Source organism: Artibeus jamaicensis, unplaced genomic scaffold (assembly GCF_021234435.1).
Source record: "Artibeus jamaicensis isolate MK-2021 breed Jamaican fruit bat unplaced genomic scaffold, CSHL_Jam_final contig_685, whole genome shotgun sequence".
NCBI lineage: Eukaryota > Metazoa > Chordata > Mammalia > Chiroptera > Phyllostomidae > Artibeus > Artibeus jamaicensis.
Window position 1 is genome coordinate 11,878,570 of NW_026521924.1, and position 71,318 is coordinate 11,949,887.

At 49.6% G+C, this 71,318-nt stretch overlaps 1 protein-coding gene and 1 non-coding gene across 6 annotated transcripts; one reads left to right on the forward strand and one right to left on the reverse strand.

Moving 5' to 3' along the window:
- Positions 1 to 11,267: 11,267 nt before the first annotated feature.
- Positions 11,268 to 47,193, reverse strand: SMOX (spermine oxidase). 5 transcript variants are annotated; one of them, XM_037147792.2, is made up of 8 exons: positions 47,019 to 47,193; positions 22,688 to 22,921; positions 20,242 to 20,468; positions 15,843 to 16,016; positions 14,920 to 15,679; positions 14,116 to 14,276; positions 12,220 to 12,309; positions 11,268 to 11,768 (listed from the first exon to the last, which is right to left on the reverse strand). In XM_037147792.2, exons 2-8 carry the CDS (start codon positions 22,893 to 22,895, stop codon positions 11,631 to 11,633), a joined length of 1,758 nt encoding a protein of 585 aa, XP_037003687.2. In that variant the 5' UTR covers positions 22,896 to 22,921; positions 47,019 to 47,193; the 3' UTR covers positions 11,268 to 11,630. The 5 variants fall into 5 exon arrangements, with proteins under 5 accessions (XP_037003687.2, XP_037003688.2, XP_053527272.1 ...); XM_037147793.2 differs by lacking the exon at positions 47,019 to 47,193 and adding an exon at positions 40,631 to 40,847; XM_053671297.1 differs by lacking the exon at positions 47,019 to 47,193 and adding an exon at positions 23,863 to 24,240.
- A 19,192-nt stretch (positions 47,194 to 66,385) lies between these two features.
- Positions 66,386 to 66,549, forward strand: LOC119051214 (U1 spliceosomal RNA). The gene has a single exon (XR_005082884.1). It is a non-coding gene; the product is annotated as a U1 spliceosomal RNA (small nuclear RNA).
- The last annotated feature ends 4,769 nt before the right edge of the window (positions 66,550 to 71,318 follow it).

Consider the following 71,318-nt stretch of genomic DNA (forward strand, 5'->3'; position numbering starts at 1 on the left):
CATATCAAGAAAGACTGTATCCCCACCCCTCTTTCATCTCCCCCTAAATGTAAGCATTTTCTAAAGTTCTACTTGGTTTCTTATCTTTACTTCTTTTTTTCATTCCTTTCCCTCAATGCCACCCATAGGGCATCCATGTCCTAAATCCACCTTTCCAGCCCCAACACTGTCTTCACTACCTCTAATTTTCTTTAGTAAGACATACAAGGTTGACTCTGATGGTCCACACACAACTTCTCCAGACTCCAGGACTGAAGCTTGTGCACACCGTCAGTGTAGGAAAGATAGAGACTTCCTAACTTAAGATGGCATCCTACCAAGCCCTTTATAAGATCCCTCCCCTTAAAACACCAACAAAAATCTAAACAGAAGATAGAAATTCAAAACAGGTCAGAAAAGGAAGGATATCGGGCAACCATTTGCAAACAGTGGGGACTCCAGAGCTGATAAAGCTGCATTGAAAGGCTCAGGGGCCCTGCCAGGATTTTGCCTCCCCATTTAAGGCTCCACCCATCCGGCTGCATATCCCCCACTCCCCAGCCCTAACTCCGAGAAGAGCCTTCCCAGTCATCTGATCTCTAGCCCCTGTCCCACTGCCCAACAGCTGCTTTCTGAGTAACTGAGGACACGGTAATCATCCCCCATCCTCCCAGTCCCCTGCTGGAACTTTCTACCTGCTCACTGAACCGTCCAAGCTTGTGGGTCTGAGGTTAGAAGGGACCTTGAGAACAGAGCAGAACAGTATAGTTCTCAGGTGACCCATTTATGGAAAAGGAATAGCCAGCAGCTCTGAATTTTTAGAACAAAGTTTTTCCTCATTCACAGAGGACTGGGCAGTGAGGAGTAGAAGATTTTCCTCGGTCTGATAGAACAGAACTAGAAGAATGCTCACTGGCTTCTGTCTCCTCCAGCTCCTTGAGCCAGAGTCAAGCCAGGAAATGTATCCCCCAGGGACCTGAATCCCTTGGCCCATTCCTGCAGGGCCCTTTGCTGGGACAGAGCCCCCCATGAATTCTAGTAGGTGGCTTCCTTGTCTATGGGTCTGGTGCTTACTCTATCGCTAATGCCTAGAAATGTCCCTTTGGGGCTGGATGACTGCCCCAGGCAGAGGTGTATCAGTCCGCAAGTGCCGTGATAGTGCCTCAAAAGAGGCCACCTGGAAATTCACAGGTTACAGGAGCAAGCATCTGTTCTCTGTGTCTGCATCTGTCTGCAGGTCCTAGATTTAGTTTCAGGCTTTTATGGGCTCAGTCACCCCTACTCCCATTCTCTCTATATTCTCCCTGAAATGTCAGCTATCAAGGCACGTTATTCTCAGATAGCAAGTACACAAGGTACCAAGCATGTTCAAAGCTCCTGCTCATACAGCATCATGACTGTTCATATTCCATTAGCCAAACGAGTGAGATGGCCAAGCTCAAAGTCGGTGGGCCAGGAAAATAGATTCTGCTCCCAGAAGGGGAGGAAAGCTATAGCATATTTGCTGAACAATCTTTCAGTCTAGCTCAGAAAGCTAGTTAGGACCTCAACACGTGAATGGGAGTTTTGCTTAATTCAGCTCATAACGACCTTTTAAGTGGGAGGAGATGCAAGGTCACAAGGCAAAAGGCCCCCCTGACAAAGCCCAGTCAATGCAAATACAATACAAAACAACAAATCTGAAACAAAAAATGGGATATAACTAAAGTCACAAGAGAGACTTGTGTACTTGAGACAGAATATATACTTGAACAATTTTTTAAAGATTTTATTTTATTTTCAGAGAGGGGGAGAGAGGGAGAAAGAGAAGGAGGGAAACATCACTGTGTGGTTGCCTCTCACATGGCCCCTACAGGGTACCTGGCCTGCAACCCAGGCATGTGCCCTGACTGGGAATTAAACCAATGACCCTTTGGTTCACAGGCCAGTGTTCAATCCACCAGCCAGAGCTACTTGAAAAATTTTAGACCAGTAAATGTTTAAACCAACACAAAAAGGCCAATTTTCTAATAAAATATAAATTGCCAAAATTACATCTCACCTCCAAAAGTAGAAAATCTTAACAGAACATTAACCATAGAAAAAATTAAAACAATAGTCAAAGATCTACTTCCAAAAAATGCACTAAGTCCAGCAAGTTTTGCAAATAAGTTGTTTAAATCTCCAAGAAACAGATAATTAACGTTTTGTACATATTTTCCCAATGTATAATAAAAATATATAAAATACCCAAATTGTTTTAAAAGCCCAAGAGGGAGGGGAAAAGGCCCTGGAAAGCCCTGGGGGGAAAATCTTAGGTCACTTATAAACGTAGATACAAAAGCCTAAATAAACACGTGCACACAAAATCCAGCAAGACCAGTGTAGTGGGTTGTGTCAACAAAACATTTGCTGCCCCAACCTGCTGGATACTTTTCGAAAGAAGATTATATGCTGTTCAACGACATCAAGCTCTCAGCCACTGGCTTGATCTGGCCAATGAAATGTGGCTAGAAGTAACACACACTATTTCTGATCAGAAACCTTAAGATGTTCCATTACCTGTCTTTTCCATCTACCATAAGATGCTCCACGAACATGGGTCCTAGGATGAAGAGGATGTAAAATCAGTCCTCTGGGCTCATGAGAGATGAATGAGAAATAAACTTCTGTTGTAATTTACTAAGATTCAGGGGTTGTCTGTTACCAGAGCAGAACTTAGCCTAAGCTGACTAATAGAACAAGGCAAAGACTGTCCCCAAAATACAAGAAAAACATTAGAAATTTCATCAATGTAATCAACACATTAACAGATAATAGGAGAAAAATTCTATGATCATCACAATAGATGCAGAAAACATACTCGATAACATTTGATATTCATTCAAAGCAAAACATTCACAAACTAATACAGAAGGAAATTTCTTTAACCTGATAAAAGGTTTCCAGAACCAGTGCAAACAGGATACTTATTAGAAATGTTATAAACATTCCCATTAAATCAGGAATAAGGCTACAATCCCCATATCATTCTTTCACTCAGCATGGTACCAGTAATTACAGTTAACTCGATAAGGAAAAGGGAACACAAACAGGCATATTGACGATAAAGAAACTTGACTTACGAACTTTGCAAGTAATGTGAATCTACCTAGAAAATCCAAGAAAAGTGACTGCTAAATAATCCAAACTAATAAAAGAGTATGCAAGTTAGCCACGTCTAAATCAAAAACCAAATTCTTCCTATTTCCCACCAGTTATCTGTAGATGTCATGTTCAATCAGTGGGAAAAGGGTGGATCATCCAACAAGTAACTTTGGGATGAACCGCCCTGGCTGGTGTGGCTCAGTGGATTGAGTGCCAGCCTGCAAAACCAAAGGGTCACTGGTTGGATTCCCAGTCAGGGCACATGCCTGGGTTGTGGGCGAGGTCCCCAGCTGGGGGTGCTCGAGAGACAACCATACATTGATATTTCTCTCTCTCTTTCTCCCTCCTTCCTCTCTCTCTAAAAATAAATAAATAAAATCTTTACAAATTTTTGTTTAATTCTTAAAAAAAAAAACATTGTGATGGCCAGCCAACAATGAGGAATAAGCATACACCTGGATTCCTGCGTCCTACCACAAGTCCACTGTAGATCTAAATATATAAAATAAAACTTTAAGAATTACTTTAAGACATAGAATACCATCTATATTACTTGGGTAAACAAAACAAGGAGAGTCTGCCCTAGCTGGTGTGGCTCAGTGGATTGAGTGCCGGCCTGTGAAACCAAAGGGTCGCCAGTTCGATTCCCAGTCAGGGCACATGCCTGGGTTGCAGGCCAGGCCCCCAGTGGGACATGAGTGAGAGGCGACCACCCATTGATGTTTCTCTCCCTCCCTTCCCCCTCTCTAAAAATGAATGAATAAATAATCTTTAAAAAATAAAACAAAACAAGGAGATTCTGAGAAAATGTCACAACCAAGAGGGAACAAACCTAAGGAAATGATAACTAAATGTAACATGGTTCCCTAGTTGGAATTCTGGAACAGAAAAGGGACATTAAGTAAAAACTAAGGAAATATGAATAAACCATGGACTCTAGCTCATCATAATGTTCCAATATTGGTATGTTTTCTTAAAATATTTATTTAAGTATTTTTTTTAGACAGAGGGGAAGGGAGGGAGAAAGCGAGGGAGAGAAATATCAACGTGTGGTTCCTTCTCACGTGCCCCCTACTGGGGACCTGTCCCTCAACCCAGGCATGTGCCCTGACTAGGAATCGAACCAGCAACCCTTTGGTTCACAGGCCGGCACTCAGTCCACTGCGCCACACCAGCCAGGGCCCAGTGTTGGTTTATTAGTTCTAACAAGTTTACCATATTAATGTAAGATGTTAACAATAGGGAAAGTGGTAGAGACTCTATATACTTACTTTTTCTCTAAGTCTAAATAAAGCTATTCTAAAAAAAGTGTATTGGTGCAAAAAAACGGACAGAACTGAAAGGATAAATAAACAAGTACACAATTATAGTTGGGCACTTCAACACTATTCTCTGAACAGTTGATAAAACTAGACAGAAAATCGGCATGGATATAGAAGAAGTCAGTAACACCACCAACCAACAGGATCTACTCACTATCCATACAACACTCCACCCACAACAGCAGGATGCACACTCTTTGCAAGCACCCTCGATCATCTACCAAGACAGACCCTATCCGGGCCATAAAACAAACATCAACAAATTTAAAAGAAATCATACGGTAAAGCTTCACTTGGGAAACGAAATAAGTAAGTTAGCAACCCCTATTTATTTATTTACTTACTTATGAAATTATTTATTAGAGCATAATTAAACTTTTACAGCACCGAAGCTGCCGTACAAAAGGAAACCACTAAAATCTGGTGAACGAATGAATTAATGATCAAACATTCTTATCTTGGGGGCCAAAGCCTGTTTTTACTGTTAAAAATGAAAAAAAAATCTAGAATGAGTTACCATCTTATTTGGTTCATTTACTAAATACTAATTAAAGGTACTTTTTGAGATTTGTTGTTTTATTATCTTTTTTTTTAATTCAGAAAAGCTCACAGAATCCTGAAAACGTTCTCCAAGCAGCAAGAGAACTATGATTCAGTATGGCCAGCAGATGGCGGCAGAGGACGCCGTTCAGCTCACGAGGTTATTCTTGCTCCGAAATCAGGGCAGCTTCTCCCAACCTGTCCCAGCCATGGAGAGAAGGGGGAGCCAGCCCAGCCCTTCCTGTCTTCCTCAGCAGCCTGAGACTGCCCCCCAACAATATCGAGGATGAGGACAGTGAGGATGCAAAGAGAGCACGTGTAGAAAATATTAATGTGAAGCTTGACCACGAAGGGGAGGCCAGGGAAGGTGGTAGCACGAGGGGGGTGAGTGATGGGAAAGACATGAATGGGGTTGACGTGCGGATGAGAAGCACGTCCTAGAGAGAAGGAGGAGAGGAACAGATGAGACGAGTCCCCGAGTTTGTGACTGGGGACGCACAAGTGGAGGGCCACACGCTTCCTTTGTATGGCGGTGAGGGGGTGAGGGGAGACTGAAAGGACCCGTGCGAAGGCGGGCTGTTTGTAGAGTTGGTGAGGAAGTTGCCTCCAGTTGGTTTCTGTTTTGCCTGTGACACAGGGGACCAGGTTGCCTGCTGACAGGGAAGAGGTGGGAGAGTCAGAGGTGGACAAGGGAAACCCAGGCGGGTTGCCAGCCAGCACCAAGTGTGGGTGCAGAAGCTGGCACCTTTTTGTTTGACTTCTTTCTTCATTTGTTCATTCATTCTGCAAATATTTGATAACCTACTATCACACCGGGTACTATTTTGGACACTGCGTCTTACATTTAGTGGGGTGTGGAGTGCAGACAAACAGATGTATAAACAAACAAACAATGACGAAAGGGAAAGAGAAGGGCTATGAAAAAACAGGCAAGGGGAGGGGACAGGGCACTGGACATGCCGTGAAAATGGGGTGCTCAGGCTTCCAAAAGAAGTGACAGCTGAATAAAGACCTGAACCCAGTGAGGGAAAGAGACACAAATACCCAGCAAGCATTCCAGATCAAGGGGACAACCAGAGCCAAGGAGCCAGGAGCCAGGAGATCACATCAAATTACCTTTGATGCTGAGAGTGGTGGGAGTCCTTGGAAACCAGGGGAGCACGTGACCGGATTCATATTTTTAAAGGATCGCACTGGCTGCCGGGTGGAGAACAGGCTAAGCCGTGAGTGTGGAAGGAGGAAGACCGTGCGGGAGGCTACTGCCAGCATCGATGTCCGAGATGAAGGGAGCAGGGGAGAAGGTTTCAGGTGAGCAGATGCAGGATGTCTTGTAGGTAGAGCCAACGCTTGCTGAGGGCAAATCTGGTGATCAGATGTGGAGTATGGAAGGAAAAGGGGCGTCGATGTCTCTGGTGTTTGTCCTGAGCCAGTGCCAGGACCACTCCCTCAAATCAAGCGGAGCAGATAGGGAAGGAGCAGATCAAGGGTTGTGCTCCGGACACGGCGAGTCTATGGAAAGCTCCTGAGAGTGGTGGTGTGTTTGCTTTGCTTTGCTGTGTTTCTGGCCAGCAGCTGTGGCTTCATGTTTTTCTCCAGCTGTTTCTACTGGCGACTCAGACACAACCATAGAGAAAGCAGACAAGAGAGCCATGCCTGGGCTTCAACAGAGCAAATGGCACAAGAGTTGGGATATTGGGAAGAGATCTAGTGAAATGATACAGAATTGAAAGACCCCCCCCCTCCTGGAACCACTTTTAATTAGTCAGGACTAATTACGTTAATTAACACTAGTTGTAAAAGCCTAACCCAAGCCAATTAAGCAAAAAGGGAACTAGTGACTTGTGTACCTGGAAAAGGCAGTGAGTAGCCTGTAAATGGGAAGGAAGAGCTATAAGACATCCGGTCTCAATCATGGCCTTGAACTAGGCCTGGACAGATAACTGTGTGACCCCATAGCCCCCGTATATGAGAGGGGGGAGGGACAGATCCAAGACAAAAAGTAGCAATGGGCTTCACAGTGAAATGGAGGGCAACGCCCAGTCCGACAGATCAGATACTGGGCTCACTGAAATAAAATATGCCTGACAGGATCGCCTAACAGAGGTCCAGGTTTTCAACACTCATGCAAAACTGGTGTCTAGCAACCACCCTCAGAACCATGGGGGCGGGAACAGCCTTTGTGTCCATCACTTCTAGTGAAGTGGGGCTGCGACCGGCCCTTTCTTTCTTACATGTAATAGCTAACATGAGCTCACTGTCCCCGATGCCACCTCGGTAGGGCCACAGATCCTTCTGTTTGTTGACATTTGATTATCCTGCACAAATCATGAGGAGCCTGCACAAACAGCCCAGCCAGTCATTATGAGAAAGCACGGCTTCATGTGAACGCTACCATTATGCTTCGCAGACCATTCATTAGACAGGCCCTGCTCTAGAACTGAACCAGCCGCCTACCTCACTCTGCGCCTCGGGGTTACCCTGGGGCCCATCCCAACGGGCCCAAGTGAACTCAGGGTGACTCACCCCAGAGACGCTTACTGCCGCACTTGTGGGCAGGCAAGGGCAGGCATTCTAAGCGGCTCTCGAGAAGTGGGAGCTCACACGCTGCTCACCTGTCCAGTAGCAGCAAAGGTGAAAGGAGACAGTACCTGCCGAGTACTTCCAGGCCCCTTGAGGGAGCATTTCTGAAGCCTCCACAAAACCACAACTGAACGCCTGACCCGAGGATTCATTCACTGACGCCGACAGCACAGGAAACAATGCAAACAATTCTACCTAGAATTCAGTGCCAGGAAAAAACTTTCCTCTCAAGTGACCTTCCGCAGGTGATAGGAACTGGATAGCGGTGGTTGGCCTGGCCGTCGGCCTGAGCGTGCCACATTTTCCACCCCTGATCGAGTCCTTCGTGTTTCAATCAATGTCAAGGCTGTTTCAGAAATAGCCACAGCAAGGACCTCATGCTGGCTTCCTGGTACACCTAGTCTCTCCTCGCTCCTAAATGACTCTTGCTTTTCTTTATCTGGTTTGAATCTGCTTTTGAAGCTGAAACTCGTAAGTGCTACCCACATTCCACAGTTATTCGGTACAGAGGCAGCACACGAGAGGGCTGACTGTTTCGGCAAACTCTCCAGGGCCACCCCTCCTGCACCAGTCCCCACCTGGGTCCGGGAGGCTCCCCCCACCCCCATCCCACGGTTGCTCTCTTCCCCTTGAGATGACACAGCCCCACACATGTCCTTCTGGAAACCCAGATTTCCTTGGCTGGGAAACTATCCCCACTTCCTTCATGTGCTGCAGATGCCCAGGTGAGGGGACGCAGGTGAGGGGTCCGGTCAACGGTGGCGTCCTACGCAAATGCAGGCTAACCCTTATCTCCGGAGAGGCAGCAGGGCATAAGTAGGTCATTCCTCCCTTCACCTCCTCACCTCTGTGGCAAGGAAGAAATCCGCCGAGCCAACACAGCCCTGTTTGGGGATGGGAGGGGCAGAGGAGGGGCAACCTCAGACTCTTTTTTAGATTTTTTAAATTGAGTATATCACACCCAGAGAAAAGTGCATGCATCTTCAGTGTACAACCCACCGCATTTAGACCGACATATATGCTTGTGCTATCCATGCGCCCACACCTGGGTCAAGGTGTGCAACATCCCCTAACCCGAATTACCTCCACACCCTCGCTCACGCCCAGGCACAGCCCCACACCCTCATCTCTAACACCATGGATTAGGGTTGCACGTTCTTGAACTTCATATGAAAGAAAATAATATAGTATATACGAGCGTACCTCCTAGGAGATGTTACAGTTCGGTTCCAGACCACCACGATAAAGCAAATATTGCAATAACACAAGATATCTTTTTGCTCACGGGGGGCATGCCTTGATTTGTGGAAACTCAAAGTGCAATCCAGTGGGGCGCAGTACAACAACAAGGCATGACTACAGCCTTGTGTCTGGCTTCTTTCACTCCATGTAATATTTTGGGGATTAATAGATGTTGCGGGTATTCACGCATTCTATTCTATTGGTATGTTAGCGTTCCACTGTCGGAGTGTACTGGTTTGTCCACCCTGCTGATGGACGTCTGAGCCACTTCCGGTTTTCAGCTATTGCAAACTGTTGCTATGAACGTTCTAGTATGTATTTTTGGTGGACACACGCACGCGTTTCTCTGGTCTGTGCACTCACAGGAGCGGAAGGGCTGGTGGGCACGTGACCAGCTGTGGTCGAACCTGCCACACAGTCTCAGTGTCACTGTGCCCATTTCCACTCTTTCCAGTAACGACCGTGGGTTTTTTGTTTGTTTGGTTGATTTTTGTGGGTGGTGTTTTTTGTGGTGGGTTTTTGTTTTGGTTTTTTGGTGGGGGGGTAGAACAAGCCTCTTTTTTGTGTGTGCCGAGGAATAAGCCTGCACTGTGGGGTCAGACAGACTGCAGTTCAAGTCCAAGCATCACCGCCCGCCTGAGTGACACTGGGTGGGTTGCCTAACTCTGGGAGGTCCCGTTCGCCCAGGGGATGAACCGCCCTCCCCAGCCTGAGTCTCATCCACATCCAACCCAAAGCGCCCCAGCATTTACAACCAACATCTTGCCCGGCAGGGTGGTCCGCACTAAGCAAACATTCTCTCCCTCCCTCTGGCCCACACCTGAAGTGCCCAACCTGCAGATAGCAAATACATTTTGGGCCTTTTCATCCTCATGGAGTCCTTTAAAATTCCTACATCGGTCATCCTGAGAACCTACTTAATGGCCTTCTTCCCCATTACTTGCGTGCTGAGCCACTCTGTCCATCCCATCACAGTCAGTGGGGGAAATCCAGGATGTGGGGAGGGTTCACATCAGACCAGAGCCTCCCAAGGTGAAATTAATAAAAGGTGCTTCCTGCAAAGTACCTTGGGGCCAGGAAATAGGTCCAAATTCACGTCTGTTTAAGTAATTATGGAAAGAGCTCCAAGATGCCTTGACTAAAACAAGCAAAATGAGGAAAAGAAGAGTCTGTCACTTTTGTATAAAAAGGACAGCGAAGGGTATGTATTTCTGTTGACTTACATCTAGAGATGGACACACAGATTCCCACCATGGGGCTGTGAGGAATGGCAACGATACGGCGGACCAGTCTCGGGGGAGATGCTTTGGAGCAGCCTTTGTGACGTTTGAGCTTGAAGAACCACATCGATAGATCCTCTATTCAAAACAGTTTTAATGTGTATGCTTATATATCTTCAAGATATGCACCAGGGGAATATAAATTCCTGACATAAACCCCATGGAGATGTCGGATGGATCGGCCCCAGCAAAGCAAGGTGCCTGGCAGATGGGTGTGTGGGGGTGAGTGTGCAGGCCGGGGGGTGCAGCAAGCACGCGTGCAGCTGAGCCTGCACATTGGGCAGCTCCAGGTGTAGGGTCACCTCGAAGGCAGTGCCCTGAATGTCCAAGCAGGAGACCCAGCTCAGCCATACAGGGTTGGATGGAGCAGGGGGCCCACATGGCTTCTCACAACCTCCTCTGCCACCTCACCCCTCAACTCTATGGGATTCAAACTCTGTCAGTAGAAATCTTGAATTTAAAAGAAAATTGACTAAATATCCTTTCAGGTCCAATGCACATGTGTGTAAAGGTGGCTGTGTGTGGGCGGAAGGGTTTGAGATGATGTGTCTGTGGGAGTGCACTACGCGTGTTTGTGGGTAAATGTACATACGGGGTGTGCTTACGTGTGTGTGTGCACTCAGCATAAAGAGCAGAAAAGACCCCCCTCCAATAAGGGGCAGGCCCTTGAAACACAACAGTGGGAAACACTTAGGGATATACATTAAAGTGGTCAAAAAATATATATACACAGAAAATGGTCAGTGTATCCACTTCCCCAAAGTCAACAGCAGCCACCCAAGGGCCTGACCAGGGCCCCAAGGCCAGGCGATATGATTAATAATTAACACAGCTGAGTCTGGCATGGAGTCCCAACAGGTGTCCCCTACCTCGGAACTCCCCTTTCGCTCCAGGTGGCCACGTCACTCAGTTAGGCTCTTAAAAGTCCAGCAAAGGGCCAGCACGCACTTCCAGGCCTGTCCAGAGGGAGCTGGGGTTGGACAGCAAGGAGCCCTTATCCCTGAGGGGTCTCTCTAGCAGGAGGGCAAACCGCCACAAACAGAATGGGGTGAGGAAATGTCTCTTCGAGTAAAGGCAAGCACCTTCCTTTCTGGGGGCACAGCCAGGCCACAGCTCCCCGCTGCTCCCCCGCAACCCCCTAAAAGAAACCATACACACACACACACACACACACAACTGAGAAAAACAAGACAGAAGCTGAGGAGCACAGGAAGGACAAGCCTCTTTTATTATCCCAAAATGCAAAGTGTTGAAGGCACTTACAATAACAAGGCAGGAGGGGAGGGAAGAAGAGGGGAGGGGAGAGGTGGGAAGCATGGGAGGTCAGAGGTCAGAGCACGGAGGTAAATCAGCAGGCCCCACCCTGGTCACCACAGGGCATGGAGGAAGGGAGAAGCTACAGGGCCAGGTCTGAAGGCAGTCAGGGTGTCTAGCTCTACCAAAGATACGAATCCATTCTACAGAGGATTAGGAAATTAGGAGCACAGGGCATCGAGGGGCAGGGCTGGGAGTCACGAGTTAGTGGTTCTTTACGGAACAGGCTCGGCAGTAACACGGGCCCTCAGGTCCCCTGCTGGAAGAGGTCTCTGTACATCTCGATGAGACGAGCGGCTTCACGCTGTCCAGAGAGCAGAGCACCATGGGTGGTAGAGTAGTACTTGCGGTGGGTGGCCTCACCTGAGAACAGCACCTGCATGGGCTGGGCAGGGGATGGGGAGGTTGAGCATGGAGGAGCAAGAGAGACCAAGAGGCTACCTGTCTGCCCTGGAAACCCCCATCCGTACTACAAGTCAGAGGACTGAGCGGGCATCTCAGATGCAGGGATTGCTGCTTGCACAGGATGAAGAGTTGCCCACCCCACCTGGCCACCTTCCCCTGCTTCTGCCCCAACACCAGGCCTCAGTTCTGTCTGCTCCAAGGCTTTTAGGGGTCCTGGCTCCGCAGTCTCAGAGGCTCACTGTGCCTCTATAGCAGTGAACTCAGGGAAAGCAGTTTAACCTCCCTAAGCCTTGGTGTTCTCATCTGCAAAATGGGTTTACACCACCTGTTTCCAAGGGTGGTGGGAGGATTAAGTGAAATAATGACTCTAAAGCACTTAGAACCTGGAAGAACATAAGCACTCAATAAAGTTAGGCGGCAATTTAACAAACCTTTATGGAGCCCCTGTTAGGATCCAGGGACTGTTCTGGGCACTTGGAAGATAAAAGGTGACCAGGCTGCTGCTTTGAGGAGCTTCCTTGCTGGTGGGGAAGCCAGACACGAAACCCAATTATTAATGGTGTCATATGTGACATGATGGGTGTCGGGTGAGGTGCTGAGAGCCCAGAAAAGAAGTTCATGGTTGAGGGGGGGGGACACACAAAGCTTCCCAGAGGACAGGACCTTGGGCTGCTTCTTGGAAGACAGTAGGTAAACAGGCAAAGGACGTTTCAAAAAGAAATGGGGGCAAAAATGCACCAAGGCAGGCCTTGTTCAGGGGTCAGTGACAATCTTGGCACAGCCAGGTCTCAACCTCGAGAACACAGGCTGTCTAGCTGGGGTCCAGGCAAAGCACGAGCGCCCCCATTTTCAGCTTGAGTTCGGACTTGACCCCAAGGCATCCCAAACTGAATGTGCAAAGGTGCCACACGGGGACCCTGGCAGGTCTGGAGTGGGCTAGGGGTCTGCACTTCTAGCACGGGGCTCCCACGTGACGCTGGAGCTGCTGGTCCACAGACCACCCACTCTGAGTAGGGAGGCGTTAACCCACCAAAAAGGAGCACACAGAAGTGGTGAAACTGAAAGGGAGAACTCCTATCACGGCAGAGGGCAAGGCTGCCTACTCCCACTTCCATTCTCCTTTCTCCTCGGTAACAAAGCCCTGCTTTTTAACTGGGCCCACAGCCATCCGGAATGAAAACGATGCATCCTAGCCTCTCCCACAGCTGGAACAGTCATGTGCCTGAGTTCCTGCCAGTCAGCTTCAAGGGCACTGCTGCTCAGAGACACGGATGCAGCCCTGAGGGTCCCCTTCCTTCCAGCCTAAAATACGGACACGAGAGCAGCAGCCTCTGCAGCCCTCTGGGGGGACCACACGGAAGCCTTGAAGATGGCGCGGGGTGCGTGTGATGCCGGGTCCTGACACCTGCCCTGGATTTCCCTCGGTGTGATACAAGTAACCTTCTGTCTGGTTCAAACCACAGTTGTTTCGGTTTTGTTTTGCTTAAGAGGATGGCTGCAGCAGCACTGAGGGCCTTCTCTCTCCACCAGGGCACAGCGCACCTTGCTGGCTGTTGACTCCACATGGGCAGATGGAGGGAGGCTGGTGGAAGCACCAATTCCACACACACAAAAATCTGTTTTAGATGTAATTTTGTTAGGGTTTTAACATTTATGGTATGTGCATGCTTATAGGGAAGGATTCAAAATCCACTTTATGGGAGCGGAAATATACCTAATTATGTCTCTCATATTTATTATTTACCTTACATATTATTTATTATATAGTTGACATAATTGGGGGGAGGGCAGGTATTCTCAATTTTACATTCTAAAACACTGAGGGCAAAAAGGAAAAGCACATCGGGAAAACCTGGTTCCACCTGATCGATGCTGGCCAGCAGAACTTTTCATGATGACGCAAACGCTCCGGAGCTACAAAACCTATCGTGGCAGCCACTGGCCACCTGTGGCTATTGACCCTGAAGTGCTGCTAGTGCAGCTGAGAAACTATAATTTTAATTTATTGATTTGCAGTTTAACTGACTTAAATGAAATGCGACTAATGGCTACCCACTGGACTGCACAGCACTAAATGGTGGAGTTGCTATAACCTCAAGAAAGTGTTTAAGGTCTCAGGCTGATCCCACTTTTTCTTCCAGATGTTAAGTGCGCAATTTGTCTTCTCTTCCATTCTAGGAGGCCCTCCACCCTGTCTCACCTTGGCACCCCTGGGGTGAAGGCCACCCTTCTCCCTCCTCCCCCTGGGCCAACACACATGCAGGTAGGCACGCACACCCCTCCCAGACCCTCCCTGCCCACCTCAGCCTGCTCACACCCGCACTCACCGCTGTCTTGGAGCTCTCTGTGTAGGGCAGGGGCTTGGCCAGCTTCTCCACGTCTGCCCCACTCGAGCCCACCTGCGTGTACGAATAGGAGCCTCGGAAGTAGGGATTGCTGCCCCAGGCCGAGCGCAGGATTCGCCGCGGTTTGGGAATGTTGGGGTTCCCTGTTGGGGAGTCAGGAGAGCCAAGAGGAAGGAGGATAAGAAATGGCTACACGCAGAAGACGCCCTGAGCAGAGCACCTCCCATCCACCTCCAGGCTCCCGAGAGGACCAGGCTGCTGTGGGCAGGCTGGGAAGACGGAGGAGGGGGAGACTGAGGTTCAAGCTGTGTACCCCTCACGCCCCCGTGTGACCCCAGAAAACCACCGCATCTCCCTGGGCCTTAATTTTCCTATCTGAAAAACATTCTAGACAAGCACGTTTCCTTCCAGTTTCAGGGGTTCTTGTGGGACTTCCCAGGGACAGTGGATGAACGATGTTCAACCAAAAGAATCCAACAATAAAACACAAATGCATCTCCCAGCAGGGCAATGAGGGAGACACGGGCAATCTGAGGTTTTGCGGTGACCGCTCGGTCAGTACCATCAGCCCTTAGGGAAGAGAAACACAGAGCCTATGGTTTGGAGCGTCTCGAGCTCCAGACAGGCAAGAGCCCACAATTTGGGAGCCCGAGGCTGAGACGTGGCACCGGGCCTCGGCTCTCCCGGCGGCGGCGCCACCCCCGGTTCACATCCGTGCAGGGAGAGCTCCCCACGGCTCCCCGGGATGCGCAGGGGCTGGCGGGCGGGAACCAGGCAGGCCCGCACCTGTGAACTGCCGCAGCATCTCCGTGCAGATCTCGGCCACCGCCTCGTCGTCGCACTTCTCCATGACCAGGGCCTCCTCCCCGCAGATCCAGCCGCTCAGCACGTGGCCGTAGCGCTCGGGCGGGTAGAGCACGTCGAAGCCGCAGATCTTGCGGTACCACAGCTCGGGAGGGTAGGTCAGGGGGCGGCTCTCCGCCTCGTCCTCCCACACGAACTGTAGGCTGTTGCACTCGGGGCCCCAGAAGGGCTCCTCGAACTCCAGAAAGATCTTGTCGGTGGTGCCGATGCCCAGGCGGTGGATGGCGGCCACCTTCTCGGCGGGCAGGCCCGGCCGGAAGAAGCTGGCGTGCTGCTTCTTGAGCACGCCCAGGGACACGGTCACGATCACATGGTCCGCCGGGACCACCTCGCAGTCCTCGCACTCCACCAGCACCGGCCACCGCTCCTCTTCGTCCCGCCCGTCTCCCAGAGGCTCCCCTCGGCCCTGGCCGCCTTCCCCGGCGTCGTGATTGTGGTCGCCCCTGCCCCGGGGCTCAATCTCCGGACCCCGGGGGCGGCCCGAGGCCTGGTCCCAGTGCACGCAGCGCACGGGTTTCCCGAGCTGGATGACGTGGGCCGGGATGCCCTCGGCCAGCAGCTCCACAACCCGCATGAAGCCTGAGGGGATGATGTGGTGGGCGCCGGGGATCTCCGTCCACTCCCCGAAGGCGCTCAGGGACACCTCGTCCATGCTGTGTGAGCTACTCTCACAGCTCTCCACCTGCGGAAAGCGCCAGAGAGAGAAGCCAGGTGACTCCTGGGCCTGGCCAGGAGTCCGAGCTGGACCTCAGAACAGCGTGCCCTCCTCGGACCCACATTCCCTAGAATGGCCTTCCTCACTCTGGCACCTATACTCAAATAAGCTCCCACACACAGAAAGATACCTTCAGGTACTGCTGGATCATGGCGAGCTTCAGGCGCTTGGTGTCCGCCGGTTCATCAGGGTCACTCCTGATTCGGTTGCGCACCTCATCGCGGGTGAACACCCCCACGCTGTTCTGACTCTCAGCATTGACTGGTTTACCATGCCGGAAGAACTCCTGGGTCAAGTTATAGACCTGCCAGAGAGACCCCAGGAGACTGAAAACACACTCCCTCCTCTCACCTCCGCCTCAGACCGGAGAGCCCCAATACTCTCCAGGTGTCCCCAGATACACCAAGCCTCTGACCCCTCTCCCCTTGATACATCATCACTGTGGTGCTCAACGCAGCAGTGGGACTCAACAGGGTCATGGTTCAAGGGTGGCAAGCTCCCCGGGCCGCCAGCCCCCCATCCAGGCGCCGGCGCCAAGGCCACCTGGGCTGTGAGGGAGGGAGGTGGGATGGGCCCTGGAGGCCCTGTTGCTGAGCCGTCATTTAGAAAAGTGAAATATTTGGTGTCTGCACGGTTTGTGGGAAAGGAACCGCCCCTCGTGGGGTCTCCATGGCCAAGCGGACTGCGGCTTTAGCACCCAGGTCTGCACACGGTTCCCTTTTCCAAGAAACAAATGGACAAACCCCTTCCCTGACACCTCTGCCCGGGCATATCTGCTTCACTCTCCCAAGAGGGCAGTCTGGAATGGTGACCTGGCCAGTGTGTTTGTTTTCGGTTTTTTTTAACCCTTACCCGAGGACATTTTTTCATTGCTTTAAGTGAGACAGAAGGGGAGGGGGGAACTAGAGAGAGAGAAACACTGATGTGAAAGAACACTGATCAGATGCCTCTCATATGCACCCCAACCAGTGACTGAACCTGCAACCTGAGTATGTGCTCAGACCAGAAACTGAACCTATAACCTTTCAGTCTACAGGACAACACTCCAACCAACAGAGCCACAGTGACTAGGGCCTGGCCAGTGTCTTGAGAGAAGGGGAGAAGCAGGGGCTCTGAAGTCTGACTCCCAGCAGATGCTGCCTGGCCCTGCTCACATCCACACAGGCTACTCCCTTTACTGGGGACTCAGACTCAGGTGAAAAAGAGGGCTGTGGAAGGGCAGGCACGTGGAGGGCAAGGAGGCCCCAGTGTGCCAAAGAATGGAAGTGCATTCCACAGGCATATCTTGTGAAGAACTTCAACCCACATCTCATCAACAGAAAGAAATGAACGACCCCTTGTGTAGGTCCCATTGCCTTTCCTGCCTGCCTGGTATATATCACCCCGACCAAACACTGGGCAGGTCTTCCTGAGGAAAAGAAGCCAGGCCTGGGTCAGACATGGGATTCCCCAACGGCAAGATCCAGGCCCCAGCACTCATCGACAAATGTTTACTGTGCTCTCTGCCAGACACAGGTTGTAAAAGTGAACCAGATGGACATAGTTCGGAACATCTGCCCTCACTCCAGCTGGGGAGACATCATAAAACATGCCATGGCAGGAAAGAGCTCCGGGGTTGTGAGATCGGCCCAGGCAGCCTTGGACAGTCAGGAGATGGCCAGATGGGCACTGGGAGGGAGAGGAAAAGTGTTTCAGGCAAAAGGAGCAGCATACTCAAAGATGAAAGAGAGGGAGAAGGGGAGAGACAACATAAGATGCACTGTGTTCAAAGTGGTTCGGTGTTGCTGACATGAGCGGCAAGGAAAGAGAAAGTGGCAAGAGATGACTTTGGAAAGGCAGGCAGGGGCTCTGGCAGGAAGGACCAAGGGTTTTTGTCAAGAACTCCAGCATCACTGAAGGGTTGTGAGCATGACCATATGTCCACTCTCCCTCCCTGAACACTGGCAAATGCAGGCTCCTTGGCCAAACAATGGTGGCTAGTGCTGACTGACGGTGTGCTTCCCTTCCTAAAGCACACATTCAGAAATGACTTCTGCCCTTTAACCCAGTCCTGGCACGGACCCTGCGGCTGTGGAGTGAAGGAAGGTGGCACTGACCACCCCCAACCATTCCACTCGAGGAAAAGGCCGCCACAGGAGAGAGAAAAATGAATTAAACATGCCTCTGAAGTATAAAATATAAAGAAGTAAATGAGTTAAACTGTTTGTTTTTCCTCCCTTCAGTCATGGATGCTTATGTTGACTAGAGGCCAAAATGTCCAGCTAAGGAGTAACAAATTTAGTCCACCTACATGACTCTCTGTGTCAATCACCAACCAAGACAGACATAACTGAACACGGATTTTTCATATAGGTACCATCTCCAGACCTGGGTTAAGTGACACCTTCCCAATGTGACCCAAGGGAAATGGGACAAGCCTGTAACAGCTAATACTCACCCCAATTCTCATTAAGCACTTTTCATCAGAATCTCATTTAATCCTCATGATACTGCACAGTAGATATAACTATGTCCATTTTACGGATGAGGAAAGTAAGGCTCAGATAGGTTAAATAACTTACTCAAGATTATACAGCTAATAAACTGTAAAGGCTGGTATTTGAGCCAAGGTAGCCTCACTCCAGAGAGTAAACTCTATGATACTATCGCAACTCATTTATCTGTTAACAAATATGATGCATTCGAATGAGAAGCCCTTCAAAGTCACCACCTTTGGAGGGAGGCTGCCTATTTGTTATGAAACCACCCTTAGGCAGGGCTTCACATGCTTAGAGCCCACATCTCGAGCATGGCCTCCAGTACAGGTTAACAGCCACACAGGGAAATCTATCTGGACCTCATCTTTAACACCTTTGCCCTCAGACCCAAAGCATCACTACCCAGACTGAGAACCCACCTTTCCCATCGTACTTTCTACAACTCACACTCTTGGATTTCAAAAATCAAAACCACAGGCAGAAGTTCACGATGATCTACTTTTAAGAACATTTAAAAGAACAAGTTGCGGGCCCTGAAGGTAACTCTCAAGAGGCCTCCATGCTCAAAACACTCACAACCTGAGAACTGAAGCATTACTGATCGCCAGTAGACCAGGAAGTTGCATATTGAAGAATACTGGTTCTTATCTACTCATTAATAATTCAGTCTCACACTGGCTGGGGTGGCTCAGTGAATTGAGTGACAGCCAGCCTGAGAACCAAAGGATCACCAGTTCAATTCCCAGTCAGGGCACATACCTGGGTTGCAGGCCAGGTCCCCAGTAGGGGACATGCGAGAGGCAACCACACATTGATGTTTCTCTCCCTCTCTTTCTCCCTCCCTTCTCCTCTTTCTAAAAATAAATAAATAAAATCTTTTAAAAATACATAAAGTAAAATCAAATAATTCAGTCTCTTTGCACATGTGTGAAAACACACAATACCAAGGGATTGTAGACAACATACCTTGTGGGTTCACACACATTAAGCCAGTCTCAGCGAGCAGGGATTACCCCAAAACAAGGGTCGTTTCTCCATTCCCATGCCCAAGAGATGTAGAAAATGTACAATTGGTGTTTTTTGGCCAATTTACGGACCTAGAACAAAGGATCTTTATAGTATAAACGACAAGGTATCAGAGGGCAGAGCCTACATGTTACCTTGCTTGTCCAGTGCAGTTCACAGCACCACTGAAAGATACTAAAAATATTAACATTTTTAAAAACCTGAATAAGACAAGGATATATGCCACTTCTATCCAACATTGTACTGGCAATGCTGGCCAATGCAATAAGGCAAGAAAAATAGTCTTAGGCTGTGCTGTCCAATACCGTAGCCACTAGACACCTGTAGCAACTTAAAATTGAATTGAATTAAATTAAATTAAATATTTACTTACTCAGTTTACTAGCTACATTTCAAGAGCTCAAGAGCCACGTGTGGCTAGTGACTACAATACTGGGTAGTACAGGTATAAGACATCTCCGTTACAGTGGAACGTTCTATTAGACAATGCTGGTCTGAGGATCAGAAAGGAAAAAAAACAGAATTCTCATTTTTTGTATAGAATCATAGACATAAAATTCCAAAACATAATCAGAATATAAATTAACATATTAATAGATACAGTATTAGAATTAAAATCATAATTTACCAAGGTAGCTAAAATCAATATATAAAAAATCAGTTATAGTTCTATATACCAGGAACAACCAGAAAATAGTTTTTTTTAAATTACCATTTACAAAAGTATCCAAAAGCAATAACAACAATCACCACCGAAGTATCTAGTAATAAATCTAATGGAAGATGTTTACAGCCTTTCTGCAGAAATATTTAATCATGTGTATCAATGATCTCTTATCTAGTAGTTCTCCACTCATCATCATTCTATCCGCAAATTGTCCTCGTGTCCAAATGCAGGATCCAGGGAGCGTGCATGGACATGACCAGGATCTTAGAAGGCCCCAGCAGGTCACTTGACTCCCTCCACACTGCCAAGGTGCTCCCTGCCCCCATACTCTATGCCTAGCTTCCCTGCTAACATCTCACCTCGTTGTATAAATCGCTGAATTCCTCAACCACGTCCTTGGGGATCCTGCGGCCACGGTTGGTAAGGTAGCAAGCCACGCCATTCTTGGAGTAGAGGCTGATGCGGCCCACACTGCGCTCCCCATCAGTAGTCTCTTCCAGAAGGCCGTTGGCTTCTGCTAGATGATAGATGGGATTCCCCTGGGAGCCATGGATCCAGGTGGCTCCCAGCTCAAAGGTGGTGTGTCCTGACGATGACAGCAATAGGCTCAGCAATAGGTGTGGAAACGTCTTCAGAGAGGGCTAGAACACCGCCTCGCCCTCCTCCCTCTAGAAGGACCATTCTACCCCCACCACAGAGCAGGATGGGTTTTAGGGTCACCCTCTAGCAACCACCAAGATTTTCAGTGAACGAATTACACTTTACAGCTGAGATAACTGCCACCCTGCATGATGAATGACTCAGTGATTTGCCACAGAGTCACCACACCAGAATAATTAGAAGCGGGCAGACCAGAGGGCACCAAAAACTTAGAACTCAATGCCATCTCCAGTGGGCTCCTCAGGGGCACTGGGAGCATTTATTACTCATCCTTCTCTAGAGCCTCAGGCTTGGGGCTCCCTAAAGAATCCTGCCTGGTTCCCACTCCCAACAGGAGCAGAAGAGGGCCAGCATCCTAGAGACCCTAGTAAACCCCGGGGCACAGTAGGGACTCCAAGTCACACAGCCACTGGGAAGCAATGTCCAGGCAATGTGGTATCCTTCCTGGCTCCAAACACTCAGCAAAGCAGGAACAACAGCAGCACTGCAAGGTCACTGTCCCACCTCATCCCCAGGCTCTGCCAGGAGGTGGGGCAGCCCAGAGCAGGCCCCAACCTGAGGCTACTTCCGCCCTTTCCCACATGCTCCTCTGCCTGGGTCATCCTTGCTACACCCCTGCAAGCAAAGGGTACTAGTTACTATCTCCGGGTCTACCCACCCCCAGCCCCCAGTATCCTTGGGGCCTCTCACTCTTGACCCCTGCTCTTACCACTGAGATTCACAGCTACCATCTCACACTGCAACAAGTCCAACTGCAGCCTCGGCTTTCGGCCCCAGGTGTCTCATACGCATCACATGCATGTCCGACCTTGCCTAGACATGTTCTCCCCTCTCCTGGCAGGTCTGCCTTGGTGTTACTCATATACATCATTGTACAAGTACCGCCTCAACCTTCTCACTACCACCCAACTCCCACCATCACTTGAGACCCACTCACCTCCCTCCCCCTGCTCAGTCTTCCTGCTGGACTGTGCAACCTCACAACCTCCTGAAGCCCCATCTCTTCCTCCTGGCTGCCCGTACCATCATTTCACTGCACTGAAGCTGAAGCTGGGCTATTTGTCCTCACATGTTCTGCTTCTGCGCAAGACTCTAAATGTCTTGTCCAGACTCAAAAACCACAAAGGCAGCAGCCCCTTCTCTAAGACTCCAGGCCAGCCAATCAGGTGTAAAGTAAAGAATCCCATGCTTCCCTGCTGGCCGTCTCTAGGTTTACAAATGCCTGGGATGGCGCCTCCATCCTTACTGCTAACACACTCTCCTGTGTGCAGTGTGTGTGCCAGATGAAGACAGGTGCAACCTCACCTACGCCATCCAGAAAATTCTATAGGGAAAGACTCCTAGCATGATCAAAGTCTCTGAAAGAAGAGAGAAGGGCCCCATGTGTCTCGACCTTGCTTAGTCTATGCCTGACCGCCTATTTCTCTTGCCCCATTCATCAAAAATGGGCACACAGAATCTGCTTGGCTTTGCTGCCCACAAGGGAACAGACACACAATCCTATGGTCAGTGCAGCCCAGAGTGCACGGTTCCTACCTGCTCAACCTCTCAATGGTCCGAGCCCCTGGCTGGGAAGCCCCGGCCTCCAGCTGCATTTCAGGCGATTCCCCATCTTCTAGGACCCTGGTATAACGTGCTCACCCCTGGGGTAAGTCTCTCAACCTGGCTCCTCTCTCCAGAGTCCTCATTACTCTGCACCTGGACAGACTCACGTCTCAGACAATGCTGAGACCTGTCCATCACCCACAAGAAGGACTCAAATCCCCTACCGCCTCCACTGCCCCGAGCTTCTATCGTCCCAGTTAACTCTCAGTCATAATACATTAATTCACACTCAAAAGGTAATGACTAACAGAAGCTCCCAGAATTCCTTCTTGTGAAAGAGAAACTGGTCCGTCCACAATGAAGAGACTTTGAGTCTGGCTGTCCCCTCCCTCCTAAACATTGTGAATCCCCGGTCATGTTCCAAAAATAGACGCCAAAACCCTACCCTGCCTACCTCAGAGGGCTACTGACAGGGGCAAAGGAAGCTTATGGAAAACATCCACGCAACATGCGTGATGGAACGCTTACCCGAGGGAAGCAGCTAGAATAATGAGGTTTCACGCAGGGTCAAGACACTGGGGGACAAGAGGTGGCACTCACCGAGTTTCACACTCTCCACGCGGCCTCCGATGCGGCTGGAAGCCTCAAGCACAGTGACATCCGTGAAGCCCTGCTCCAGAAGCGCTTTGGCTGCAGCCAGGCCAGCCAAGCCAGCACCGATCACCACCACACGAGGCTGTCCCCTTCTCCGAAGGCCACGACTGAGAGGGTCATCCGCACTGTCGCCACTGGGTTCACAACTTTGCATACCGTCCGCACTCGCCTCCTAGAAACCTGCAGGGAGCAGGGACATCACGGCTTCCCTGGGGCGCCTTCACCTCCCATCTGCCCCAGGGGGCACTCAGGGACCCTGCCCTCAAGGGGAGACCTTGAGCCCTCCCTGTCCTCCTTGAGGCCCTGGAAGTAAGAGCCACCTCCAAAGGATGTGGGAAGGGAGAAGAGACACAAGGAACGAGAATGGAAGAAAAGGATGCATTACGGGCCCCCACCAGCAAGCTGGAGTGCTGGGGGCCCACTCTGAGCCCCTGAAAGCCATCAGTCCCATCCAAAACCTGGTAGGCACTACTCCTTCCCCAAGGCTCAGAGACAAAAGCCAGCCAGGAAGAGGGTGACCAAGAAGGCCAAAGTCAAGTGACTCTGGCACTACTGACCCTGGACCAGCTGGGCCCAGCACAGCTGCTGTGGTTCAGCTCACACCAACCCAAGGATGCTCGCAACAACCCCAGATACTTACACACACAGCGCTGGACCCTCTGCTCTCCCTCCCTTGTCTAGCTCTTCCCCAGCACTCTCTCTTCCTTGCCCCTTCTCCTCTCCTCCGGATTTCTATTTATTGGTCTTTCACAGCCTCAACGAGGTGGCAATTTGGTGGGAAGGACATAGTACTGCCCTCCCCCCAGAAATGCCACAAGGCCAGTATTGGATGAGCCTCTGCTATTCTGGGTAGATCTCTGGTTGTTTTCCCCAGCCATCCAGCCCCTCAGCCACCACAAAGCAGCAAGGAGCCCAGGAAACAGTGGACCGTGAGGACCCGCGGCACCAGAGGCCAGACATCAAATTGACAGTTACACTAAGCCAGCTTGCTCAGAGACGCCAGGCTAGGGAGCCGATGGCTAGGAGGCCAAGGGGGTCCCTGAATCTGGCCCAAGGGCTGGGAGAGGCCACCCTCCTATTCCCAAAGTAACCACAAAAACCTGAAGGTGTCCACAGGTTACCCCATGAGGCCGCTCCGCTCTGATTCCGTCCCTGTTCCTTTCCTGACCCAAGCAACTTAGATTCCAGTTGCCTTTGCTGAGGTTTCAGTGGCAGAAGCTGCAGATTCTAACAGCATCCAGGACCTAACAACAGGGGGCAAATACAGGTGGGAGGTGGCTACTGGGTGGCAGACAGGGGCCATCTAAAAAGCTGTCACCTGGCCCTGGCTGGTATAGCTCAGTGGATTGAGCACGGGCCTGTGAACCAAAAGGTCACTGGTTCAATTCCCAGTCAGGGTACATGCCTGGGCTGCAGGCCAGTTCCCAGCAGGGGACACATGAGAAGCAACCATACATTGATATTTCTCTCCCTCTCTCCTTCCCTTCACTTCTAAAGATAAATAAATAAAAAAATTTTAAAAGGCTGTCGTCTGTACCTAATACAGCATATTCCACCAACTAGCCATGCTAAAGAGTGTTTACAGCAGGTTTATTCATAATAGCCAAACCCTAGAAACAACCTAAAGGTCCATCCACAGAACAACGGATAAATTTATTGAGTTATGTATAACATCCACGCAAGGGAACGTTCTCAGCAATAATCTCAACATTACACTGGGTAAAAGAAGTCAGAGATAAAAGAGCTCATACTCTATGACTCCATTCGCTTAAAGTTCGTGAAGAGGTCAGATGGACCTGTGCTGACAGAAGGGAGGGAGCCTGAAAAGGATGAGGAGGGAACTTTCTGGGTGGAGGAATGTACATCTCGGTCTGGGTGGCGGTTACAATGTATGTATAAGGATCCACAGAGTCGGACAGGTAGCGTGGGTGCCATTCCCTGCCTGCATGTTACTCTGTAACCATTCGGATATCCGTTCCTGGCTCCCTATAAAAAAAACAAAAGTTGGCACACTGACTTCCTTCTCCACACATTTCAAGTTCTGGTACGGGGGTCTTTTCCCCAAAATGCTCAAGCTGAGAAGCTGTTCCTCATGCCTCCCCCCATCCACTCCACCTGCCCATACCACGTCCAGGCATGAGCTGCCCCCAAACGCCCTCCAAAACCCCCAGGCCCAGGTCAACTCGCTGCAGAACTGATCTCCCAGAAGGCCAGAAGGTGGTGCCCAAGGCCCGGAGCTCCAAGGAGGGGCTGGGCAACTCTTGACTGGGGCCCTGCCCCCCTCCAGGACAGCTGGTAACTCGGCTGTCCCACTCCCCTCCCTCCTCCTTCAGTCCTTGTGTCCCTCCACCGCCCCTTCTCCCCACCAACCCCTCCTGATGTTCCCTCCATGCCACAAGGGGTCAGGGCTGGCTCCAGTCCACTACTCCCCCCCTTCCCTCCCCCTGGTTCTCCAAAGGGAAGTAAACCTAGAGGTGAGGGTGTGGCTGCCTGCACCCCCCCCACCCCCGCCAGGGCTGCCAGCAGGTCTGTAAACACACTGGGTGGGGGTGCTGGGAGCTGCTGGTGACGCCACCACTGCTGGGCACCCAAGGACAACACAGTAGGATGTGGCTCTGCTGCCCTCCCTGCCCACACACCCAGGTCCCGAGGGCCGGGGGTTCTGCTCACATGCTTGTTTCTGGGCCTCCATTCCTATCCCCAGCCCTAGGCCACCCCCCCCCCCAAAAAAAATCTCTTCTATACAATAAAGGGGTGGGACCAATACAGTGGTTCTCAAACCTTATTGGTGAAACCTCTTCTCAAAGAGCTCCTGCTGGGCCCAGAGTGTGACCGGGATGAAACTGGGGGACCTACCCCCACTGAAGTCTCATCACAGAAGCCCCCAGGCTCCTGGGGTACTACCCCTAAAAACCCAGGTCTGAATGAGCTGCTACCTTGGGCAGCACCTTCCCAGCCAGCTACCTGAACTTCCTTCTCTCCATAGTGGCCAGTGGTCCTCACTACATTGTTGTGACCAACGAATAAGGCCCTAGTGGATGTCGGGACATTGTCATCATGTTCACGATCTTCTCATGTGTGAAAGCCATTTGTAAAGTTCTGTAGCTAAATCATGAGCAGGCTGTCTTCGGGACCCGGTTCAGGAATGGATTGTGGGAGGTGCAGGCGGGCAGCTTGCCTTTAAAATGAACCCAGAAAGAGCCCTGGCCGGTGCGGCCCAGTTGTTTGGAACATCCAGTACACCAAAAGACTGAGGGTTCAATACCCAGTCACGGCACATACCTAGGTTGCGGGTTCAAGCCCGGTTAGGGGAGACTACCAGAAGCAGCGGGCCAATGTTTCTGATGTTTCTCTGTTACGCCAGTGTTTTTCTCTCTCTCCCCGCTCCTGCCCCCCTCTAAAAACAGTAAAAAAATACCCTCTAGTGAGGATAACAAATACACCACTAAATAAATGTTTTAAATGAACACAGAAAGAATCCTGAGTTCCCAGTATCAGAGACCTTGAACTCCTGCAGCCATCGCACGTGGGGTGCCACAGTGGAACAGGGCGGTGAGGCCACAGAGGTCACCGGACACTCACAGCCAGTTCCAGACGGGCCGTCAACCCCCAAGAAGCCAGAGAGGCCCCTGGCACAGCCCACAGAGGGCAGAGAGATAAGGACTCAGTACTCCCCTCCCCCTATCGGCCTTTGGTGCCAAGAGAGAAAACCAGGTGCAGGGGGCACCTACTGTGTGCTGGGCACCTACTGTGTGCTGGGCCCCCAGCTAAATGCTGAACCGGGCCTTCAGGTGCTGCATTCTCTGGTTGGGGGTGGCGGGAGCAACCTGTTTGCCACTGGTTTGTATCATCTTTCCCCTTCAAATTATGGTTTAGTTTTGTGAGAAGATGCCTTGCTGAGGAAGAAGAATCACTTAATGCTCCTCAGTGCCTGCCTGCCCTTCTGCAGACTTGGAGGAAGAAATAAATAAATAAATAAATAAATAAATAGCATCCGCTCCTTGATCTGTATGCACAGGAGAAACAGGACACCCTGTACTTTTTGAGCAGATAAAGGAGAGAAGAAAAAAGTGCTGGCTCAGCCAGGCAGGGAGGAGGAGGAGGAGGAGTGGGGGGGAGGAGAGAGGCGAGAGGCACAGGGCAACAGCGCTTGCCTCCTTGTTCCTGCTTCTAGGGCAAAATGGGGGTGGGAGCCTGGGGACCCCATGTCCCCAAGCAGGCCAAGCCTGCTAAGCTTCAAGAAATCAGGCCAGACTCTGCAGGAATGTCTCGCCGCCATTCGAGATGCCCCAGTGCCCCTGTGCCCCTCCCCCACCCTTCTTCCCATTCTGGCCTGCGGGCCACCACTCCCCGGGCCACCCAGAGCCAACGCTGCCACGACTGACCTGCCCAAGAAGCCCAACAGGAAAGACGGAAGCAGGGAGAGACCAAACAGAAGAAAAGCCCTGTCCGGTGGCAGGGTCACCAAACAAGGACGGATGAAGACTAGGAGGCCACGCAATGGGAACAGGCTCCAGCAGCCAAGCATGTGCCCACTCCCCCCCACCCTCTTCTCTCAGTATCCCCACCAGCCGCATTTGTCACCCTGAGATTTGTCCTCCAAGAACTGCCTCCTAATTGTCAATTATTAGAGATGTGTGTTAGTCCTGGGCTCCCGCATCCGACCCTGCCCATCCCCTCTTGGAAACGCCCAGAACTGGGCTGGGGGCACCACACGACTCCTTACACTTTCCCAATGGCAGTTAAAAGCACTGCAGTGCCAAGCACTCCCAGGATCAAAACTGAAGCAGCTTGGAGTGGAAGACCCACCCTCATCCATCAGGTCAAGCCATGTCAACCCCACAACCCCCAAAACTATTACCTCCACCTTCAACTTGCCCAGGTGGCGGCCTGCCCCCTCCACCTGAACCGCACTCCTGCAGAACTGCTCAGCCATCCCCTCAAAGGCAAGTATGGCCAGGCCTCTCGTTGACCAGGAATAAATTCTAGCCATTCCCTGAGCACCTATGATGTACCAGGCATGAGGAAGGCCTTAGCCCTTGACCCTCTCTGGTCCTAGCTGACCTTTCTGGCTTGGGTTTTCACTCACACCCCTCAGACACACACACATACCCCAGCTTCACCAAACCCTCGAGCATCCCCAGTGCAACCCCACTGAAGGCCCGAGGGAAATATCCCTGCCGCACACGTCAGTGAAGGTGGCTCTCGGTTCTCTTACACGCTCACCTTTGTGCAGGGTGCTGCAGGTGTGCAGGTGTGCAGGTGCACGGTTGTCTGTTACTCGGACAGTAGACCAGCAAGGCCTATTCCACTGATGTTTCCTAAAGCAACAGACACCCTGGAAAGGTGAGTTCCTTTTACCGAATCTGCTCTACAACCACCTGGCCCCTGCCTATTCTCAAAACAGGAGCATCTCACCCCACCCCCAGAAATACTGTTGCCTATTACTCCAGAGTGAGGCTACAGCCCCATGATCACCGAGCAGAACCACAGTCCCAGGCGAAATGGATGACCCCTCCCCAAGCCTAGGAGTCAACTGCAAGGAGGGTCAGTGGTCCAGCTCAGAACAGGGTGCCCCTTCCTCCTCAGGGTTGGGAGTCCACTTTCCCCTCCCCCAACAGCGGCCACTACAACAAAGGTCCAGTTTTCCAGGTGCCCTTCCAAATTCACGCCTCAGAAGAAATAAGACATCCTTGTTTCTATAGTGTTTCTACACTTCCTTGGCTTCCCGCTAAACACAGGCTACTCCCAAACGTGTCTTCTTCCTGTCCCTCTCTCAAGGTCACCCAAGTGAAAGACCCAAAGGAGCAGAGCGTGCCAAGGCCAGCTGGCCCACCTGACTCACCCCTCAGGGTCCAGCCTCCACCAGCTGAAGCCCTCCCTCCAAAACAAGCCCACCCCTTCCAACCAGCAGGCTCCTCCCCCCCCCAAGCCCCATGACTGCTGGTGTGAGCCCTCCCAGGACTGGGGGTGGGAGGCCACCTGCACCCCTCCCAACCAACCTTGTGGAATTCCAAGCCTCCCCACCCTCCCACCCCCACCCCCCTACCCATACTCCTAGTGCTTAAGGGCAGCAGCCCTAACTCAGTTTCCCTGGAGGGACCCCTCTGCGTCTGGCTTCCAACAGGAGGGGAGGAGTGGGGGCTTTCAAGGGAAATCTCTTCGGACTGCCTGGCAGGTCTGGGGAGGGATTTGGATTCTCTAGGGGCCCCCCAGACAATGCAATTATTCTTCAGATAAAAAAACACCCAGAAATCCCAGACCAGCTGCTTTGCACAGTGGCCCAGACAAAGGGGCTCTGTGTCTGCCTGCAGGGCTCCTCCCACCCCTCAACCCCGGGAGGGGGGCTGGGCCTGAACTCCTCCCAGCCCGACCCTCCCCAGTCCTCCTCACCCAGGCTGGCCAGCCAGGAAGTGGAAGAGGCAGGATAGCTTGGCCAGGCCTGGCCAGTGACTGATGGCCGGGTGGGGGAGGGTCTGACACAGGACAGGGGCAATTTGTGAGCCAGGAGACACAAGGGAAGGGAGAAAACACTGGCCTGGGAGCCCAGAGACCCAGGTCCCAGCTCAGTCTCCCCCTTGCCAGGCGACCCCTTCTCTGGGCCCAACCTGGCCAACACATTTGGACTCACCCCATGGACACCACACATCTATACCCCTGGACACACTTGGCTAAGTCCCATCAGATGCTTAACTGACTCCTTTAGCCTTCAAGCTTTCCCATCTGTAAAATGGGGTCAGGTGCAGTTACCTGGTAGGCCTGCAAGGGCCATCACAGAGAGGGAAGGAGAGGGAGGAAAGTCCCAAAGAGCCTAGTATGGCGGTGGAAGCCACCTCTCCTAGGGCCCAGAGCCTCACTGCAGCTGAGAAACCCCAGCCTTCACGTGAGCTCAGACCCCGGGCTGGGCCTGGGCCCCAACCCTAATAGCAGACTAGACCTTGCGCCTGACATCAATCAGGCTTCACACTGTCTCCACCCCCAACCCTGTCTCCGCCCCCAACCCTGTCTCCACCCCCAACTCTGTCTCCGCCCCCAACCCTGTCTCCACCCCAACCCTGTCTCCACCCCCAACCCTGTCTCCAGCCTCAACTCTGTCTCCGCCCCCAACCCTGTCTCCACCCCAACCCTGTCTCCGCCCCCAACCCTGCCTCCACCCCCAACCCTGTCTCCACCCCAACCCCGTCTCCACCTACCCAGTTCTGGGGATCCCGCCAGGTCTCAGAGATGGGGGCCGTTGGCCAAGCCCAGCTCACACAAGGGCGAAGGCACGGTGCCTGATTCCACAGAGGCCTCCTACGAGCAACCCTCCCTCACAGGCCAAGGTGAGGAAAGGCTCCAGGGGATGCCCTTCATCCTTTCTGGCATTTAAACTTCTTTCCGAGCAGTGTCTTTGTTGGCCACATCTCTTCCCCACAACCAGATGTGTAAAGTTCCTAAAACACATCTTTAAAAGGCTTTGTACGCCTTTTCAGGAGCGGGAAGCCAGCACTACATGGAGAGAGGCAGCTCTAGACGGGGTGCTCGGGGTGGGGGGGACAGGGCCAATGTCATGGCTTGCACAAGCACTGGGGCGAGGGATGGTCCTCCTCGGGGAGGTGAGCACTTGGGGCCAGCCTGCATTTCCCAGGATGTTCTGCAAGGCCAGAGACTCAAATGTTCAAGAGACCTCAGCTTATAGCTACCTGCAGGGACTGACCCTGAAGACCACCTGCCTCTGGCTAGAAGCCTACTTGTGGACAGAGGGGAGGCAAACACAGAAAGAAGCCTGAGAAAGGGTAGGGTGTCTCTGATGGGCATAACACTCAGCTGGCAGCCTTGACGACTGTGCAGCCAGAGGGAAAAACAGGCGGAGATGGGCCAGGACAGAGCCAAGGACTGAATTTCTGTCCCCATGCCCACCCCCAAACAGCTTTACCCCAAGCTCCATCCGAAAGATCCGCCTTCAGCAAAAACAAGTGAGTGGATCACACCCTGACGATAGATCAGATCAAGTGCTAGTCTTGATGGCTCCCGAACATCTGTGAACCTTTCAAAACCGGGGCCAGCCCCATGGCTCAGCTTCCATCTCCCACCCCTGTACCCCATGCCATTCTTCCCGCCTCCGTGTGTGTCTACCTGCAGATGTCGTCTCTGGCAAGGGAGGCAGTCACCTCTCTGCCAGCATGGACCATGTTCTTCCACTCGGATCCCAGATCTTAACAGACGCACAAAAACCCCATTCCCCCTCGGCCCAGAGAGAAGTCAGGGTCTTAGATGACGACCATGCCAACCCTGGACAGGCCCGGAGGAAAAGAAATTGCCCAGACAATAACTTCTGCTCCTAACCAGGGTGGCCTTTGGAGAGTCCATTGGTTTGAGCCTCAGTTTCCCCATCTGTAAAGTGGGGGTAATCACTCCTACCCTGAGCAAGGCCAGCACTGATTCCAGACCCGATTAGCCAGCCTCCTAAACCCCCCAGAAAAGTCCTAAAGGCACCGGTTTCCCTGTGGCTCCCTTTAGCAACCTTTAGGGTGACACCCCACAGCCTGGATTCCCCCCCCCCAAGCAGAACCTGACACCTCAGCTCAGGACCCCCTCCAGGAAGTCAGCAACCACAGAACTGTGAGAGACCGCAAAGCTGGTCACTGTGCTAGTTGACGGTGTTCTTGCGAAACTGCCTTGGGTGTGGGCAGGAGACGGAGAAGGAGCACAGTCAGTGGTACTCAGGCACTCACTCCCTGGGAGGAAGTTCTCCTAGAACGGCTGAATCTAGAGAGAAAACCCGCCTCAAAACCAAGGTGCTGGCCATGTTCTGAACCCCCCATGTCACCAAGGCCCTTGAGGACCCTCAGACACACACAAACGCAGTCACAAACACACACTTTGCTGTGTTTCACTTGATGAGACAACTTAATAAACAGTCCCCTCCTTCGGGACACCCTAGGAAGCCATGGTTTCCATACAGACTCCGGGGCCAGGTCACTTGTTGAATGCCAGCAATATGAGTCTCTACCACTGATTAGGCGAGTGACCTGAGCTCCGGTCTCCTAGTCAGCAGAGTCGGGACGAAAGGGTGCCTGCCCCCCAGGGTTCAATGTGGTAATGCAAGATGAGCACAAAACAGCGATGGTTCTTATATTTATACTCCTCCAGGTCTGCACACCAGGGGGGTGATCGTGGGGAGGGCTGGGCCAGGACACGGGCTGTGGTGGGAGCAGGGCGAGGGCCAGCCAACAGAGAGGTCACAGACCCTACGGCATGACGATTCCATGACCTCCAGGCCTGAGACCACCACCCACCCTGCAGTGACACTGCTACGGTCTGTGACGGGGAGGCACAGAGGACTAAAGCACAGGCCCCCAACCCCAATGTACTGGGGCCACGTGGCCCTCCCCAGAAGGTCTGTGAGGCTGCAAGTGTAATGACAGAGCAATCTGGGTGGTCATGTCACCAGCCTCCAAGACGGCCCTCAACACCTCAAAAGGCCTCAATCAAAAGACTGATTGACACCCAGCTGCCTCCTGTACTTGTGCCCTGATCTAGTGCCCTCCCAGACTGACCTGTGTGACCAACAGGACGCTGGAGAAGGGACAGAGTGCGGCTTCTGAAACGAGGTCATAAACACGTGCAAGTGCCACACTCATGTGTGGAACCTGATGAACAAAATACACTGACAAAACAGAAGCAGACTCACAGATCCAGAGGACAGACGGACAGCTGTCGAAGGGCAGGGAATGGGGCAGGTGAAAAGGTGACAGGATAAGAAAAAAAAAATCAGACTCAGAGACAACAGCATGGTGATCACCAGAGAGAGAGGGGGTGGGGGAGGTAGGAGAGGGTAAAGGGGGGGATACACGGTGATGGAAAGAGACTTGACTCTGGGTGGTGAACACACAGTACATACACGGATAATGTATGATAGAGTCGTACACCTGAAACCTAAATGATTTTTATTTACCAATGTCACCCCAATCAATTAAATATATAAAGAAAAACACACTGTGGCCTCCACCTTGCTCTCTTGGACCGATTCTTCAAGAAGCACTGGCCTCTTGTGCCAGTCACCGCGTCCCAAGGCCACTGAAGCCACCCCGCAGAGAGGCCCACGCGTCATGGAGCGGAGTCCTCCCACCGGCGCCCGACCTGTGCTGCCAAGCTCATGAGTGAACCACCGTGGAAGCAAACCCCCCACCCCCGTCGAGCCTTCAGACGCCTGCAGCCCCAGGCACACGGCGCCTGCCACCTCCTAGGGGCCTTGAGCCAGAAATACCCAACCAAACTGCTCCCAAGTTTCGGACCCACAGAAAGTGTGAGGGTAATGTTTCTTGCTCTTTTACACTACTGAGTTTTGGGGTGGCTTATTACACAGCAAGAGGTGACTGACAGAGTCATCAATTCTTTCTCCCAGGCAACCCCTCAGAGTGGGGCCCCCAGGCAAACTCGCCCTTCCCTCAGGGCCACAGCGCCCTGTGCTGTGAAATTCAGGGCTGGGGTGCAGGGAGCAGAGAGCCTGGCCTAGGCCCCACCACGTACCAGCGCCCAGGAGATAGGAACCCCTTCCCTGCCAGTGCGGCAGACTCACCCGGGGATTTTCATACAAGACTGATACCCAGCCCCCACCTGGGTCATCTAATCAGACTGCTGGGGTTGGGGTCCCGGCACGGACACATTTTTAAGGGCCCTACATGATGCTGATGTATGGCTAAGGTGGAGAATCACCTCTACAGCAGACTCCAAAGGCAGACTCCAGGCCAGCCGAGGGACAATGTGTCTGCCTGTGCAGAACAGGAGGCAGCAGAGAGAACAGCAAGCCAGGCAGTGCCTGAGATCCACTCCCCTTTCCCCAGCTTAAGCTGAGGGTCTCCCTCTATCCCCACCCCCGTGCAGCTGCCCAGCTCCCCAAGTCTGTAATGTGCCTCAAGCTAGACGGGCCAACCTCTGCCCTGGGGGACAGCTCCCTTCAAGAGGACCCGGGGTGCGGGATGGGGTCTCGCTCTGAGTGATTTGGGGAAGACTCTGCTCCTTCATCTGAAAAGTGAGAATCAGCACCACACCTGCTCTGCCCTCTAAGGGGTCCTAGGTTCCTCCTCAGACATCTTCAGAAAGATTTTTATGTTTTATCTCCCCTGAGGCACAGCCCTGGGGGGAACATGGCAATGGATTCAACAAACAGGTGCACCAGGTAACTCACAGGTACCACCTGCAGTGATAAGAATTTGATAAGGACTGTGATCAAGAATGTGGGTAGGGCACCTAACAGGGGCCCAGAGAGGACTCGGAGAAGATTTTCTAGCAGGGACATTAGAAGTGAGCTCCTGGCAGGGGAGACTGTGTGTGCAAATTCCCAACACTGCTTTGCCCTCCCCCCAGGCATCACCCTGCAAACCCCAGCCCCACTTTTTTCAGGTGGCCACTCACCTGACCGGAGCCACAGCGCAGGCACGGGGTGGGGGCTTTCCCGGAGTCTCCCAAGTCAGTCAGACACACGTAAGCCTACCCCCACGGGGACGTCCGGGAGAACGGGCAGAGTGGCCCCAGCTCCCCGGAGGGCACGAGACCCCACGGGCAGTGGGGTGCGCAGAGCAGCCCCTCCGGCCCCAGTCTATCAGGCATCACCTGCAGCCCCCACCGTCCAGAGGAAGTGGGCAGAGTGGGCAGAATGGTCGCGCAGTCACTCGGTGACGGTACAGGCACGCAGGGCATCCTGCGGGTCCCCCCTTACCACGGTCAACTGTGATAAAAAAATATATTAGTTAAAAAATTCCCCAAATAAACAATTCATAGGTCTTAAATTGTGTGCCACTCTGAGCAGCGTGGTGGAACCCTCACACCATTCCACCCCGTCCTGCCTGGGACGTGAATCACCCCTTTGCCCGGCATGTCCGCATCCAGGACAACAGGACATTTGACAAGAGAGACTACACTACGTAACTTTTATTACAGTACATTGTTGTGATTACTCTATTTTATTATTGTCACTAATCTTCCTGTGTCTAAGTTCTAAATTCATCTTTATCATAGGTAGGTCTATGTTCCAAAAACATAGTCTGTATAGGGTCTGGTACCATCCACAGTTTCGGGCAAACACCAGGGGTCTTGGAACATGTCCCCTGTGGATAAGGGGGGCCTATCACACATTTAGAAATGGTTAAATGGTAAATCGTGTGTTATGTGCATTTCACCACAATGAACACGACAAGGACAAAAAGTTCAGTGAGCACTACTCTGGGCCAGGCACTCGGGACGCAGCAGCAGCAGCCAGAAGCCTCCCCTTCGAGGCTCTAACAGATCAGGGGTAACAGGTGCCGCGAGACAGGAAGATCAGGGTGAAGGGAGCAACAGCTGCTCTCTGTGGGGAAGAGAGGGAAGCCTCGCTGGTGAGGTGACAAGGCAGCAAAGCAGTGACAGGCAGGAGGGGATCAGAAAGTAAAAGTGCTGGGGTGACTTCCTGGGAACTTGCTGAATGACAGGATGTGGTGGTGAGGGCAAGGGTGGGGTCAGGATGACTTGGGGGACCAGTCCTGACTCTGCAGGGGTAAACCTTGACCCGTTCTGGATCAACTGGTTACCCTTCTCCCCTCAACAAGAAGCCTGTGGGGCAAGAAAGATGAGAAACTGAGGCCAGATAAGTTGGTGCAAGACCTACGGGGTGGGGGTGGGGGGGAAACCCCGGTGGTCCAATTCTAGAAGCCGGTTCTCCCCTCAGGGCTCTCATCAGCATTGCCGATGATGCTTCTCCAGACCACCTCCACCTCCCGCTGCAGGACCCCCCCCCCATCCCCATACACTGCCCCGGGCCCTCTTCCAGCCCCGCCCCATCAGCCATCACCTACAGCACCACCCGGACCTGCCCCTGGGTTAGTGTCCCCACACAGAGAGCCACCCACTCTGCACCTGGGGCACTTGAAGCCTGGGAGGTGTGAGCTGGCAGACAAAGTGACTTCTCTGCCAGGTTCCTCCCCTCTCCCTGCCAGGAGTGCAGCCCCAGTTCTGGGGTGAAGGAGGCCTGCCCAGTCAGCACTTTCCACTGACTCTTTCAAAACCACTGACAGAAACTGGGGCCTGCGAGACAAGCTCAAGCCCGGGCGCAGTTCCCCCTTGCCGGCCCCTCGTGACTCTGCACAAAGCCTGACTGTGCTTCAGCGCCAGCCCCCAGGAGGAGGGGGTTTGAAAAGGGGGGTCTCCGGTAAGCCCTCCTCTCTCCAAAGCCACGGGGTCCCCACTCTGGCTGGCCTGGGACCTGTACTCTCTGCCTCCAAACAGACATTGCAGCCCAGATGGCAGAGCTGAGTGTTCGAGGCTTGCGGGGTTCAGGCAGCATTTGTGGGGAGGGGTCCCCCTTCACTGTGAACTCTTTTCCCACAAAGCTCCCTCTCCTATGGCCCCCACCCAGCACAGTGAATCACAGGATGAAGGTGGCATACATGATCCCAAAATGAAAAAAGGAAAACACCCCCCCAAATCCAGCCACCAGGTGAACTACACAAACAAACCCCTACTTATTGAGTCCATTGTGGTCCAGGTCCCTGTGCTGGACACGCTTAGAATACCTGGGTACCCTTGTCACGGATGGGGAAGCAGGCTCAGAGAGGGTCACAGGTGTGATGGAGGCCCCCCAGATAAAGTGAGAGCAGAGCCGCGCTCAACAGCACTGAGCTCGTTGCTTTCGGCCCGGCACTTGCTCGGCTCTCAGGCCCACGCCAGCCTCCTGAGCAGCAGGCCTGGGGACAGCCCGGCCTGGCCCTTCTCCTGCTCCCCCCGCCCCTGCCCCCATAGACTGACACTGCACGCATTGTGCCAGGCCCTTGGGGCTGCCCAGCAGGAGGCGTCCCCAAGCCTGGCAGCTCCACCTGGCTGCTGTGCCAAAACTTAGGGCTGCCATGGGGAGGACACCTGCCTCCTGCCTGGGGTGATGGTGGGTGGCCATTCGAGTCTCCCTGCCCCAGGGGGGCTGGCTCAACGCGCTGTGCCAGGCCACAGCCCTCTGCCCTGATTTTCATCCTCCAGGGACAGGGACGCTGGTCCAGTTGCTCTGCCTGCACACACACAAGGAAAATCCAAAGAACAGCTAACATACCTCCCTATAGACAGCCACCTCCCCTCTCAGTGACCCAAGACTCTTCCTACCTGGTAACCGCAGGGCGGTGTAGCTGTTCTTCTAATGAGCCGAACTCGGGATCACAGGAGCCCTGCAAAGGGCTCTCCGTGAGTTCGACACCAAAGCGGGACCCCAGCAAGAACTGAAACCGGGTCTGCAAAGCCGATCGTCTTCATTTCAAAATGCACACGTGGGCCCTGAGCCCAAAGTTTAATCCATGAAACACCAATGGAGTTTAGACAGTGAGCTTGGACAAGGAAGATGTTCTTCAAGCCCTTTTGTTGAGTTCAAAGAGAGAGTTAGTATTTTGAAACCGGGAACTGTTTATTCTTATAATCCTGTCATCATCGTTATCACTCTTCTTCACTGAGCCCGTCTGAGGTACAGAGCACAGTGCTAAGCATTTCATACAGCAGCGAATCTGCAAGTCAATATCCCCATTCTGCAGAGGTGGAAACTGAGGTCCAGAGAGGCCCACGCCTGCCGACTGACATCGGGCACTCCAAAATTCACTTAGGCCCTGGCAGGGTAGCTCAGCTGGTTAGTGTCGACCTGATACACCAAGACTGCAGGTTCGATCCCTGGTCAGGGCACATACAAGAAAACCAGTGAATGCATCAAAAGTAGAACAAATCAATATTTCTTTTTCTCTCTCTGTCTCTTTGTCTCTCCTCCCTGAACCTTCCTCTCTCTCCCTGCCCTCAAGTCAAATTTAAAAAAGAAAGAGAGAGACAAAGCCCAACAAAACTCAGTAAAATACTAAGGTATCGCCAGCTTTACTCTTTTAAAACCAAAGAATGAGTCGAGTTTATTGTCTTGAGTTACTTTTTCAAATGAAGTCCAAAGTTTTCCATTGTGTATGATTTTTTAAACTAATTTTCAATAAAAAAGAGAGAGAGCAAAAGGGACCTGTATGTTTAACATCTGCAGGCCTCATTTAAAAATCTTTCTCAAGAATGTTTGTCCATTGGTGGTCCTGAGTGTCTCTGCTTAAGTCATCTTAAAAATCTAGCTGACGTTAGGTCTAGCCTTTTACCAGTCCAAAAACACCCACCCACCCCCACACCCTGGGGTCAGGAGTTCAGGAAGCTGGCCTGGCTTGGGGTGGGGGGAGGGGATCTGGTTGTGGTCGGGAGGAGGCATGGTTGAAGTTTTGGGGACAGGCTCTGAGGGGCCTGGGGGGTGAAGAATGGGCATCAGACCGGATGTCCAAGAACCTGGGTTAGAGACCCAGTCATGTCATTTTCTGGGGCTGCCTGCATCTCCCCCCGTCTGTGAAATGGGCTCATAGCTTCCGCCCCGTGAGGCCGTGCAGGGAGGACAGGCACTGTGGGTGTGCCAGCACCTGGCACAAAGTTGGCAGAGGGTGGCTGGGTTCTTTGTTCTGTTTTCTAATAAACTACAACTTATTTCCAAGTACTTCTGGGCTTCCACCACACCTTCCTTTACGCCCTCCTCCACGTGGCTAGAGGGTAGGTAAAGGAATCTGGACCAGGGTGTCGGGGGTGCTGCACTGCCTCAGCCAAGCCGCCCTGCTCTGGCTGAACCCAAATGCTTTTCCTCCTCCCAGCATGTTTAGAGAGATAAGGAAAAGCCGCCCCCCCAACCCCCGCAACCCCCACTCCCGCTGGTTTAAGGAAGAAAGAGAAGGGCAAAGCAGAACAGGGGAGTGTCGCTGGGCTGGGTAAGCAAGCTGGCTGAGCATCCTCTGTCAGAGCCCCTGTCTGCCCGGTCCTACACTATTAAAGGGACTTCCCCTGGGTCACTGTCTGAATGCACCCCATCACCCCCACCTGAGCTGCTGAACAAAGAGTCCTCACAGTTCAGAGGAAATGAGTTGTGGCAAGGGGCAAGGCAGAGTGGCCTCACTGACCGCCCCCACCAACCACAGGGGAGGAGAGAGAGAAGGGAGCAGGGGGCCTGGAACTCCCCCTGCTCCCTTCCTGCACTTGCAACACCCTTTCCAGGATGGCGACAGGATGAGATTCTCAACCTTTTGGGGAAAATGACTCAGAACTCCGAGAATCTGAGGATAAGGGTCATGCAAGCAACCTGACCTCTCCCCATGCTTTGAGTTGTGCAGGGACATAGCTATTCAGTGAGGAAGCCCAGTGCCGGCGGGGGGCGGGGCGGGGGGGGGGGCGAGGGGAGCGTCCTGCACTTTCAACCCACCGTCACACACCTGCCATGCTTCTCACTCACACACCGCCCTGCTCAAAAACCGGCCACAGCTCCCTGTGGTCTAATGAATGGAGGCAGGCACCTCTCCCCGCCCTCGGCTCCCATCTCCAACACTCACCCACCAGATCCCCTGACTCGCACACCCAGGGCCCAACACGGCCTGTGAAATCTCCTCATTCTGCCCACATCTACCCACCTGCTGGCCACTCCTCCAGGAAGCCAGACCTGGCTCCCCTCGCCCTCACTCTGTCTTCTGCTCTCCGGTCTAATCAGGACCTCACCCCAGACCTCACCATGCTCTCTGCTGGCCTTTGTGCCACTCTCTTCCCTGACCTCTGTCCCCTTCCCTGGGACCCTCCTGGAGACACCACCTGTAGCCATGTCACTCGCACTAAGAGCAGCCAACAGGTACCTCAATTATCACAACAACCCGACAAGGGAAACACTGTTATTCCCACAGTACAAATGAGTAAACTGAGGCACCAAGAGGCCTTCTTGCCCAGAGGTCCCAACCCTAGCTCTGAGATGAACGGCTGGGAGAGGGCTTCTAGAGCGAGGAGATGGTGGGGGAGGCACTCCCAGAACCCCAAAGACCCAGGCCCAGCTATCGCTGGGTCCTAGGTCTCTCCCCCTCCCCCGCAGGGAAGCAGAACTGCTGCCACAAGAACCCAGAGCTGGCTCTGGACCCCATCCCCTTCAGGCCATCCCTCCCTCTGTAGTGCCCTTTTCTTCCTCTGACTGTCCAAACGGCACCCGCCCCACCAAGTCCACCTCCCCCAGGAAGTCGCCCATCCATCCTCCCTCCCCTGTCCAGCACTTCCGGACGTGGGTGCCGGACGGCGTTGGTGCTCTCTCACGGAGCAGCGGCATCACTCGACGTCAGCCTCCACCTGCCCAGTTTGCCCGCTCAGTGGGATAGCATTAGGAAGTCTTCAAAAACCAGATTTCCGTGGTCAGATACTGGTCAGGTTTAGTGTTCTGGGAGACACTAAATGGTTTCTTTGCTGCAGGGCTTGTCAGAACCTTTCATTCTCTTAAAAGGTATTCAGAATCTCCCACATGGTGGTCGAGTGAAGTTGCCAGTGTCTGCCCTTATTTATCCCCTGAACCCTTGAAATCTCCCAGAACAGCCTTTGGGAAATGCCACACCCTCCCACCTCCTCAGAACAGCCTGGCAAAGCAGAGGGCACACAGGCAGACACTGGGCCCTACCGACCTTTTAGGAGGTGCGGGGACACCTGGGGAATTCAGCTGGAGAGCCACTCCTGGCACTGCCCAGGCTGCAGAACCTTCCCACCTTCCTTTGGGTGAGGTGACTGACGGCCGTCCTGCCAGGGTCTGAAGGACCCTCAGACATTGCACCCCATGCCTGCCAAGTCCAGAAGGCAAAGGGCCTTGGGGGACCCCCAAAGCGCACTGGACAGTTCCACGCAAACTGCTCATTCTACTCCATCATTAGCGCGCAAGTTTTAATATTATAAACCAAAGTTAAAACACATTCAGCTGCTGTTCTAGGAAGAAGCTGTAGGCCACCCAACAAACCCTGTGACCCTCTCCCCTGCACCCCAGGGAGAGAACAGAATCCCTCAGTTTACAGGAAAGCAAGCCCTCAGAGGGGACCAGACACTTGCCTGTAGTGGCCCAGCCAGGAGCACAGCAGAGAGAAGCATCTGGGCGCCCCCCCTCCAGGCACACTCGGAAGGGGGCCCAGTGAGAGAAGACCTCGAAAGCAGCGGCTCCTGTAACCATTGGTGGTGGCTACAGGGACTCACGCAGGCAGGGACGCTGCCCTCTCGGGAGGGATGGCTCAGCAGCTGGGAAGATTCTAGGGGCTTTTAGAAGACGTTATATCTGGGGCTGAAGTCAGCTGTTACCCCAATCTCCTCGGGCCAACCCTGGAGGGAGGAAGAATGCTCGCCCCAGATTGGCTGCCCACAGGGCTCGGCTGTGGGAAAAGATAAGAGGCCTACAGGCTGCAGGCATGTCACCTGCCCTGGCCCAGTCACCGAAGACACCCCCTTGTGGTCTTGGGAGCTCATCACTGCCAAACACCCTGGACATAAGTCCTGCGTCCTGGCCTGACGCCCAGGACCCTAAAGACCCCTCAGCCAGCCCCACGTCCCAGCACCCTGCATCTTGCTCCTCTACCCTGCCTCCATCTCAGCCCCCACAGACAGTCCCCACACCTCCCAACACAGTCCACAGGAGCCCGGACGGCCCCCCTTTACCTGTTCCTGGTCTCACCTGACCTGCGCGCATTCGTGTACCTGCCTGGCCCAAGTGCTCAATCTCAACCCCTCGCTGCGTAAAGGTGGCCCACGGACCTGCTGCGTCACCCCACCCAGGGGCCTGGTAGACATGCAGAATCTCAGGCCCCACCACAGACCTGTTGAATTAGAACCTACATTTTACCACACTTCCCAGGTCAGCCACTGTCTGCTGGAGTTTCAGATGCACTCTTACAGACCACTGTTCTCATCAAGTCATTGCACCTGGGACCCACAACCTCCAGTGGCTCCCGGGGGGGCGAGGGAATCAGGTCCAGACTCAGCAGCTTGGCGGTCAAGGCCTTCTGCAACGTGCCTTCCGCCCACTTCTCCAGGCTTGCCCCCACCCCCACCCCCCCATTAGAAATGCCATCCCTCCTCTGTTGGCCACGGCCACTCAGGACTTCAGGGCCCTGTAAAAGCACTGCCTCCTCGAGGAAGCTGGTCTGAGCTGCACTCGCATTGCCAGGAGACCTCAGGGAACCCTGTCCTGTGTTCCCAGTGGTTGTAAGCACTGGGCTGGGGCACAGGAGACGCCAAGTGATGCCCGAAGGGAACAAAGCCCCACATCCAGTCGTCCAGAAGCCCAGCCTCGGCCCGTGCCTGCCAGCCTCTGGCTCTGCCAGAGCCTGCACCTCAACCCGACAGACAAGGACTCAGGCGGCACGGATAAGCCTCCTGTACACCCCCTGCCGAAGAAAGGGCACTCCCCAGAACTAGCAGCAATGTGCTTGCTCTGTGCCTCAGTTTCCCCAAATACAGAAGAGAATGCCACCGGCTCTGCCTCCGTCCTTTCCTGGCGGCCTAGCAGACTCTGCCAAGACAGAGGAGCAGATCCCTTAACTCTGGGGCTCGGACATTGCAGCAAAGAGACTCCATCCCTGTGTGGTCAGCAAATCCCTGGCTGGCCAGCCAACTGCCCCTGGGAGGCCGAGTCACCTGCCCAGAGGCACCCTTTCATGACCAGACAGGAAAGCCTCGCAGGCCAGGGCTGCCACACCCTCCTCCCAGCTCCCTCCTTCCTGGCCCGGTTCCTGCGGGCTGATGCCCCATGGGAAGTCCTCCTTCACACGGGTCTGCAAGAAGGCGCTGGAACATGTGACCTGAGGAGTTCCCGGCTTCTAGGACCCCTGAGGAGCAAAGGCAGAAAGCCTCTCTAATCCCCTTTTACAAACAGAAAAGAGAGGGAAGGGCAGGCCCAACACCGAAGTGGATTGGGCTCCTTTCAGTTCCCATTTCTCTGTTCACCCAGCTTGGCTCCCACATTCAACCCAGCCGCCGTCCGGGTTTCCCAAGGCCATGCCAGAAGCTCTCCCTCACAACATTCTAGATGGAATCCAAAACAGGCCGGTTTATCTGCAGAGCCTCTTCTTGACCTCCCTGGGCTCTCCAGGGGGCAGACGAAGCGGGCAGTGGGGCAATGCTAAACCCAGAGGGTCTAATGCTGGCATCTCAAGCAGGGTCTTTTATGCCAAAAGAAGTTGACGTCCCCAGCACCCTAATATCACAGTGTGTGTGATGCCTTTTTGCGCCCCTCCTGAGAAAACGTGGGACATGTAGCGAGAACCTCACTGAACGAGGATCCCTTCTACTTTGTGGCTATTTCTTTCCCACCTCACCAGTCCCCAAGACATGCTGCCTGCCTGTCACCTGCATGTCTGGAAGTCTGGAAAAACCACGTTTGTTAAGAAGTCTTCAGATGGGGACTCTCTGAGAGGCATGAGAGGAGAGGCAGGGTGAGGTAGTTTAAACAAAGATTCTGGTCACCTGGGTTCAAATCCTTACTCTGACGCTATTGCATCCTATGACCATGCCTCAGTCTTCCCATCTGTTAAGTGGAAGAAGACCTACCTTACAGAGCTGTTAAGAGGACTAAAGGAGTTAATATCTGTGAAGTTGTTAGAACATTTCCTAACACAGTGAGTGTAGCAGGACCCTGGCCCAGCCTCTTGGCCTCTCTGATTTCCCACCCAGGATATCGTCCTTGCTCCCATCTATCCCAGGTCAAGGTCTTTCTTAGTCTTGCCAGCCCAACTCTAGATCTGGACCCCGATCCCCCAGTTCCAGCACCCACCTCACAGTGTGACCCAGGTCCATCACCAGTCTGCCTGTCCAGGGCCCAGCTCCCCTCCCTCCCAGATCTGAGGCCCCCTGGCTCTTGGCTGTCCATTCTGGGAACACTGGCCACACAATTCAATTCTCAGCTGGCTGCTCTGTGCAAAGCAGGGAGCTATAGGTGGAAGGACAAGGTCTAATGGAGAGACCCGCAACCCCAGTTTGTTCCATTCTTTCAACTCCCTACCCTCTGGGTATGGGCACCCATCCGTCACCCAAGGGAGTAGCCTGAAATAAACTCTGAGCTGCCCAGACCACTCCCAGCTCCTGAGTTAGAGAACACACACACCCAGCCTGGATTTCCACCAAAGAGAGCAAAGAAGTCATGTATCCCCGACCCACAGCGACCCCCACCGACCCCAAATCCCTCAGGCCTCCCAGTCCCCTGCACCCAGATACACAGGCCTGCTTTCAAGACACTTGTACCTTCTCTACTTTCCTGTTTCACATCCCACTGGCCCCCTCAGATTCTTGCAGCCATTTATTTGCACAACTTCTTTGGTGGAAAGAAAATAAAAATCTGTGATGTTACTTGAGGCTTAAAGGGGGCTCCCTCGCTAATTGCAAAACCCACCTCTTCCTGCCCAGCCCAGCCCCGAACTTCCACCTGGCTCAAGATCTCCTGAGCAGCTATGCGCCAGGCCCTGTGGACATGCTCCAGATACAGCAGTGGGCCATTCAGTCAAGGTTCCACCCAGACAAAGTAAAAAGAGAATTGTAACAAATAGTTACAGGCTGTGATAAATACAATGAAGAAAGTAAAACAGGAGTGATGATGAATTTGGGGGTGGGGAGGGGCCCTCTCCCAAGGCTGGGAAGGCGTGTGAAAAAGACAGACTTCAGCTGAGACAATAAAACGGAGCCACGCCAGCCAGAAAGAAACCCTGGGAGAACTCTCCAGGCAGAGAAAACAGCACAAGCAGAGACTTGAGGGCGGAAAAAACTTTGGGATATTCAGGGGCAAAGTGATTCAGGTGTGGCTATCAGGAAGAATACACAGGGACAAGGAAAGGCTGGAGGAAGTCTGAGAAGGCCAGCGCACAAAGGCGCTCATAGGCTAGGGGGAAGGCTTTGAAATTGTGTTCCAAGTGCAATAGGGAGCTCCGGAGGGTCTTAGAGAATGGGATTATCTAATAGATATTTTTTCTAAATACTTTCTGTTATAAGAGATCAGAAGAGAGCAGGTGAGGACTTGGGGACCAGGTAGCTACTCTAACAGATAAGACAGAAAACGTGGCTGGCCCTAGGGCAACAGATTGGGGTGGTTGCAGTGAAGGCAGAGCCTGGGATAGATTTTGCAGAAAGAACCAGAAGGATTTGCTGTTGGATAGACTGTGGGAGGGGAGGGAACCACCTGGTTCCCTGTCTTTAAAGCTGGGTGGGTTCACCGAGATGGGAAGGCTGCGGAGGATTCAGGGAGTGCGGTCAGGTTCTGTCTCGTCCGCACGAAGACCACCCGGGAGCTTTCCACACCACGACATATCGAGGACACCATAACTCATCCCATGGGTGGCTAGAGACAAAATCTGCCACTTACAATCATGAGGATGAAAATGATGTGCATTTAAAATCTGTGTTTGTCAACTAGGACACGAACAGAATCACAACAATGGAGATCACATGGAGGGTTATCAGTGGAGCAGTGGGAGGGGGAGAGAGGGGAAAAAGGTACAGAGAATAAGTAGCATAAATGGTAGGTAAAAATAGACAGGAGGAGGGCAAGAATAGTATAGGAAATGCAGAAGCCAAAGAACTTATATGTATGACCCATGGACATGAACTAAAGGGGGGGAATGTGAGTGGGAGGGGGTATGCAGGGCGGAGGGGAATAAAGGGGGGAAATGGGGACAACTGTAGTAGCATAATCAATAAAACATATTTTAAAAACATAAGACAAACTTAAGATGAAAATTATAAATTCTGGGATTAAATAAATAAATAAATAAATAAATAAATAAATAAATAAATAAAATGTGTGTTTGTAAATTAACGTTTGATTTTAAAAGTCCTAAGAAAGAAGGAGAGTTTGGGGCAAGGGGGCTGTGTAAACGGAAGGGAGTCACGGGAGGGGGGGGAGGCTGAGGACAGAGCCCTGAAATCCTCCAACAGTCAAAGTGGAATGAAGCTGTCCCCAAAGAGGACTGAGGAAAGGCTAGGCTGGCCAGGGAAAGTAGAGAGAAGCAAGAGAAGCAAGAGAAGCCAAGAGAGAGAACTGGTCCTAGAAGGAGAAAATGATCCACAAGGCCAAGGGTGGTCAAGAAAGGCCTACTTGTGGGGATGTGGAAATCACTGGAGACACTGATGGGGGGGGGGGGGCAGGGCAGAACAGGGGCAAAGGGGCAATTTCCGTGAAGTAATGGGCTGAAGCCAGGTCAAGGGGGCTGAGGAACCTACAGGATGTGCTCCAGAGGGGCAGGCACAGACAGCTCTCTGGCCAAGCTCTGTGGCAAGAAGTGGGTCTGTTGCTGACATGTGGGGTGGGATGGAGGAGGGTGCCAAAGCCTGAATGAACACCACATGAATGATCCGGGGGAAAGAAGCCACTTCTAACACTGGAGAGGGGGAAGTAATTGAAGAATGGGGGTCAGGGAGCAGAGCACCTTAGAGCCCAACTGGAGGCACGGGCCTGGGGCAGGAATTGGAATGCTTCGTGCCCCTCACAAGAAAGGGAAGAGGGGGAAGGCAGCAGAATGCTGACGTGGGACCTTCACTGCACATACTTCCAGATGGCATGCCTACTCACCCCTCCATTCATGCCCACTCCAATCACCCCTGGGGCACCTGTCTTGTTTCGCTGCTTGGACAGGCGGCTCCCCCATGGACTGGCGGCTCTCCCATGGACTGGCACCGGATGTGCCACCACGAGCAGGTTCTGCAAACAACCTGTGGACACATCTTACCATACGTGTCACCCACAGGGCTTACCTCATCAGGCGGTGCCCTTTCCTGATGCAATTTCGGAGGGGGTCCACGGGCCCCTCGCCGTCTCCACAAGCCCCAGCCCCAGCCCCTTCCCCAATGTGAGCCCTCCAACGCTCTACCCCTTCCGCAGCCTGACTCTCGCCAAGCTCCGCGCAGCCTAGTTGGCCCATCGGAAAGAGCTGTTCCCCACCCTTGTCCAGCGCCCCTCGAGGAGACCACCAGTACGTCCGCAGGGAGGGCAGCCCAGCCTCTTGTCCCGGCCGTCGCCCGGGAGCCTTCGCTTCTCTCCCCAGCGACCACCCTCTGGGCGGCCCCAGTCCTCGCGGGGCGTCAGCGCCCGGCTTTGTCTGCGCCCACAGAGCGCGCCCGCCAGGAGCCCGGGTCGCTCCCCAGCTGCACGAAGCTCGCAGGGTCCGGCCTGCCCTCCACCTCCAAACTCTCGCCTGGCCCGCGCAGCCCCCTCTTGAAATGACCGGACCCCGGGCCCGACCACCACCTCCCCCAAAGAGGGCGAAGGGGGCGCGGCGCCCACCGCTCTCCACGAGCCTCGGGGAACGCCGCACACTCAGCCCGAGCGCCGCGCTGGCCGCCGGAGTCCTGGACCGGCCAAGCCCTCGGGACTGCTCGGGGCCCCTCACCCTTCCGCGGCGGCCGCAGGCTCCGCCAACCCCGGAGCTAGGACCGGGGCCGGAGCCGGAGAGCGAGCGCACCGTACCTTTCCCTGCTGAGCCGGGGAAATGAGTCTGCGGCGAACGGCACTCCAGCCTCGGCCTCCTCCGCCTCCCCTCCTTCTTCAGCCGCCTGGCTTCCTCCTCCAGCCGCCACCGGGACCGTAGGGGCCCGAGCCAGCCGCCGCGGCCTGTGTGGGGCCCCGCTCCGCCTCGCGTCCCCGGCCCACCCCGCCCGGTCTGCTCCGGCCCGGCCCCCGACCCGCCTGCGGGCGGGAACGCGCCCAGCCCCTCCCCGGCCCCGCCCCACGGGGGGCGGGGAGACTGGCGCTCGCCGGCGACTGAGACCACAGCGCAGCTGCTTCAGCTCCCCAGCCCCGCGCTCCCCGTCCGGGCCCCACGCCCCTCCCCCGGTCAAAACCCGGCGCCAAATGCCCCCATCCATCCCCAAAAGAAGAGTGGCCAGCCCAGCACTGCCTGTCCTGGGCTGGGTAAAGCGTGGGGCCGAGGCTGCCTGCCAAAGGACCAACAGAGCCAGGACGCGGGCCTCAGTTTCCCCGCGGAATTTGGAACCGCCCTTTCGAAAGGAAAAAACACCTCTCTTTCCTCCTGAAGCTACGTTCACTCCCGCAGACCCTCCACTGGGGTCAGACGGCTCGTCCCCAAGGACCACCCCCAATCTCATTTTCTCCCCAACCCCGCTGGCACACTCTCGACCTCATCCCTTAGCCTCTGAGAATCTATCTCAAACTCCCAACAACAGTGGATGGTGGGGCACTCAAAACGCTACCGTCTGTCCCTGCGCAGCCCACGACCGTGAGTGGAAGTGTCTTCTCTAAGAAAATACTCTGTACTGGTGCCCACTGCCTCATCTTTGATTTAACAGAAACCGAAGCTAATACAAGTGTGAAGGTCACTTTGGTTTTTCTTTCTTTGAAGTCACAATTACTTGGAAATTATGTTTCCTGAGATTCTGCAAGCACTGCTCTGGTTCCTTGTACAGTTTTTCATTTGCTCTAGTGAAGGGGGGGAGCAGGGAGCCCTTGGTCTCTGAGAATTCCATTCTCTGCAGCCCTGTACCAGTCTTCGGGGCCTTCTGCGGCTGACAGAGAGCCAGTCTAAGAGGTGGAAGCCCTCAGTGGAATCCAGGCCCCTGCCCTGAACCTTCTTTCAGACTGAGAAGGGTGCCTCACCTAACCCAGACCCCACAGTGAACCCACCAGGCCCAAGGCAGAGCAAAAGCCCTCACGGGTCCAGAGGTCAGGAGGACAGAGGGGTCCCTGCAGGAAGGGGTTTTCATGCTCCCCTGTGGGAGGAACCTGAGTGGGTAGAGGTGTTGGGAAATTTTCCCAGGCAAGAGTAAGGGAACTTACGAGGCTGATCTTGGGCTGCAGCAAGAAGACGTGGATATCCTCCCACCCCATGGCAGGCCCTAAAGAATTACATACAATCCGGCTGGATGGATAGGGTACTGGTTCTTGATTCACTCCAGGTAGTGGGAAAATGCCTTACATGCTTGCTAGGGCAAGGGCCTGTTCCACGAACCAGCACACCTGGGGCACTGGGGAGGGGTGGATTAAACAGTCTTTGAGGGGATTTTGCCGGAGCAATCCCTGTTCTGGCTGGGACCTAATTGGTGGGTGTGGCAGTGGTCACACCACAGCACAGTCTGCCCTTCACAACAGGTTGCAGGGCGTTTACGTGATGGATTTCAGGTGAGGTTTCTTCTTAGGAAAAAAAAAAAAGGTCTTGTCATTGTCCAAGCTAACCCCTCCACCGAGAAGCCTTTCTTCCTGCCCCTAACAAACCCCTATGTCCCCTTGGAGTTACATGCTGGGTTAAATGTCACTCACTCCTCTGTGAATCCTTTCCCAACACCAAGGAGAACAGAGTATGAGTGGGCTCTCAGGATTAGATACCCTGGCTTGAATTCTGCCTCCATGTGGCTTCTCAGTGCTTCAGTTTCCTCATCTGTAAAGTGGGGCTAATAAAAAATATCTATTCATTCCAAAGAATTGTTATGAATATTAAATAAGAACGTAGACTTCCGGCCAAGATGGAGGTGTAGGTGGAAATACTGTACCTCCTTGTACAACCAAATTTAAAGACAACAAAGATTTAGAAACAAAAACACAACCAAAACAGACAGAAAATTGAACTGTACCAAAGTCCAACAAGAACGAACTCATCCAGACGGGTTAAGAGGGGTGGAGTCGGCAGCTGGTGAAGAGGGGTCAAGGCAGGGAAAAGCAGTGGCTGCTGGACCGACCCAGGTGCGCAGGCAGCGGTTGGCAGATCCCAGGTGTGGGGTGGCAGTGGGCAGGCCCAGTGAGGGCACAAGGCGGCTGGCTGACCACGGTCACACATTCACATGCAGATAAACCAGGTGAAAAAATGGACAGTGAGACAGACCGTGCAACACAGGTCCCGAGCACCAGGAAATAAAGCCTAAAAGCACCAATTGAAAAGACTTTTGGGGGTTGAGGTGCCGGGAGAGGCTCCCAGCCTCACAGGAGAGTTTGTTGGAGAGACTCACAGGGTCCTAGAACATACACAAGCCCACACACCCAGGAACCAGCACCGGAAGGGCCCAATTTGCTTGTGGGAAGTGGCAGAGGGGACCGAAATCTGAGAGAGAGAGAGTAACAAATGCCATTTTTCCTTCTCTGATCCCGCCCCCAGTCACTACCCAGTCACTGGACTGACCCGCCCCAGTGAACACCTAAGCTTTCCCCCCTCATTTGTAACAGGAACAAACAGACCAAAACATTATGGCTAAAGCACAAGAACAACTCAAAGCCCCAGAGCCAATACTTTTAAGCGACCAAGAGATAGCCAACCTATCAGATGCACAGTTCAAAACACTGGTGATCAGGATGCTCACAGAACTGGTTGATTTTAGTCACAAATTAGATGAAAAAATGAAGGCTACACTAAGTGAAATGAAGCAAAATGCACAGGGAACCAATAGTGATGGAAAGGAAACTGGGACTCGAAATCAATGGAATGGACCAAAAGGAAGAAAGAAACATCCAACCAGAAAAGAATGAAGAAACAAGAGTTAAAAAAATGAGGAGAGGCTTAGGAACCTCAAGGACATCTTTAAACACTCCAACATCCTAATTATAGGGGTACCAGAAGGGGAAGAGGAAGAGCGACAAGTGGAAAACTTATTTGAACAAATAATAAAGGAGAACTTCCCCAATCTGGCAAAGGCAATAGCCTTCCAGGAAGTCCAGGAAGCTCAGAGAGTCCCAAAGAAGTTGGACCCAAGAAGGAACACACCAAGGCACATCGTAATTACATTAGCCAAGATTAAAATGGAGAGAATCCTAGAAGCAGCAAGAGATAAGGGGACAGTCACCTACAAAGGAGTTCCCATCACACTGTCAGCTGATTTCTCAAAAGAGACCTTATGGGCAAGAAGGAGCTGAAAAGAAGTATTCCAACTCATGAAATTCGAAGACCTACATCCAAGATTGCTCTATCCAGCAAAGTTTTCATTTAGAATGGAAGGGCAAGTAAAGTGCTTCTCAGATAAGGTCAAGTTCAAGGACTTCATTATCACCAAGCCCTTATTATATGAAATGTTAAAAGGACTTATCTAAGAAAAAGAAGACAAAAAAATATGAACAGTGAAAGGACGGCAAACTCACAGTTATTAACAACCACACCTAAAACAAAAGCAAACTAAGTGGACAGCTAGATCAGCATTGGAACCACAGAAATTGAGATCACATGGAGGGTTAACAACAGGGGAGTGGGAGGTGGAGAGAGGGGGAGAAGGTACAGAGAATAAGTAGCGTAGACGGTAGGTAGAAAATAGACAGGGAGAGGGCAAGAATAGTGTGGGAAATGTAGAAGCTAAAGAACTTGTGGGGGGATTTGGGGGGAGGGAATGTGCAGGGTGGAGGGGAATGAAGGGGCGGAAATGGGACAACTGTAATGGCATAATCAATAAAATATATTTTAAAAAAATAAGAAGATAAACATATATGGACTTGACAACTTATAAATAATAAAAACCTACTCAAATCGGCTTGGTGTAGGCAAATAGAAAATTTATATGCTTACATAACAGAAGACTCCAATGGTATGACTTATCTAGGTACCAAGAGGCTCAAAAAATATCATCAAGACTCAAGTCTTCTCTCTCCAGCTTTCATTTCTGCTCCTCACAGCAGCAAGATGGCTGCCGGCAGCCCAAGTCTTCATTTCTTTCAGCTATCCCAGCAAAAATTCAAAATTATATCAAATTAGCTCTTATTGGGTCACATAGCATTGTTTGGGCCTGAATCACACGCCCAGCCCCCGCATTCATCCCATCCAAACCACAGGGATGGAGAATGAAGAAGGGTGATGCCAGAACAGTATTTACAATTAGAAGGAGAATGGACCCAGAGCTGTGTGCCAAGCGCACAGTAAGTTCACACCTCACCCCCGCAAAAGAAATATATATATATGTAAGTATATATATTTCCATGTATATATACGCCATTGGTGAAGATTTCCATCATGTTTCTGGGATGCACAGTGTCTTTTGAACACCCTTCTACGTCGAGGGAATTCGCCATGTCACACATCTTGCACCCCTGCTGCAAAGCCAGAAACTCTCTTTCCCAGTCTTCTTTGGCAGATGGGGCCCTGGCATCACCCAGGCCTGAAGCCAGAGGCACCACTGAGGATTTTTATGTGGAAGTAAGCAATGTGAGGAGAAAGGCGTCACCCAGAATCCACTCAGGAGGATGGTAGCAAGGATGGTTTTAAGGACAACAGTGGCAGAGGGGTTGAGTGCTTGCCAGAATACATTTCAGTTGTCTGTTGCTGCCCAACAAACCACCCTCAACACTTAGTTGCTTAAAACAACAATGATTTCTTATTTCCCACAACCCTTTTTGTGGTGACTGGGCTCAGCCAGACAGTTCTTCTGCTGCATTTGAGATCGCTAGGGACATCAGCTGGAAGGTTGTCTGGGCCTGGAACAATATAAACGGCTTCTCTCTCCAAACGGCTTCTCTCTAGACTATCTCCAATGGGATAGTCTAGACTTCCATACAACATGGCAGCCTGGCTCCTCAGAGGGTAAAAATGGAAGCTGTCCAGCATCTGAAGACCTGGGCCCAGAACTGCCAATTCATGATTTCTGCCACATTCTATTGGCTACACAAAGTCCAAAGCCAGCACAGATTCGAGGAGAGGGTAAACTGACTCCACCTCTTGCTAGGAGGAGTGGAATGTTGCATTAGTTTGCTAGGGCTGCCACAACAAAGACCTATCCAGAGGTCCTGAATGTCAGGACTCCAGTCTGTGAGGGCGGAACATGATTCAACCCATGAAAAAATGCGCATACAGCCCTGGCTGGTGTAGCTCAGTGGATTGAGCACGGGCCTGCAAATCAAAGGATCAAGGTTCGATTCCCAGTCAGGGCATATGCCTGGATTGCAGGCCAGTTCCCAGCAGGGAACGCACGAGAGGCAACCGCACATTGATATTTCTCTCCCTCTCTCCTTCCCTTTCCCTCTAAAGATAAATAAATAAAATCTTTTTTAAAAAGTGCATACAGGAATGTAAGGACTCCTCTACAGTCATCTTTGCAGAAAATGTACCACAGAGCAGAAACCCCAAAGAATACTTCTCTCTTATTTTTAAGAACAGATTTCTGGGATAGGCAGTTTCAACTAGGGCCTGGAATTTAAACACTTCTTACAAATCACCAGCATCAGCAGCCTCGGGTATAACCTGTTTCCCTATTGCCTCAAGGTGGCCTGAGGAGCCTAATTGGTACAGAATATATTAGAGCTAAAACAGTTCTTCATTGTTTGCTCCCAGAACAACAAGGGGGGAAAGGTCAGGCTCAGGCACCTGATCAGCTGTGAGGCCTTGAGCAAGTCCAGCATGTTCCCTTCTGTCATCCTTAAAATGAGCATGAAGATAAAAGCCTGTCTCTCAGGGTTGTGGTAAGGATTAAAAGGAATAAAGGGTGTGGAAAGCAATGTCTAAGCCATCGGGCCCCCTCTAGATGTCAGTAATCATTAGCATCAGCCTCAGCTACACTGATGCAGCTGACTTAGACCCTTTTGCATGGACACATTAGTAAAGCACTGATCAGTCAGTGTAGAGCACTGCACAGTTATACAAAGCACTTCCATACCCCCATCATTACAGGGAACAGGTTGCCCTGGGCTATGAGGGCAGAGTAACAAGGAAGGTTATTTGGTTTTTTAAAGGTTTTATTTATTTATTTTTAGAGAGAGAGGAAGGGAGGGAAAAAGCAAGGAGAGAAACATCAGTGTGTGGTTGCCTATTGTGTACCCCCTACTGGGGACCTAGCTCTCAACCCAGGCATATGCCCTGACTGGGAACCAAACCGGTGACCCTTTGGTTTGCAGGCTGGCACTCAATCCACTGAGCCACACCAGCTAGGGTAACAGAGAAGGGCTTTGAAAAGTGTTAGTTACAGTAATGTTGGCTGCTGTAACAAAGAGACCCAAAAATATAGTGGTTCAAACATAATAATAATATATATTCATATCTTTCCCACACAATAGCTCTGGCTGGTGTAGCTCAGTGGATTGAGTGCGGGCCTGCGAACCAAACAACTGCAGTTTGATTCCCAGTCAGGGCACATGCCTGGGTTGCCGGCCAGTCCCCAGCAGGGGATGCATGAGAGGCAACCATACATTGCTATTTCTCTCCCTCTCTCCTTCCCTTCCCCTCTAAAGATAAATAAATAAAATAAAAACAAAAATAAAGAGGTGTTCCCATTGCATGATGGCTTTCCTCTGCATTCAGCAATCTAGGCTCATCCAGCCTTTGCCTCTAGCAATCACTAGCGGCAACAAAGCCAGCAGGAAAGCCTTACCTTGAAAAAAGACATAACTTCTGCTCACACACCATTGACCAAAACCAGTCACATAGTCACACTTTACTACAAGGGAAGCTGGGAAATGAATTCGAGCTGTGTGTCCAGGAGGGGGGCGGTGATTTGGGGATAACAGGAGGCAGTCTCTGCCCTTAGGGAGTTTATTAGGTTCTAGAAGGGGTGGGTCACATGTGCCCAAGGAAGTGGTTTTTCCTGGATGGAGGGTGCAATTTCTCTATTTGATTGATAAACATAAATGAAGAGTGTCTCTGCTCACCCAGATTTTTCATAACTTATGTCAAGTCCACCTGATGGGGCAACGTTAGAAAACAAGAGACTACATGGCTCAAAACCAGGCCATGCAGTAAATAAAGCTTAAATCTGAAGCCACGGCCACACTGTATACTTCTCTTGTCCTCTCCACACATCCTGACTGGTGTCCTTAGGTTTCTCCACGAGGACAGCCAATACCCTTGGTCACTGTACGGCTGTCCTGATGGGGCAATGATGTATGGATGAAGAGACACTAACAGACACAGACAAAGGATACAAATTCCATTACTGTGGCAAGGCTCCAATTCATACACTCAGAAGTGGATGATACTGCCACAGGCTCTGATGGAGAGAGACGCCAGTACCTGTAGCCTTCAGGTCCCCACTAAGGAGGCCAGCCCCTGCTGAGACCACCCCATCGAGATGAGGCTCCTGACAGGTCCACTAAAGCAGGGCTTCTCAGAATGTACATGACACACCCGGGGAACCTTGTTAAAATGCAAGTCCTGATTCAGCAGGTCTGGGGTGGGGCCTGAGAGTCTGCGTTTCTCATAAGCTCCCAGGGGAGGCTGATGGCTCTGGTCCTCAGGCCAGACTTTGAGTAGCAAAGCTCCAAAGCAATAATATCAACGTCAGCTGCACATTGGAACCACCTGAGATGCTTTAAAAGCACTTCCTCCTGGTACCACCCACCAAGGTTCTGATACAGGGGACCTGGGGTGCTACTTGGGCCTCCTGGTCATTCCAGTGTGTAGCCACTGCTCTGAAAGGGCCCTTCGCTGTTTTCAGGGATTTGGACCCTCCTGCCTGCTCCCGGCTTTCCCAGACGCTCTGGTTCTCTCTGCCTCCTCAGCCTTTATTTTACTGAGTAAGGGAGTTTGTTGTTTTTTTTGGTTTTTTTACTAAAATAATCACCATTTGGAGAAAGAAGAGACAATTAAATAAATATCAAAAAGGCAAATAGAAGGCAAAAATGGAATCCTTTAAATTGAGCAAACGTGAGCTTTGAAAAAGCTCACTCTTGTTCTTCCTTTCCTCTTTCACTGGTGCCTGGTGCAAACATCCCTGGAAAGTTGGCCATCGAGATAAGCAGGGCCTTAACTAATCCACGACTGGGTATAAATAGGTGGGAAATGTTTGCCTTTTAAAAAGGATAATTTGCTCTGGCTGGCGTAGCTAAGTGGATTGAGTGCAGGCCTGTGAACCAAAAGGTCACCGGTTCAACTCCCAGTCAGGGCACATGCCTGGGTTGCAGGCCAGGAGCCCAGCAAGGGGGCACATGAGAGGCAACTACGCATTGATGTTTCTCTCCCTTTCTTTCTCCCTCCCTTCCCCCATCTAAAAATAAAATTTAAAAACCATAAAATAAAAAGCATCATTTATTACCCACTGTACATCCAAACAAAGATAGAAACATGGAGAAAACCTTAAAGTTTGTGTGAGTTTTTGAGGTGAAATCCCAGACTTCAAAGAAATTCAGGTTTTGCTGCAATGGCCTCAAGTTGGGGGTGGGGGCTGGGCCCCCTCCCCTTTGGAGGGCTTGGAAGTGTTGCCAGATTGAACAAATAAAAAAATACAGGACACCCAGTTCAATATGAACTTCAGAGAGTGAACAATTTCCTGGTAGAAGCATGGGCCCTTGTCACGCAGCCATGAGTGGCAGAGCTGACCCCACCAAGCCCTGGTCTCTCTGGCTCTTCACACCCCAGCTGGCGTGCAGTCAGGCCATGAGGCAGATCATGGCAAGCTCAAGATGACCACAGGAATTCTGAGACCCCCCCTCGAACCAGCAGAGGGCATCCACCTAGACTCTCAGCTTATGCGGATTTTCTGTGTTCTTGGTCTTTTTTTTTTGTTTTCTAGATTTTATTTATTAATTTTTAGAGAGAGGGGGAGGAAGAGAGAAAGGGGGAGAAAAATATCAATGTGAGAGAGAAACATAGTTCAGTTGCTTCTTGTATGCGTCCCAACTGGGGGCTGAACCTGAAACCCAGGCACGTGTCCTGACCAGGAATCAAACCGGCAAACTTTAGATTTGCAGGGTGACACCCTACCAACTGAGTCACACCAGTCAGGGCCCTTGGTCTTTTGATTGATAACCTTTGCCTTCTTGGGCCCTTGACCTCTAAGTTTAGGAGTCAGGTCCTAGTCAGGCACCTGGAAAAGACAGAGCACCATTTTCTCAGCCTCTGTTCCTTGCCTCTATTCAAATATCCACCAGTACCACCATCTGTCCCCTGACAGATTCTGGCCTTGTTCACACCCCTTTGCCCACTCATACTACCAACCCCTGGAAATCTTGTCAATCTCCAGCCCAGCTCTGAACAGCAGCAACTACACAAAATTTGGGGAAACTGAGTAAAAACAACTGAGAAGTGTCTCAGAACACACAAATTAAAGAGGGAGGAGCCCAGCACTGAGAGGTGAAGCAGAAAGAGGATGTGGTGAAGGGTAACCGATTCCACAAGCCGTTTGCTTACTCTGTGGTCCTAGCTCCCTTATGTAGAAATGGGAACTCTGAGCAAGATGCCTTCTAACATTTTGTCCTCCGGATGCTGCACTTCTCACTCCTGAGACCTCCCCAACCTCCCAGGAGCTGTGCTCTGTGTACTCGTCTTCAGTCAGGAGGTCTTCCCCGAATCACTGCCAAGTATGCTGGGCCATCAACGGCAGCCGCAGAGGAGGTGACCTCAGCCCAGCTGACTCTACCCCAGCATCCTAGACAACAGAGCAGGGCAGCCCAAGACCTGTGGATTGTGTAAGGCAGACTGACCTGGTCATGGCCGAGTGTGTGTGCCTGTGTGTGTCAGCATCCTGGTCCCCACCCCACCCTGGGAGGCTGTGGTGGACAGCCTCGCTGACCACAACCTGCTGTGTCAGCATAAAGTAAACAGGATGAGTTGACTGCTGCTTCCATAAGCAGATGCCAGTCGCCACCTAAACAGGAAAGAAAATGCTCAACCCACAAGGAGGGTGGGGGGGTTGCTTCACTACTTTCTGTGATGTAGGAGAGAGGGGAGGAGACAAATAGAGAAAAACAGAGATGGGCAGAGATGAAGGAGACAAAAAAGAAAGCCAGAGCTGGCAACTCAGGCAGTACCGAAACCAAAGCCTTGGGCTGCTGTGTTTCCACCGTTGCTCTGTGCCCCACAGGTGGCCCACTGGTGCCCCTACTTGCCAAGCTCCCCTGCCTCGGGCCAGACTCCCCACATCTGGCCTCCTGGCTCCCCTCCTGTGGAAGCCCTCCTGCAGATCCTGCTCGGGCTACAGCTTATCCTAGGAATCCTCAAGGATGAAACTTCCTTTGGCATAGAAAACTTCCATAGTGTGTCTCGGGGCAGATGCATCCTTCCAGGCCACTGTTGGGTCTACTCAAGTTATAATGTACACAGTTTCTCCCATTTTCAAAAAAAGACACTGAGCCCTTTGTGGGTTCACCCACGAATGAAGAACAAACTTAGCTTCCTGCCTGCTAGCCTTTCAGCTCCATCCTCTTTTCTGGTCCACTTACCGCTGATCTCTCTTGGCCTATCTCTCCAAGTTTTCGTGGCAATGAATGGTGATGAGCACCAGGGCCGATGACTCAGGTGGGGGGGGGGGAGGCTGGAGCTGCCAACTTCCGGGGAGGAGCTCTTCTCCCTTAAACAAACCGTCTGAGTCACTGGGAGGTCCTGGAGGTTGGGACAGGCTGACTCATCCTCGTCTTTCAGTTCAGGAGAAAAGTCCTCACACGTAACAGAATGACCAATTCAACCTTGTTTCCCCACACACTTGAAAACTGACAGTGAGCCGTGTGGAAAGATGGAGAGGCCTCAGGGAGGGTCTTTGTGATGACCCTGGAAAACATGACCCCAGAGGGCAAGGGAAGTCCAGGGTCTTCTCGCAACACTGTGGACAGGAGTGAAGATTAAGACACAGGAAACTCAATATTCAAATTCAAACTCCAGGGAGAGAAGTATATTTGAAAGATGGTGTTTGCCTTGCAAAATAATCTTTCACTAGAAAGCTCAAAGTTCCTTTAAGTGGCGTTCCACTCTGGGCGGTCTCCAGGGTTTGGTTATAGATTCTGTCACTAGTCAAGAGAGAGGACACTCCCGGAGCTCATAGCACTGGGAACTTCTGCCCCTCAGAATGGTACCTGTGGGCACCTACAAGTTACAGACCCATGTCTCTGGTTCCTTCACTGTAGTTCAGAGCCTCACAAACTCTTCACATCACCTGGAGAGCGTGTGAAAACCACAGATGGATGGGTCCCACCTTGGAGTTTCTGATTCGTTAGGTTCGGGGTGGGAAACTGGTCATTTGCATTTTGAACAAGTTCCCAGATGAACTTCATACCACTGACTGGTCCCTGAACCACACTTTACAATCACAGTTGACTTAGTCCCACCTGCCTGTGCTCACTGCTAGGTAGAGTCACTCGACTGTGTCACTAGCCTCTTTTTACATCCAGGGCCACAGGGCTCAACACACCCACTGCATTTCCTGTGGGTGCAGCCTTTCGCTCCGTTGTGACTTGTTTGCATCTCCTTCTCTGTCCCCAGACCTCTGACTCCCCTTCTGGTGCCCAGCTCAGCTGGTGAGAAAACAAAAGCCATTTTTTACATCGCTTCACTCCTCACTGAGGAAACAGATGCTGTTAGCTTCTCATCGCCAAAGCTTCAGGCCCACCCCCCCAGGGGGGCCCCGCTCTCTCTCCCTGTTCTCCTCGGATGGAGGAGGTGTCCTGCTCCCGTCCAAGGCGCTCACTCACTCACACCGGTCACACCGGTCACGTCTCTCTCCTTCTGTTCTCCTTTCTCTCTCCTGTTTCTGCCTTCACTCCCTCCCTTATGGGAACAGTGGACCATTCCCACAAGCATACAAACTCCCAGGATCTCTCATCAAACGAAAAAGGCTGCCCTAGACCTCCTTACCCGCCTCCCACTGCCACCCATTCCTCATCTAATATTCACCCCCAAACTTCTTCGAAGTATGTGGATAGTTCCCTTCACCACCTCTTTCCTTCCCAACCCACCCCAGTCTGCCTTTCTTCCTTAGCACACTGCCGGAACCCTAACGGTTCTCTCGCTGTCAAACCAGTGGTGCTCTCCTCACTGGTCTCTCAGAAACGGACTGCACTGCTGACCCCTGCCTCCTGCCGAGAAGGCTTTCTCCTGTGAGCTTCCTCCATCCCACCTTTCCTGGTTCACCTCCTACCTCACTGCATGCTCCTACCTTGTCTGAGTGCTAGAAGTCCCTGATCTTGAAACCCACCACCTCCCCTTCCCCAGACTCTCTCTGGCCTCTTGGCTCCAACATGGTGCCTGCTAACTCTGCCTCTACAGCCCATGACCACCTCTCTGAGTTTGGATTTTTATCCAACCGCCTTTGAGCACTTCGACCTCAACATGCCCAAAACAAGACTTTTGGTTTCCCCTGCCCAACTTGTGTGTGTGTGTGTGTATTTGTGGTAAAATGTACATAACAGATATTAACCATGTTAACCACACTTAGTGTACAGTTCACAATGACATTAAATGCATTCACAATGTTGTGCAACCAATCAATCACCACTATGCACTTTCAGACCTTTCTCATCCCTCCAAACTGAAATGCTGTACGCATCCAGTAAGAACACCCCTTTGCCCCCACCCCTAGCCCTCAGCCCCTGGTAACCACGGTTGGGCTTTCTGTCCCTATGAATTTAACTGTTGTAGATAGCTCATATAATTAGAATCATGTGGTATTTGTCTGTGTCTGCCTGCCCGACTTTTTCCTCCCCCAACTTCCACTGTCCTCCAGTTGCCCAACAAGACTCCCTAGCGAATAAGTTTCCGAGCTATTTTTTCTTCAACTTTATTTTTTCTGTTATTTCTGCTGTGTTGTTTAAAAATGTATGTAAATATGGAAAATAAAGTAGCCAAAAAAGAGATAACACCATGTTCTTACTTCTCAGATTTAATCAAGGGTTAATATTTTATGTCAGTGGCTTTGTCATTTTAAATAAGAGAATAAATCATTAATTCAAATTGTCATCCCCTTTTAATCCCTGTCGCCAAGACAACAATAGCTCAATTAAATATGTATCACCTAGCCAATTTTATAGCATACACCTATATTACATATCATCTAATCAGAGACACATCAACTGTAAAGTGCGCTATTATTTTAAACTTGGCCAAATTAAACTATGGCACAACACTTTCTAATCTTAGGTTTTACTCAATACTTATTGAAAGAACTCCTTTAGACTTACTTAGACATATGTATTGCCAGACTATGTCATCAAATCTAAAATTCCATCTATTTTAATATGCATCCTATTCAGAGAATTTTTTAAAGTGTGTCTTAGAATCAATGAATTATGACTTATCACTTGTGTGCATTCATAAGAAAATTTCAAGCTAATTAAAATTGGTTGAGCATCACTAAACTTCTCATCTAAAGTTCAACTCCTCTGCATAACTTTTTTTATATTAATAAGCTTTCTAATACAGTTTCAGGTTTACAGAAAAATTTGACCAAAATGTACAGAGTTCTCATGTACACTCTCACCCTCCCTCCCAATTTTCCCAGTTTTTAACTTCTTGCGTTATTGTAGTACACTTGTTGTAATTGATGAGCCAATATTATGTCAATATTTTTAAAGATTTTATTTATTTATTATTTTTAGACAGAGGGGAAGGGAGGGAGAAAGAGAGGGAGAGAAACATCAATGTGTGGTTGCCTCTCACACATCCCCCCACCAGGGACTTGGCCTCCAACCCAGGCATGTTCCCGGACTGGGAATCGATCCGCCGACCCTTTGGTTTGCAGGCCAGTGCTCACTCCCCTGAGCCACACCAGCCAAGGCTATGTCAAAATTTTTTTATTTCAGTCTCTATTTTTTAATTAGATTTTTATTTTTATCTTAAATTTTTAATTTAAATTTTTTATTTTTCAATTACAGTTGACATACACTATTATATTAGTTTCAGGTGTACAACCCAGTGATTAAACATTATCAACTTACTAAATTATTATCCTGAGTAATCTCATACCCACCTGACACCATGCATAATTATCAGAATGTAACTGACTACATCCCCTAGGCTGTATTTTACATCCCAGGATTATTCTGTAATAACTAACTTGTACTTCTTAATCCCTGAAACTTTTTCACTCACTTCCCCCAACATCATTCTCCCATCAGGCAGCTGTCAAAGTGTTCTTTGTGTCTATGAGTCTGTTTCTGTTCTGCTTTATTTTGATTTTTAGATTCAGTGTTGATAGATACATTATTTATTGCCATTTTATTGTTCATATTTTTGATATTTCCTCTCCTTCTCCTTCTCCTTCAAAAAGACTCTTTAACATTCCATGTAATACTGTTTTGGTGGCGATAAACTCCTGTAGCTTTTTCTTATCTGGGGAGCACTTTATCTGCCCTTCCATGTAAATGACGGCTTTGCTGGGTACAATAATCTTGGATGTAGGTCCTTGTTTTTCATCACTTTTAATATATCTTGCCAGTACCTTTTGGCCTGCAAAGTTTCTGTTCAGAAATCATCTGACAGCCTCTGGGTAGCTCCCTTGTAGGTAACTAATTGCTTTTCTCTTACTGATTTTAAGATTTTCTCTTTATCCTTAACTTTTGGCATTTCGACTATGAAGTGTCTTGGTGTAGGCCTCTTCATGTTCATCTTGTTTGGGATTCTCTGTGCTTCCTGGGCTTGTTTTGCTATTTCCTTCACCAGGTTAAGGAAGTTTTCTGTCATTATTTTTTCAAATAGGTTTTCGATCTCCTGCTCTCTCTTCTCACGTCCATGATGTGAATGTTGGTCCACCTGAAGTTGTCCCAGAGGCTCCTAGCACCCTCCTAGTTCTTTTGGATTCTTCTTTTTGCTGTTCTGATTGGGTGTTTTATGCTTGATTATATTCCAAATCACTAATTTGAATCTCAGCTTCACCTACTCTTCTGTTGATGTCCTGTAAATTATTCTCCATTTCAGTCAGTGTACCCTTCATTTCTGACTGGCTCTTTTTTATGGTTTCTGTGTCCTTCCTTATGCTGTTGAAGTTCTCTCTGAGTTCATCTACTCTTCCCCTAAGTTTATCGAACATTCTTTTAACCAGCATTTTGAACTCTGTATCTAGTATATTGCTTGTCTCCCCTTTGCTCACTTTTTTCTATTAAAACTTGAATTTTTTATTAATAATATATTTTCAGATCTCCCCGTATCAGCACACACAAAGCTATCACATTATTTTAACAGTTGTGTAATAGTTCATTACATAGTATATTGTAAGTATTTAACCAATCTCCTATTGATTTATATCTAAGTTGTTTTTAGTTTTCATGACTAATCTGTAAAGATGTGGCAGTTTAACAGCTGGTGAAAGAATGTCTACATATTTTGTTGGGTATTGTCTAATTTACTAAATCAATTTTATTTTCCACCAACATTTGAGAGTTACAATTTTGTTTAGTTCTTTTTCTAAAGTTTTTTTGGTTCTTTCATTCAGGACATGTTTCTTTGCTTCCTCATCTTGGCAGCCTCCCTGTGTTTATTTCTGTGTATTAGGTAGAGCTGCTTTATCTCCCAGGCTTAGTAGAATAGCCTATTATAGTAGGTATCCTGTTGGGTTCAGTGGCACAGCCTCCCCATTCACCTGAGCTGGTCACTCCAGGTGTGCCCACCCTCCCACCCCCATAGGCTGTGTGCACCCTACTGTTGAATATCAATGAGCAGTAATTGCTGTTGTGAAGTATCTGTTCAAATCCTTTGTCCACTTTTATGGTTTATTTTTTAACATTGAATTAAAAGTTCTTATTTTACCCCACCTGTTTAAACAGAAGAGCCTTGAAATTATTCCATTATGTGTTTCCTTTAAGCCATATTTTTCTGTTTGTGGTTTTCAGCACATATTTCAAAATAGACATAGTCTTTCTAATGACAGCCAATACCCTGGCCTTGAAATTACTTTTCTCTCCCCTCTAAAGCATTTGGTAGCACTGGTTTTATTTTTCAGTTTAGAAGCTCCTGAGAATTGGGCAAATGGCAGGGCCACAACAAAGGAGTGTTGTCTAGGGCTGGGAAATAAATGTAATGGAAAAATACATGAATATATATTTTTTCTATAGGAAGATATTTTAGCTGGGTATAGAAGCCTATGAATTTTCTTCAATACAATGAAAATATCATTCCACTTTCTTCTCGCAACTGTTGTCATCTAACTAAATGAAATCTGTGTGTGTTTTTTTTTTCCTTTTCCAGCTGCTCTTAAGATTTTCTCCATGTCTTTGGTCCTCTGTAGTTTCACTATGATGTATGTAGGTACAGATTTCTTTTTAGGTAGACTGTTTGAAATTGAGCGTCCATAATCCATAAACTGGTATCTTTCAATAGTTTCAGAAACTTTTCAGGTATCGTCTCTTGAAATATTGCCTTCATCCCTATCTTTTCTCTTGTTCTTCAACTTCTGGAACTTTCATTAAATATATAATAGAACTTCTCACTGTATTCTCTCTGCCTCTGGCCCTCTAATCTGTGTTTTCCTTCTTTTTGCCCCTTGAGCTTATTGTCTCATTGTTCAAATATATGCCCACAAAATGCATTAAGACAATTGTACTGGGCGGATTGGTGGCCCACAGTTCCTGTACACCTACTCTATGTGTCCGTCAGCTAATCCTTCAATGGCCCAGCTAGCATCAGTACATTGTATTATACAGCCACAATAACTGCTTTGAGGAAAATGTCATTCTCAGAAATTGCTTTGTAATTGAAAATTAGGGTGACCTGGGTTTATTTAGGAGAGTCCCTGCTATCCTTACACAAGTATCCATGGCTCCCTCTTTCACACTCATAAGTATTCTGTTTTGGAAATTAAACTATATGAAGAGCAGCTACATAGAATGTAACAGGGACTTACTTCCTTTGGTAACATGTTTACTATATTAACTTAGTGTTTTTATAATTGACAGTACAATTTTTAGGTATTGAAAGAACATGTGATTTTGTCATCATTCTCTATTTGCCTAAATATATGGTTTTATTTTTTCCCCAATATAATCCCAACACTAGAAATTAAACAGCTTCTGTTCCAAGTCAGCAGAAAGTTTCTGGGAAACTGATTTTCAAAGCTTCAGCAATGGTTCCCATGTGACACATCAGTCACACCAGCTTCTCAATGTTTTAAAATACCTTTCATCCTATTTAAGGCGTTTGGAGATTTCTTCAGCTTTTAGTTATATCACTTGGTGAGTGGCAGGCAAGTTTTTTAGCCATAACACAGCTTCAAATCTTATGGGGTTTTTAAATTTTATTTCCTAAAATCTCTGATATTTGCACTGTAAAACAAAAAAAAATAGAATTACAGTAATTCCTTCAACACTACCTAGGTTCTTTTGCCTTGCTGCTCTCTTCCAATACATAGAATATACACAACCTTCATTTCAATGCTGAATTAATGTAATACTGTTAGGTGATTTAAAGTGATAATTAACTTCCACACATGATGTGCCCACATCACTCAAATGAAATGATGATATATTACAACTATAACCAAATTCATCCAGGCTCCAGCAATGACAACTTCATTGTGACCTTCATCTGGCTAAAGCAATCATAAGGTATGTTTGCTTATGAAATGTATTCCAATAAAAAGTATGAAAAAATAAATATAAAAATTAAAATGTGAAAAAATGTGCGTCTTAAAATTGAAAAATATGGTAAAAACAAAATTTGATAGCATTATGAGAAGAAATTGACAGATCCATGACCTTCACATAAATTTTCAACAAGTGTCTTTCAATAATGGAGAAACAAAGTAGACTAAACATTTATAAGGAGCATAGATAATCTGAACAATAGTATTAATAAGTTTGGTCTAAAAGATATATACAGACCAGCCAAACAACAACAGCAGTAACAACAAAATTGGGGCTGGGGGGAGAAGCAGAGACAGAGACACACACACACACACATACACACACACACACACAGAAAGACAGACAGACAGAGACAGAGAGAGAAAGATGTCCAGAAATAAGAGCAAGAGGTTAGTAACTGTTAAAGTTGCTAGTGGATATACGAAAGTTTATTTGATGTTTTAAAATGTCCATAATAAAAAGTTTTTTTAAAAAGGATGAGCTGAGTTCTTCTGGCTGCTGCCTGGTGAAGACACCGAGGGGGGCAAGGATGAAAACAGAGAGACCAGTAAGACTGCTGAAATGACCAAGGTATGAAAGACTGGCTGAAAGTCATGTCCATTATGATGTGCTTATAGCGACTGGCCTCCACAAGTATCCATTAATCATTGACTAACTTTGTAAGTATTTTGTAATTACAATAGTAAAACCTACATGTGAATGGTCAGTCTTCAGAGTTTGGTGGTACTTTGAGGTTTATGCACAAAGTGGGTAATTAGACAAGTCAGGTTCTCAAATTTTTTTTACCCCAGCTGTGGCAGCCACCTTCCTGTAATAAGCCTTGTCTTCTGGTATTCACACCCCCCACATAGTCTTTTCCAACATTATATCAGTGTTGGTCTGTATCACCAGCCAAATATGGCAGAAGTGATGGCATGTGATTTCTAAAGCTAGGTCATAAAAGACATTGCCATTTCGGCCTTGTTCTCTTGGGTTGCTTCCTATGGGGAAAGCCAGCAACCATGTTGCAAGGACCCTATAGAGTGGTCCATGCAGTGAAGAACTGAGGCCTTCAACTCATAGCCAGCACCAGCTTTCTAGTCATGTGAGCGAGACATCTTGGAAGCAGATCCCCCAGACCCCAGTACAGCTTTCAGATGACTGCAGCCTGGAGAGAGACCCTGAACCAGAACAATCTAGCTAAGCTGCTCCCGATGACCCTCAGAAATGGTGAAATAACAAATGCTTGTCGTGTTAAGTAAATTTCAAAGTAATTGTTATGCAGCAATAAATGACTAATACATCAGCTCACAGTAAGAAATACATAGGATATCATGACCCAACACACACACATACACATGTATGTAAAAATATAGTAAATTTTATGAAAATGAAAAAATACAAAAAGAGCTGTCTAAAATTATGCTTAGCATAAAATGAGGCAATTCAGAGACTTGTGGCTTTCTACTTGGTACTTTTCTCTATTGCCTAAAATCCATATGTATACGTTATCATTAAAAAAATAAAATTTAACTTAAAAATTACCTTTTTCTAACTGGAAAGAATAATAATAAATAAAAGGCATATATAGAACCTTGCACCCAGAAAGAGGCAAAGAATTATACTTCTCAAATACTTACATAATATTTATAAAAAATGACTATGGGATACTTACCTGGCAGGGGAGATACCATGATCACAAAGGTAGTTTTCCCAGAGCGAGGCTCATCCATTATAATCCAGATATGTTGACCCCTGCGATGTCCCCAAATGTGGGAAACTCGACTGCATAATTTGTGGTAGTGGGGGACTGCGTTTGTGCTCTCCCCTGAGGGGGAAAAATTGACCATAGAATAAGGTAGCTGAGAGAAGCTGGGTAAGGTAGAGGAATGGGTTCAGCAAGGATGTGTTCTCAGTTGGAGGACGTGTTCTTTGCCATTCACAACCAGTGGCAAAGAGTATCATTAACTTTCTCTTAATATAAAGCAGTCACTTATAAATACCTTTTTGATTAGTTAACAAAAAGGTAACTAGAAAACTCACATTTATACATTATTTAAACATATTTCTAAATCAGTTACAGATAAGATAATAAATGTATATAAAATCATGAAATACTACAAATATGAAATAATAAAAATACAATAGATTAATGAATGCAGTGGCTGGTTTGGGTGCCCCAACCATTTCCCTTTCTTTAACCACAGTCCTTTAACAGGTCAATGTGTGCCTCCCCAGCTTCTATGAGTGTTGCCTGCTAGCAGCTCATGGCTGCCCTTCTCCAGAGACCTGCCCTCAGTTCACGGGAGCCATCAGACCTCGGAGGTTATGCCCCCACACATCAGTATAGACCACCCCTACTCCACAGCAGTCTATAGCCAGTTTGTGACTCAAATAGGAATGCCAAAGTCCAGCCCACTTGCCTCAAGGTGGAACCAATTCTGTGGCCAGTCATGCTTCAGAGCCCCCATGGATCAGGCCCAAGTAGCCTCCAGCTGAGAACACATCCTTGCTGAACCCATTCCTCTACATTACCCACCTTCTCTCAGCTACGTTATTCTGAGAGCCCTCTCTCAATACATCATATACACAAGAATCCCCATTTTAGGCTCTACTTCTAGGAAACATGATATAAGAGAGACAGGTAGCCATAAATGGTAATAACAGAAAAAAAGAAAGGCTGGAAAGGGTTCAAATAATCAGCCAACATTAGACATGAGGAAAAGAATAATAGAATAAATCCAAAGAAAGTGCGAAGAACTAAATAAAATTTATAAATTAAGTACATATACCGTATATAAGAAAGAAGACATAACTTAGCAATATAAAAAATGAAAAAAGATGCATAATGATAGAATAAACAAATTTAAATTACAAACAACAATAAAGTATAAACAACTTCTTGCTACTAAACCTAAAAACGTAGATGAAATGGGTAATTTCCTGGAAAATGTATGTATCCAAAACTGACTCAAGAAGAAATAGAAAAGCTAAATAATTTTGTAACCATTTGAGAAATGTAATCAAAAGTTTAAAAATCTATGCTTTAAAAAAATAGTTTTGTGGGTAGTTTCTCCAAAGCATTCAAGAACAGACCATTCCAATCTCATGCAAATTGTTGCAGAAAATAGGAAAAGAACATGCCTAATTCATTTTATGAGATTAGAAATACCTTGATACTCAAACAAGAACAAAAGGAGAAAGAATTCTCTTAGAGCAATATCACTTATAAACAGATATAAAAAATCAAAGCAAAATTGTAGAAACTGTATCAAGCAATGTATTTAGAGCAACAATATGCCATATGCTAGTTGGATTTATCTCTAGAATCAAAAATGGTTCACAATACATATATTAAGTGTCCACTTCATTATTAATTTTAGGACTTCATTTATTTATTTTTAGAGAGAGGGGAAGGGAGAAAGAAAGAGAGAGAAACACTGATGTGCAAGAGATACATCAATTAGTTGCCTCTCACACGCCCCCAAAGGGGGACCTGGCATGCAACCCAGGCATGTGCCCTGACTGGAAACTGAACTGGTGACCTCTTGGTTCATAGTCCGGTGCTCAATTCACTCAGCCACATCAGCCAGGGCCTCATTATTAATTTTAAAAGTATACAAGATTTTCTTAAAATTTTAAATAATTTTTTAAAAAATCAAACCTATTAGCCCTGGCTGGTTTAGCTCAGTGGATTAAGCGCTAGCCTGCAAACCAGAGAGTCAAGGGTTCAATTCCCAGTGAGGGCACATGCCTGGGTTACGGGCCAGATTCCCAGAAGGGGGTGTGCAAGAGGCAACCATACATTGATGTTTCTCTCCCTCTGTTTCTCCTTTCCTTCTCTCTGTCTAAAAATAAATTAATTAATTAAAAACTTTAAAAAAATCAAACCTATTAAAAATTAAAATTCTTAGGTATCTAGAAATAGGATGGAACTTCCCAAACCTGTAAAAGGCATCCACCAAAACTCTTTTTAAATCATATTTAATGGAGCCACATTAAATATTTATCCTTAAATTCTAGAATAAGGAAAGGAAATCCAATGTCATTGCTTCTATTCACCTTGTACTGAAAGTGATGACCAACTTCCTTTTAAAAGTTCAAGAAAACTAACGTCACATGGAAATATGCAGTAGAAAATTATCAGAACTTCCAGTCAAGATGGAGGTTTAGGTAAACACAGATTGCCTCCTTACACAACCACAGCAAAAATACCCAAAATCATCAGAAAAATCGAGCTGTATGGAAGTCCGAAAACCAAAGAATTAAATAAGTTACATTCATCTAGACAGGTAGGAGGGGTGGAGACACAGATGTGTAGAGATGTAAAACGGGTGGTTCCACACTCACATGTAGTAGATAAAACTTGGGAGGAATACCTGAGAAAAAGGGATCCCAGCCCCTCACTAGAACATCCAGACCAGGGTTCCAGGCCAGGAAGATAAGACCCCACAGGTTCTGGCTGTAAAAACCAGCAGGGGTTGGGGCAGTGAAAGAAACTAAGGGATTCTCAGGAATCTCTTCTTAAAGAGATCGAAATGGACTTAAGACTTATGCAGACTCTCTCCAAGACCAAGGCAGCAGTTGAAGGGCACCAGCAGCATACAAGGAGAAACTAAAGTGTCTGGCATCAGGGTGAGTGCCAGGGGACAACGTCTTCCCAGACAAAACTCCAGAGGCCATGCACTAGGATTGTCCCCTTTCTGAGCCCTCCCACACACAGAGCCATGGTGCGCTGACACCATATCTGAGACTCCATCTACCTGGTTCACATGGGTTGCCCTGCCCCAGTGATTACAGAAAGCTCCATTCTACCCAACTTATAGATGTACTTTTCTACAATAGACCACAATACTAAGACAGGGAGTCAAAGCTGATCTACCTAAAACATAGGAGCAAACACAGAGAGGCTGCCAAAATGAGGAGACAAAGAAATATGGCCCAACTGAAATAACAGGACAAAACTCCAGAAAAAGAACTAAACAAAATGGAGATAAGCAATCTATCAGAGGCAGAGTTCAAAACAACAGCTATTAAGATGCTCAAGGAACCCACTGGGTGCTTCAACAGCATAAAAAAAGACCCAGGCAGAAATGAAGATGATACTAAGTGAAATAGAGAAAAATTTACAGGGAATCAACAGTGGAGTGGATAAAGCTGAGCATCAAATCAATGATTTGGAACATAAGGGAGGAAAAAAACATTCAATCAGAAAAGCGAGAAGAAAATAGAATTGAAAAAAAAAAACGTGGATAGGCTAAGGAGCCTCTGGGACAACTTCAAACATGCCAACATTCGAATCATACAGGTGCCAGCAGGGGAAGAGAAAGAGCAAGAAATTGAAAACTTATTTGAAAAAATAATGAAAGAAAACTTCCTTAATTTGGTGAAGGAAATACACATACAAGTCCAGAAAGCACAAAGAGTCCCAAATGAGATGGACCCAAAGAGGACCACACCAAGACACATCATACTTAAAATGCCAAGGGTTAAAGATAGAGAATCTTAAAAGCGGCAACAAAAAAAGCAGAGAGTTCCCATAAGACTGTCAGCTGATTTCTCAAAAAAACCTCTGCAGACAAGAAGGGACTACTAGCAAGAAGCATTCAAAGTGATGAAAAGCAAGGACCTACAACCCAGCTCACTCTATCCAGCAAAGCTATTATTTAGAATGGAAGGGCAAATAAAGCACTTCCCAGACAAGGAAAAGCTAAAGGAGTTCATCATCACCAAGCCATTATTATATGAAATATTAAAAAGACTTATTTAAGAAAAAGAAGATCAAAACTAGGAACATTAAAATGGCATAAACTCACAGCTGTCAAAAATTGGATCTAAAAAACAAACTAAGCAAACAAGCAGAACAGAAACAGAATTATAGACATGGAGATCATTTGGAGAGTTATCAGTTGGGAGGGGGAAGAGGTAGAATGGGGGGAAAAGGTGCAGGGATTAATTAGTACAATTGGTAGGTAGGGAATAGATGGGGGAATGTTAAGAACAGTATAGGAAATGGAGTAGCCAAAGAACTTATATGCTAAGGGGGGTGGCAGACTGCCAGAGGGAGTGGGTGGTACTGGGTGGAAGGGGGCAAAGGAGGGGAAATGGGGACAACTGTTATAGCATAATCAATAAAATATATTTTAAGAAAAGAAAATCATCAAGGCCAAATTTCATGCCATGTTTTTATAAGAAAATAAGGAGCAAAATAACATCCCTACAGGTAATAAACATAAGTCAAAAGAAGTGACCACAAAAAAGATTAAAAATATAATCTATAATAGATTAAAAATGTAATCTACTATATCCTAATGAGCTCAAGGATAATGAGATTATATAAAAATAGCAACATAAGTCTAAATAGAAAAACTTGGACATGAACTGACAGCACTCAAGAAATGTAAATAAAATTAAAAACCATTTCGGAAATGAAAATTAGACTAGGAGGAACAGAAGTAAACTCCCATTTAACAGTACAACCTAGGCATTGTATACATCATGTCCATTCCTATCCCACTGACCTGAATACATGGCCACATCTAGCTATGAAGGAATCTGGGAAATGGGGTCATAACTGGGCAATCAAGTGCCTAGCAAAAA

Coding starts and splice junctions, on each gene's coding strand:
- SMOX (XM_037147792.2), bottom strand. CDS start 22,895: ATGCAAAGTTGTGAACCCAGTGGCGACAGTGCGGATGACCCTCTCAGT. Junction 12,310..14,115: donor CAGAGAGCTCCAAGACAGCG/GTGAGTGCGGGT, acceptor CTTCCCCACCAG/CAAGGAAGCTCCTCAAAGCA. Junction 11,769..12,219: donor CTAACAGGGGCTCCATAAAG/GTTTGTTAAATT, acceptor TCCCCTGCCCAG/CCCATGCAGGTGCTGTTCTC.